This window comes from Heptranchias perlo, chromosome 11, assembly GCF_035084215.1.
Source record: "Heptranchias perlo isolate sHepPer1 chromosome 11, sHepPer1.hap1, whole genome shotgun sequence".
NCBI classification, from domain to species: domain Eukaryota; kingdom Metazoa; phylum Chordata; class Chondrichthyes; order Hexanchiformes; family Hexanchidae; genus Heptranchias; species Heptranchias perlo.
This window is the reverse complement of record NC_090335.1, coordinates 51,326,213-51,385,780: the sequence shown is the minus strand read 5'-3', so window position 1 is coordinate 51,385,780 and position 59,568 is coordinate 51,326,213. Positions and strand designations below refer to the sequence as shown.

Genomic DNA, 59,568 nt, shown 5'->3' with positions numbered 1-59,568 from the left:
GGTGGGGGGGTGGGGGGGGAGACCCTCACTCATTGCAGGAGGCCACTCTGTCACTTTGGACAAAGTTTGGCCTCCACCACCCTCCTCCTAACAATAAAATTCACCAACTTGCACACTTACTCCGGTGTCCAGAGACATGTACCTACCTTGCGGACCCCCTCAAATGTACATCTTCTGGATGGGGGCCGCCGTAGCTGCAGTCATGACCTCGGAGGAGGACGAACAGCATCACCAGCCTCGCCAGCCATGCCGTCCACCTCTGACACGTGGAGCCCCACAACACAGTGCTGTGACACATCCACCTGCACAGCAGGAGGGAGGGCAATGGCAGAGAGAGATGCGTCGCAGAAGGCACAACCCTTGCCACAGGGTCTACAGACCGAGGCTCAGCTTCCTGGACCTCTCTGAGCAGCAGTGCACACGGAGGCTCAGAGTCACTCAATATGTAGTCGTGGACATCTGCAGCCTCCTTCATGCCGAGCTGCTCCCGGCTGGCCCGAGCACCATCTTCTTACCTGTCGCTGTCAAAGTCACCACTGCCCTCAACAACTTCTCCTCCACATCCTTCCAGGGTGCCACCGGGGACATGGCCGACCTCTCTCAGTCGTCTGCACAAAAGAGCCCTGCAAACACACCTACACCCACTCTGCAGTGACACAATGGGTGGCATCAGTTGTGGGTCTTTATAGTGATGCTCAGGAAAGGGCATTATTGCACAAACCAGACAAGATTCACAAAGACGTGGCAGTAGTGGTGACAATATAATATGTTATGTGAGTTGATCAGAAATTAAATATAAGTAAAAACCATGACAAACCCTCAAACACCCTTGTGCATCCCCTTCATGCTCACGACACATTTGTCTTACGCTTCCTACTGCACATATGTGATGCATGCCCTGTGGCTGCAGCACAGGTAGTGGCAGGTTGAGTGAGACTGACCGTGAAAGAGATGCATGAGAGGGTGAGTATGAGATTGTATGAGGATTGGGTTGAGTGGTAGTGGTGGGATGAGTACTGGCGAGGTGAGTAAGTGCAGGTAAGATGAGGATGAGCTTTGAGTGGGTGTGAGGAGTGATGTGATAGAGTAGTGTTGGCAGTGCAGAAGGAGATGTGGGGTGGGGGCGGTGATGTGGCAGACGGAGTGTAGGGGAATGAGTAAGTGTACTCACTTCAACTGACCTACTTAGGTCATTGAAGCGCTTCCTGCACTGTATGCAGGTGCGCGATATGTTGGTGGGTGCAGGCCTTCTTGGTGGCAGAGGCAGGCCACTTCCTCCCGCCCGCCGGGGGGAAGATCTCTGTCCTCCTCCTTCTCCTCACCCCATCCAATGATACCTGAAGTGAGGCATCATTAATCTTGGGAGCAGCCTTCCCCCTGGGCTGCTCCATGCTGTAATTTTTCCTATTTTCTGCAGCATCAGTCAGTGGAGGACTGCCCCTTTAAATAGGGCTCCTCCAGCTGACAGCCTATGCTGCGCATGCGCAGTCCGCCCGCTGCGCAGCTTTCCAGCGCAAAACCCGGAAGCAAAGGTAAGTGGCTTCAATTAGCCTGCGATTGCATGCGGAGCACCCCGATTTCACTGGGCCGTTACCCATGCGCCCAGTTGACCCCCCGCTGCGAACCCACCGCCCTCCTAATATCGGGCCCAATCCCTCCCACACCTTGCTGAAAAGCACCAGTTTTCAGTTCGTAAGTAGTTTTGCACATGAACCACATTCCCCAACACCTCAGCTGCCTTTGTCCCAGACATGCATTGATTGCCATAAGCTTGTTAAAATGAGTTAATTCGTCACACAATCTCACCACGTATTTTTCCCAGGAAAATCTTCCAAAAGATTTTTGGGCTGCTTGTGGGAGTCCACATCTGGCAAGCACAGAGAAAGAATGATCACTGTCAACAATGCAAAAGATCTCTGTGGATGAGAAGACACTAAACTATGTTTTTTTTTTATTCGTTCATGGGATGTGGGCGTCGCTGACGAGGCCAGCATTTATTGCCCATCCCTAATTGCCCTCGAGAAGGTGGTGGTGAGCCGCCTTCTTGAACCGCTGCAGTCCGTGTGGTGACGGTTCTCCCACAGTGCTGTTTGGAAGGGAGTTCCAGGATTTTGACCCAGCGACGATGAAGGAACGGCGATATATTTCCAAGTCGGGATGGTGTGTGACTTGGAGGGGAATGTGCAGGTGGTGTTGTTCCCATGCGCCTGCTGCTCTTGTCCTTCTAGGTGGTAGAGGTCGCGGGTTTGGGAGATGCTGTCGAAGAAGCCTTGGCGAGTTGCTGCAGTGCATCCTGTGGATGGTGCACACTGCAGCCACAGTGCGCCGGTGGTGAAGGGAGTGAATGTTTAGGGTGGTGGATGGGGTGCCAATCAAGCGGGCTGCTTTATCTTGGATGGTGTCGAGCTTCTTGAGTGTTGTTGGAGCTGCACTCATCCAGGCAAGTGGAGAGTATTCCATCACACTCCTGACTTGTGCCTTGTAGATGGTGGAAAGGCTTTGGGGAGTCAGGAGGTGAGTCACTCGCCGCAGAATACCCAGCCTCTGACCTGCTCTTGTAGCCACAGTATTTATATGGCTGGTCCAGTTCAGTTTCTGGTCAATGGTGACCCCCAGGATGTTGATGGTGGGGGATTCGGCGATGGTAATGCCGTTGAATGTCAAGGGGAGGTGGTTAGACTCTCTCTTGTTGGAGATGGTCATTGCCTGGCACTTATCTGGCGCGAATGTTACTTGCCACTTATGAGCCCAAGCCTGGATGTTGTCCAGGTCTTGCTGCATGCGGGCTCGGACTGCTTCATTATCTGAGGGGTTGCGAATGGAACTGAACACTGTGCAGTCATCAGCGAACATCCCCATTTCTGACCTTATGATGGAGGGAAGGTCATTGATGAAGCAGCTGAAGATGGTTGGGCCTAGGACACTGCCCTGAGGAACTCCTGCAGCAATGCCCTGGGGCTGAGATGATTGGCCTCCAACAACCACTACCATCTTCCTTTGTGCTCGGTATGACTCCAGCCACTGGAGAGTTTTCCCCCTGATTCCCATGGACTTCAATTTTACTAGGGCTCCTTGGTGCCACACTCGGTCAAATGCTGCCTTGATGTCAAGGGCAGTCACAATGTGCAGAGAGACATGGTTTAAAACATCTAGTGAAATAATTCTGCTGCCTAGCTTGAGAGATCTCTGCTGCTAACCGGAGCCCATAACACTGAACACACTTCCCTAGCCAACATGCTACCTATTTTTAAAAAGGGCAACAAAACAAATCTAGGTAGCTACATTAATAACTAACAAAATGACATTGATCATGAAGAATAAACTTGAGGATTGTCCATGTAAAACAATCTGGTAAACAGCAGCTAATGCAGTTTTTTTCAGGGGGAATGGAATCATGCCTGACCAACCTCCCAGGTGAGATCACACTAACTTTAACAACGGTAGCATCAGGAACTTTTTTTCTCTTGCCAATTTTCTCCCTTCTTGCTGGGCACTCTCCAGTTCTCCTTCCAGGTGCCCATTCTTCACGTTTAACCTCTGACCATGAGTGTTGACTGGCTATTCAACTGCAGAAGCAGCACATCCAAACCTGATTCTGTCCTTCCCCAGTGTTCACATGCAAGCACTTCCAGCAGGTGTTGCACGCTAGTGATCAGGAGTGGGAACCTTGGCTGATTTCCCCCTTCCTAATGCCACTCCAGCTCAGATCAGTCAAATGATCACGGACCAGGGCTTGATACTGGGACCTTCAATCTGTATGGCTCATTGTATTAATTCTCTGAGCCATCGATGTTGAGGGGGTGGGGGGAAGAGAGCTTAATTGATTGTCTTTATTTTGTTTACTTAAGTGATGAGGACAGTGAAGAAACTGATTTTTTTCTCACCTTGCATCAAGGGGCAGTACATTGCGGTGATAAAATGTAGAATTTATTTTTGTTGTTTTAACATGCCTTATTCCCAGAAGAGTAATAACTAACTGACTTGCAATCACTGTGGCCTCTTTGAGTGAGTTCAAGTGGCAAATTAGTGGCAGCTAGATCCAGATTATTGTATAATCAACCATGTCTTCTGGGAACTAGACTCAGCTCATGCCTGCTGGGAATCACCAACTGAGCTAATTTCAGTTAAGAGGATTGTTTTTATAACTTTGCTGAGCAGGGAATCTATATTAAACTATTTAAAGACTATTAAAGTATCATTTTTATTAATTGCTCAAAATTACACAAAAAACTGACCCACATAATTTTTTTAGCACTATATTAGCATATCACTCATTTGCCAGGAATACTGTTTTAGCCTAACAGTTACTCTAAACAGAGTGGCATTCAATCTTGCAAAAGTTCTAGCACTTTTGAAATTACCAATCATTTGTAAGTGTGTCTTGCAATGACTTTTTTCACACCTGTAAAAAGGCTAGGCTATGATTTCCGTGCCATGAGTATTCATGTACAATCTGGGACAAGACTGTCGCTCTAATGTATTTCTGGGCATAATTTCAGTTTTCAGCTCTAAAATCCCTGTGTATGGTATATTGCCTGGATATGTACACAACTTGGAGGTATCCTGGACAGGTAGAAGACTCTCCTCTGACTTCACAGATTGTAAAATATTATATTTTGACTGATTTGCACAACAGGGTCAGAGAGTGGATGAGAGCTTAACCATTTTTCATTAATATTGAGCAGCGGCTTGCTCATACATACAGTGCAGAACTGGAACTAATAATTAAAAATTAATGTCCATATTCAAATGTCCTTGGGGATGGGGTATGGTGAAAGAACTCAGTATAAGAGGTTAACATGTGTCCTTTGCATATTTGAAGTTGTTTATTCGGATTGCTGATGGGCAAGGGGATTAAATTATAGTTTTTGCAGAAAAATAGACAGAATCATGGAATGTGATCCATAAAACTGATAAAAACCCAACAATCTAAAGTAATGAAAAATGAAATTTGACAGTCAGTTTAAACCAATGGCCACAATCATAAATGAACATATTCACAAAATGCAATCCAAAAAACACTGGCAAAAATATTGGAATCCCATGTAACGAAGTCAGAATTTGACTTATTCAGTCTTTGTAAATTAGTAGCCCTGAGTCTAATAATTGAGCATGGAAATCAATACGAAGTCATGGCTAGAAATGCAGATGCAGTTTCTCAAATGTATTCTATTGCGGTGAAAAATGTTGCTTTGTGTGTACAATGACACTATGAGTTCACAATCACATTATCATAAAACCACTCCAATATTTTATCAATTTTACTTTGACAGTTCAAATTGTGTTAAGAACTACAAGGAGGGGGGTAGGGAAGATTGTGGTACAGTAACTCTACAGTGTGAGTTGTTTCACTGAATAGGTAACAGTGGCTATTTTAAGTAGTTCCTGGCTGGTTCAGGAATGAAATCAGTAATCAGACCTCCCAGAAGTATATGTTCCTTTTAAAAGAAGTTTTAATTTAAATTAACTTTGTGATTTCTCCAAGAACTACAACCAGAAGCAGAAGTCCATCAGTAACCTTGTGTCAGATACATAGCAGAGAATCTGACTGATAAACATACTCCCAGACATAAGCTAACGGTAATTTTGTGCTGCACCTAAAAAAAAATGTTGCCTTTGTTTAGCTTAATGTATTCCTACTAGCAGAAATATTTGTCCATGTTTGCAAGCAAGTAAGATGTCGTTGATGAAGAATTTTTAAAGGAGGAAAACTGCCAAGTGAGGATTGCGATTTTAGGTGAGACTGACATTCTACGGTACATTTTGCAGGGCCTTGCATGCAGTAGGCACAGATCTGGAAAATTAGGCACCAGACGTAACACATTTGATTCACAGGCATCTAATTTTCCAACCAGTGCTTGCTGCATGCAAGGATTTGCACTCAGTTAATGTTAAGCCAGTATTTGTCCACAGAAACATCATTATGCATGTTAGTGGCTGTTATCATGAAATAGCCATGATGATTGTTTATCACTCCATGAAGCCAACATTATTTGAAGATAAAAAATTGGGTGGATGGCTCTAACAGTACAGGACAATCCACTGCATCCATGGATATCAACCCGACTGAGAAATCACCTGAAAACAGGGGAGCACCTCAGCCTGGATACCTCATCATTTGTTTGCTGTACCTTACAAGCCACCTCTACCTTCAAGAAAAGTGTGCCGTGCAGCTTTTTTCCCATCAAATGCAATGAAAGACCTGCCGTCAAATTCCCACTCCCGCCCACCTGCTAGATAATAGACTTGGCCAGGTTCAGGCGAGTCACCGGGAAAATTTATGGAAATGAGGTCCGGCCGTTAATATCATCCGGGCCTGCACATCCCTGGACTCCCTGGGTGCGCCGCCCCACTCAGGGCTCGCACGCACCGTATTCGCCCTCCCTTTAAGATCGGGGCCTTAGTATCAGCAAACTATTTGACTGTTGGGGGAATTACAGCCAAGCTTGATGCTGTCCTCACCCTATATCTGCACATAAGGGTTTGCTTAATGATGATCAGGAGCAGAAACTCTTTTGTAATATAACAGAAAATGGTAGATATATAAGGGTGGTACAGATTTTGGGTCTGCCCTAAATATTCGGCTGCGTCTATTGTCAGATAAGGCACAGTGCTAACACTACTGATTTCAGAGAACAGGTAGTGGTAACACTACCAGGTCCAGAGAATGCACAGTGCTAACACAACTGATTTCAGAGAACAGACAGCATTAACACTACGGAGTGCAGAGAATACACAGTACTAATACTATTGATTTCACAGAACAGATAGTGTTAACACTACCAATTCCAGAGAATACACAACGCTAACACTACTGATTTCAGAGAAGACAGCACTGACACTACCGATTTCAGAGACCACGCAGCGCTGACACTATTGAATTCAGAGAACGCACAGCGCTGACACTACTGAGTTCAGAGAACGCACAGCGCTGACACTACCGAGTTCAGAGAACGCACAGCGCTGACACTACTGATTTCAGAGAACACAGGGCACTGACAATATCGAGTTCAGAGAACGCACGCGCTGACATTATCGAGTTCAGAGAACACAAAGCGCTGACACTCCCGAGTTCAGAGAACGCACGGCGCTGACATTATTGAGTTCAGAGAACGTACGACGCTGACACTACTGAATTCAGAAAATGCATAGCACTGACACTACCAAGTTCAGAGTACACACAGCGCTGACATTCCTGAGTTCAGAGAACACACAGCGCTGATATTATCGAGTTCAGAGAACGCACAGCGCTGACACTACTGAATTCAGAGAATGCATAGCACTGACACTACCGAGTTCAGAGAATGCACAGCGCTGACACAGCCAAGTTCAGACAAGGCATAGCGCTGACACTACTGAGTTCAGAGAATGCACGGCACTGACACTACTGAGTTCAGAGAATGCACGGCACTGACACTACCGAGTTCAGAGAATGCGTGGCACTGACACTACCGAGTTCAGACAAGGCACAGCGCTGACACTACAATGTTCAGATAGGAAGGTGTGAGGGCATGGAGGGATTTCAACATGAGGATGAGAATTTTTAAATCAAGGTGTTGATGGACTGGGAGCCAATGTATGTCAGCGAGCGTAGGGGCAATGGGTGAACAAGACTTGCTGCAAGTTAAGGTATGTGCAGCAGAGTTTTGGATGAGCTCAAGTATGTTAAGGGTGAAAGATGAGAGGCCGGCCAGGAGAGCATTGGAATAGTCAAGTCTAGAGGTAATAAAGGCATGGAAGAGGGTTTCAGCAGCAGAGCAGCTGAGGCAGGGACGGAGACGCATGATGTTATGGAGGTGGAATTAGGCAGTCTTGGTGATTGAGCGGATATGTGGTCGGAAGCTCATCAGGGTCAAATAGGAAGCCAAGGTTGCGAACGGCCTGGTTCAGCCTCAGACAGTGGCTGGGGGAGGGATGGAGTCGATGGCTAAGTAACAGAGTTTGTGGCGCGGACCAAAGACAACGGCTTCGGTCTTCCCAATATTTAGTTGGAGGAAATTTTTGCTCATCCAGTACTGGATGTCGGACAAGCGGTGTGACAAATCAGAGGCAGTGGAGGGGTTGAGGGGGGTGGTGGTGAGGTAGAGCTGAGTGTCATCAATGTACAGGTGGAACACAGGTGGTCAGCAGCTTGGTGGGAATAGGGTCGAGGGAGCAGGAAGTGGGTCTCCTGGTCAAGATGAGATCGGAGAGGGCATGAGGGGAGATAGTGAAACTAGAGAAAGATGCAAGTTTAGGGCTAGGGCAGCAGGGAACTGTAGGGGAAGTTTGGCTTGGTGGGCTGGGGGAAGGGAGGGAAGTGGCAGAGGCAGCTGAACGGATGGTCTCAAAATTAGTGACAAAGTAGTCCTTGAGCTCCTCACATTTGTTGTTGGAGGTGAGGGTGGAGGGGGCAGGGGAGAGGGGTTTATGAAGATGGCTTGTAGTGAAGAGAAGCCGAGGGTTATCTTTGCATTCCAGGATGATCCTGGAATAGTGAGCAGTTTTGGCAGAGGCGACCAGGACCCGGTAGTGCTTTATGTGGTCCAGCCAGATCTGGCGATGAACGGCTAAACCAGATGTCCGCCATAAACATTCAAGTCTGCATCCCTTGGATTTAAGGGAGCAGAGATGAGGGCCATACCAGAGGGAATGACCAGAGTGAGAGAGAATAATGGTTTTAATGGGGTCAAAGGCATCAAAGGTGGAGGTGAGGGTGTGATTGAGCAGATCGGTAGCTGCAGAAATGTCATGGTGAATGGAGGGCCAATGGCTAGACAGTTGGGAATTTGAAAGTGACTTGGGGGAGAGTTTTTTCCGGGGGCAGTCATTGAAGGAAGTGGGGTTGGGAGGGGAAGGGGGATGAGGGTGGAGAGTGATACAAGGAAGTGATCAGAGATGGCCTTATCTGCGATTGACACGATGGGAGTAGAGAGGCCATGTGAGATGGCAAGGTCGAGGGGGTGGCTATGAATATAGGTAGGGGAGGTTATATGGAGGGAGAGATTAAGGGAGGATGGGAGGGCAGTGAAATCAAAGGAGAGCATGATGAATTGAGATGGAGGTTGACGTCACCGAGGATGAGAAGTCGCTTGGTGCAGAGGCTGAGGGAGGAAAGCAGTGAAGACATTTCAGTGAGAAACTTGATGTGGTACTTGGGTGGGCGATAGAGAACGAGGATTTTAAAGGAGAGGTGAGAGGGGTGGAACAAGGTGAGATGCTCACCAACGTGATATAATGGACGGGCAGCTGAGACCCATTGCCTGCAATTCCTGCACCACGTGGGAACTTCAGGACACTTCATGTGTCCTGGGGGGCCACATTTGCAGGAAATGCCTCCAGTTGCTTGAGCTCAAGCTGAGGGTTTCTGAGCTTGATGGGTGGCTGGAGTCACTGCAGAGCATAAGGGAGGCTGAAGGTTTCCTGGATCGTACGTTCCAGGAGGTGGCCATCCCACAGCCAAAAGAAGTTCAGGATAGCAAGTGGGTGGCCATCCGAAAGGATAAGAGGCAGGCAGTGCAGGAATCTTCTGTGTGTGTGGCACTCTCAAACCGGTATTCAGCATTGAATACCAATGAGAGTGACGACATCTCAAAAGAGTGCAGTCCTGAGCATGGCACCATTGGGCAAAGGACTGCACAGTGAAGTGTAGAAATGCAGTAGTAATAGAGGATTTTGCCTGCCAATCTTTGCCTGCCATGCGGGGGGCTGTAGCCATTTCTCTGAGAGGCTGAATTTGACAAATCCACAGCATTGACTATTTTACATAATTTGAGCTACAAGGTTGGTTTAGTGAGGCCATATTTTAATCAACGAGAACGGGTGAGGGTGACATCATTGGAAGTGAGGTCACTAGTGGAGCCGTAGCTTTTTAGCATGCGCTGAGAGTGATGTCATCAGGTGGCTCGGCGCACGTGTAGGAGGGCGTCACAGGTCGATCGAAAACTGGAAGTACCCACACTGTCGCTAATCACTCCATCAAACTAAACACTCTGGGAGAGAGCTGAGGTGACTGATGGGGCATTGTATGCGGGCCATGGATTGTTTTCAGGTTTACTGGGTAGAAAGTGGGGGCGGATCACCTTTTACATCACAATAGTGAATAGTAAGGGGGGAGACGACGCACTTGCCGCACATGCACCGGGTTTTCCGAGAAATCAACTCATTGTCGTTCATGTTCAACACGGTGATCTAGGTCTAATTGGGGGAGGAGGAGGAGAACATGATCCATCTCCCCGTCTGGACCACGTTGTCCCTCTCTTCTCCTCCCCCCCCCCCACCCCCACTTAGACCTGGATCACATTCTCTCCCCTCCCCCCTGCTCTGCTCCCTCCGTGTTCCCCCCTTCCAGAGCTGCTTCTGCTGCCCCCATCCCCCTGTTTTTCCCCGTCCCCCTAGTTCTGCTTCCCGCGCTTCCCCCTATTCCCGGGCTCGGGTCTCCCCCCCTTATGACTACCTGCATCGGCTACATTTTTGTTGCTCGCACTCCGGTCCGGTTCACTTAGTGAACGGGCAGCGAGAGCAGTTGGTAACCTGCAACACGTCAGGCTGCGCATTCACTACTCGGTGGCAATAGTCACAAAATGATTCGGTTTCTTTTTAGCTGGAGAGGAAGGCGAGGGCTTTACCTCTGGCCCGTCCACAGCTCATCGTGTCCAGGAATTGGTCAGTTGAGCTGACATTCAAACCAGCATCGGCCCTTCTGGATGAGTACTTCCCTGGCAACTAACCCCTGCTGAGCTCAAATGAATAGGGCCATTCCAACATGTCATGTGTGCATGTTTCTAGGAGGTGTTGGAATGTGTTAATGATTCCTCCTGTTGTCTCAAACTGATATGGTTTTGACGGCTGGCCCATTTCTTTCGGGAGAGCTCATAAGTATGTTTCATCCTCTTTGTGCAACTGCTTCAGTCTTTTTTCTCTGTCAAGTTAAAAAGTGATATCGGGTCTTTGGAAATTAATCCTTAGAAACTTGAATCTGTCTTCATATCAAAACTATATTATAGCTTAAACCAAAATTCCTTTCTAGGCCAAATAGTTGAAAATTATGAAACACAACAGAGGTCTATTAGAAAGCAGTATTAGAATCCAGAAGTTTCTTACAATTGTACAGTTTGTAAGAACACAGACAGCTGGACTCCTGTATTAGATTACGGCTGTGTAGTCACTGCATACAGTATAGGCTTACACTTCCATTTTCTTTTGAAGGGAGTTATTTTGCTTTTGGTCCCGTTTTGTGACAGCAACAGCTGTCAATGCAGACGGCAGCTGTCCGAGCACTCTATATCCTTAATGAGAGGTCTTTTAAAGAAGATTAATAATTGTGTTGTTGCTACTTCAGGTTTATCAAGAAGATATCCAGTTGATTACGGTAAAATCCTGTGTCCTCTGAATACTATTCCCAAATAGAAGTCTCAAAAATGGTGTGGGTTATATAGTTGTGGCACTTTGCTTTTCTGGTCTTTTCTACTTTTTGATGTGTTTTCTTTATTCTGAATTTTCTAAGTAGGAAATCCCTATCAGTGTACACATTGGTGGGCTCCACACATGAATTTTTACTGGTGATTAGCATGCCTACTTCAAGTCCTGATCTTCCTAACCCTCTGGCTACCCTTCAGTCGGTTTGAACAGAACATGTCTTGAATATGTCTCTTCTTGGTACTATTGAAAAAAAACAAAATAAATAAAAACTGTGTACGTGCCTTGGGGCATGCAAAGTTTATTTTCTGCTATTATTAGATTCTTTTTGAACACATGCATGGAACAGAAGCAAGAACACAGTAGATCCCATTACAATTGTTTTATGATTTGTTCTAGAGGATTCACTGACTTTATAATATTTTGGGTTCACTTTATTGGGGGCGTTTGAAACTTTACATACCTCAATGGGACCGCTTTAACTTCTCTAATCTGTACTCATAACTCATCTCTTTTACTTTTGGGATCATTCTTGTTTCTCCTTGCACCCTTAAATTCTTTTGTGATCAGCTGTAATATCCTGGGTTAAATAAACAAAATCTAATACAGTTGGGTTCGCATAATGTTAAGTTGCCTTTTGTTATAATCCATATGTTTTACTAGTGGCCGATCCCGGCTGTGCTTGGTATATTTTGTACTAATTTCACCTCGTATATTGTTATAGCTGTATACTATCTATCAGCTCTCAGTCGGTGTGTAGCTCCCTGTCTCTGTCGGTGTGTAGCTCTCTCTCTCTGTAGCTCTCTCTGTGTGTAGCTCTCTCTCTGTCGTTGTGTGTCTCTAGGTGAGTAGCTCTCTCTCTCTCTCTGTCGTGTGTCTCTAGGTGTGTAGTTCTCTGTCTCTGTGTAGCTCTGTCTCTGTCGTGTGTCCCTGGGTGTGTAGCTCTCTGTCTCTCTCCTGTGTCTCTAGGTATGTAGCTCTCTGCCTCTAGGTGTGTAGCTCCCTCTCTCCGTCGTTGTGTAACCATCTGAAGTTTATATTGCATGTGCAAATTTTAACAACGACAGGTTGACCTGATTGGATTGTTTGCTGATAATTGCTATATCTTCTTACAAGGACTGGAGTCCCTACGAGGGGCAGTTATTTAGGAGAGGCTGTAACAGTGCAGTATTTAACACCCATAGCAGCAGTTATTTTTGTGAAACTGGAATCTATTTTTTTTAAAGCACACAAATCGGAATTTGAGCCATCAGTATGAAATTATCACTGGTCTGGACAAAAAGTCAAAGTCACAGAATGAATTAGCAAAGGGATTTGGTGTCACTCAGGCAGCCATCAGCAAAATCTGCAAAAAACGCTGGGATTTTGTCGTGAAATGGGTCAGAAGCGGAGTTTCAGAAGTGACGTGAAACGGTTATGCACTTATAAACTCAATGACGTTGGAGCAGAACTTCTTGAATAGTTCAAGGCAACGTGCGATAAAAATCTCCCCAGAATTTCAAAACAAATTTTATTGGAAAAAAATACCAAAATTGCAGAAGAAATTGGGTTTAGCGATCCCTCTAAATTCAATTTGGGATGGATCAAGAGATGCAAATAGCTTCATGCCATAACTCATTGTTTACAATTTCACTTAGCGATCTTGGATGACTTCTACGATTTTTGAGTACATTTGACCTCTGGAAAGAACAATTCGAGCTCAGGGTAGAAGTGTGTTAATTATTGTAGATAACTGCTCTGTGCATCCTTAAATTTCTGGCCTAACGAATATGGAACTTGTCTGTCTTCCAAAGATTGCTACTTCTAATCTTCAGGCAATAGACGCTAGAGTTATCAAACTTTTCAGGGATCACCACTATTGGAAGTTTCTGCCTAGAAAATGACTAGCTACTTACGAAGCCAAGGCTGAATTCTCGATCAGTTTGGTGGATGCCACGAATTTTGTTGCTAGACGTTGGGATCCTGTGACTCAGAGCAACAGTGCGAACTGCTTTCACCATGCGGCTATGATCAGCGAAGAAGAGAATTTAGTGAAACTCGGAGAAATTGAAGCCAACCCTGAACTGTAGGGTGTTTGGGAGCAACTTGAGCAAGAAGGACTGATCCTTGCTGACTTTCCTCATTCTGACTATATCATAGTTGATGACTGTGTGATCACATAGATCTCCATCGAAGCTTTGAGCAAACCCAAGCCGGAATTAAAGAATGAAATTAGTGAGGACAGAGAGAATTTTGAAGATGATGACGTTGCTCCTAATGCTCCAACTCCAGCCGGTCTCAAGATGCTCTCTGACATTCAATATTATATGCAATGCTCATCTAGCTCAAACCAATGGTTAGTCTGGTAAAAAAAAATAAGAAGCAATTGCTCGTGATTCAATTTTGAAGGTAAAAAAGTCCAAAATAACTGATTTTGTTAAAATTAACTATTATTACAGAGACATTAAAGTAATTTTTTTAAAATAATGTTTCCTTATCCTTGAAATTGTAAATAACTTCTAAATAGTCTGGAAGTGTTTTCAAATGTTTATAAGGAAAGTTTCCCTATTATATGTTATAATTTTGTCCTTTCTGACCGTGTATATTATTTGGCAGACTCGACTGTAGTTTCAGGCTGATTGTTAATTAGATTACCATAGTATTCACTTAGAAAATAATTAGGTTAAAAGTATTTTTTTTTAAAAGTGCATGTTGTTATACATACTGTAAATTATGGCCCAGAAATTGCTGGAACGGCGCATCTCGCGGCGAGCAACGTGAACTGGACTTTTTAACCTCACCCTTCAGGTTGCATTATATTAGCAGCGCAAATTGCTGCAACTGCGAATTGATAATGGCGCAACGATGTCAATGTCGCATCTGGGACCTCATGAAAGTCATACCCAATGGTCAATCTCCTTAACCAATGAAACAAAGGGATAGAGAAAGGAACAGAGCAAATGACATAGTAGGAAATAGTGTAAATTAGAGTTAGAAAGAGAAATAAACAGAGGGAAAGAGAGTGGATTAAGAGAGAGAGAGAGAAAAATAAGAGACAAAAAGGAAAGTAAGAAAATAAAAGTAATTTAAAATTTAAAAAACTTCGAGGAACAATTTACTACCTGCAGGAGTGAGACTCCAATAGTTTCAGTGTTCCCTTTCTGGGCCTCCAAGGCTGAATGCCATGTCAGGACCATAAATCAGATCATTAACTGGATTCTTACAACATGAATTACCAGCCCCAAATGGCTGCGGCGAGATTTGATCGCATTAACGGTGTAAATCCAGCAATTTCATGATATGCAATGAACTCAATCGGGAGGTTCAAGGCGAGGTTACAATTTTTCAGTTTCTGTGAGGTTAGTGGCGGAATAGCACAAATCATCCATCAATTTGTGGAGAATCGGAACTCATGGTGTACATTCTTTGCCACATATTGCTGGATTTTTTGACGAACTAATAATAGCGCACGTCGTTAATTTACCATTATCTTTGCAGCAATTTCTGGGCCAATAGTATGAGAAAATTTCAAAGTGCAGAGTAACTTGTGGAAACATTACCAGAACTTCATATTCCACAAGTAGCCCTGAGTAAATGGCAAGAATGGCTGTAAAGCTTCCCATCTTTATAGATGAACAGCAACCTGAACTAGATAATATGCAGGTAACTGTAGAACTGAAGTTTGCTACCTAATAACTAGAGGCATTCTTACTAAAGGTATAACGTATGAACAAAGAATAAGAAGAATAAAACCAGACGGATCACTCAGCTGTGACCTAGGCATCGAATTCAGACACGACTAAGGCACACTCAACCCAGTCGCCCCTCCAAAGTCCTCCTTACTAACATCTAGGGACTGGTGCCAAAGTTGGGAGAGCTGTCCCACAGACTAGTCAAGCAATAGCCTGACATAGTCACACTCGCATAATCATACCTATCATTCAACATACCAGACTCCTCCAAACCATCCTTGGGTATGTCCTGTCCTACCGGCAGGACAGACCCACTAGAGGTGGGAGCACAGTGGTATACAGTCTGGTGGGAGTTACCCTGGGAGTCCTCAGCATTGACTCCAGACCCCATGAAGTCTCATAGCCTCAGGTCAAACATGGGCAAAGATGCCTCCTGCTGATTATCACCTGTCGCCTTCTCTCAGCTGATGAATCAGTACTACTCCATATTGAACACCACTTGTCGAGCTAGCCGAGTCTGGAAGGACATAGCAGCCAGAAGGGGCTTCCTGCAGGTGGTAAGAGAACCAACACGAGGGAATAATCTACTTGACCTCGTCCTCACCAATCTACCTGTCACAGATGCAACAGTCCATGACAGTATTGGTAGAAGTGACCACTGCACAGTCCTTGTGGAGAACAAATCCTGTCTTCACACTGAGGACACCTTCCATGATGTCATGTGACACTATCACCATGCTAAGTGGGATAGGTTAAGAACAGAGCTAGCAGCTCAAAACTGGGCATCCATGAGGTGCTGTGGGCCATTAGCATCAGCAGAATTGTATTCCATCCAATATGTAACCTCATGGCCCAGAATATCCCTCACTCCTCCATCACCATCAAGCCAAATGACCAACTCTGGTACATTGAGGAATGTAGGAGAGCATGCCAAGAGCAGCACCAAGAGTACCTGAAAATCAGGTGCTAACCTGGTAAAGCTGCAACACAGGACTACATGCCTGCTAAACAGCAGAAGCAGCATGCTATGGACAAAGCTAAGTGATCCCACAAACAATGGTTCAGGTCAAAGCTCTGCAGTCCTGCCACATCCAATCACGAATGGTGGTGGACAATTAAGCAACTAACGGGAGGCGGAGGCTCCATGAACATCCCCATCCCCAATGATGGCAGAGCCCAGCCCGTGAATGCAAAAGACAAGGCTGAAGTGTTTGCAACCATCTTCAGCTGGAGGTGCTGAGCAGATGATCCTTCTCGGCCTCCTCCTGAGGTCCTCACCATCATAGATGTCAGTCTTCAGCCAATTCGATTCATTCCACATGATATCAAGAAATGGTTGAGTGCACCGAACACAGCAAAGACTATGGGTCCCAACAACATTCTGGCTGTGCTCTAGAACTAGCCGTGCCTCTAGCCAAGCTGTTCTAGTACAGCTACAACACTGGCATCTACCCAACAAGGTGGAAAATAGCCCAGGTATGTGCTGTCCATAAAATGCAGGATAAATCCAACCCGGCCAATTACCATCCTGTCAGCCTCCTCTTAATCATCAGCAAAGTGACTGCCGATCCACTACCTTAAACATCCATTCCCTCCACCACTGGCACACCATGGCTGCAGTGTATAATATCTACAGGATGCACTGCAGTAACTCATCAAGGCTTCTTCGACAGCACCTCCCAAACCCATGACCTCCACTATCTAGAAGAACAAGGGCAGCAGTTACATGGGAACACTATCATCTCCAAGTCACAAACCATCCCGATTTGGACATATATCGCCAATCCTTCATCGTCGCTGGGTAAAAATCCTGGAACTCCCTATCTAACAGCACTCTGGGAGTACCTTAACCACATGAACTGCACATAAAGAAGGCTCACCACCACCTTCTTAAGGGCAACTAGCGACGTCCATATCATGAGAATGAATTATAAAAACCTTTATTTTGTTAGAGAGAAAGCAAGGTTGTAAGAGTGGAGACATTTGAAGAAAAAGGTGGACGAAGTAAATGTGAATTAATTTCTGTGCCTAGGCCCATTCCTGTCTGAACCGTTACCCCTGTTGGTTTAGAACTGGGCAAAATGTAGTAACATTAAAAAGACTTGAAAGACTTACATTTATATAGCACCTTTCAGGACCTCAGGATTTTCCAAAATGCTTTATAACCAATGAAGCACTTTTGAAGTGTAGTCACTGTTATAATGTAGGAAATGCAATGCACAGCAAGCTCCCACAAACAGCTATGAGATCATTTGCTTTTTAGGTGTTGGTTTTGGGATAAATGTTGGCCAAGACAACACCCCTGCTCTCCTTCAAATAGTGCATCCACCTGAGAGGGCAGACAGGGCTTTAGTTTAACATCTCATCTGAAAGACAGCACCTTCAGCAATGCAGCGCTCCCTCATTACTGTACTAAAGTGTCAGCCCAGATTATGTGCTCAAATCTCTGGAGTGGGACTTGAACCTTCTGACTCAGAGGTGAAACTGCTACCACTGAGCTGACACAAACTCATTTTTAAAAGGCTAGACATTAACAGGGACCCTCCTGTTTGAAGAGATGTGTATGAGTTAAAAAGAATGAATTACTATAGAAAAATTACTGTAAGTATTTGTTGATGCTAAGCAGTGCAGCAGAATGAATTGAGCTGCAGGATAGATAGTATCTTTGTACAAATTATCTTAATTACTTTATATTTTACACAAAATAATCTATATTAGATTAGGTGCATATTATTTTGAAGTTGCAGCAATCTCTTATCTACTGTGTCACAGTTATGTTAAGTGCCATCTGTTCTTTCCCTCCCGCTCAGTCCTCCTTGGATTTCAACTCCAAACATGGTAACCTTTTCTCTGTAACTTAGCTCTGTTGCCAAGACAAATTCTTCTCTCTCCTTGCGCACACGCATACATATATACACACACACACACACACACGCTGCTTTCTCTCTGCCTGCTTGGGCAATTGTGCGATCAGCTCAAGATCCTAAATCTCCCAAGTTGGCCTTTTGGGGAAAAATGTTGAGGGAAAACTCAACTTTCATCGAAACTATTTTGTACGATAATTCTGAATGTAAGATTTTGGAAAATGGGAGTGAAGGAGCGGTCTACCATTTGGCCAATGTCATGTTCACTCTGGGCTACATGAGTGGCAGTGGTTTTTTTGGTCTAGTTTATATTTTCAGCCTTTTGGGCGTTGGGTTTTTCATTCAGTCTCTCTGGGGCTGGGTCGATGCCTGCGGGGTGGATATTTTTATGTGGAGTCTGTTACTTTTTGTGCTGTGTTTGGTCCAACTCGCGCACGTTGGCTACCGGCTCAGGAAAGTGAATTTCGAAGAAGACTTCACTAACCTTTACAAAGCCATGTTTCGGCCCCTGGAGGTGCCTCTTAACGTCTACAAGGAGATCGTGAGATGCTGCGACGCCGAGGTGATGAGTCTTGCCCGCGACCAGAACTACGCGGTGGAGGGAAAAACCGCTATCGACCGCCTGTCGCTGCTGCTCTCGGGCAGGTAGGTGGAGGCCGCTCGTTTAAAGCTGTCTGGTATATTCTCCTTTTAAAAAGTATATCTTAGGAGGGTTTTTTTTTTGGGGGACGGACGGGGGGGTTGTGTTTTCATTTATTTTGTAGGATGTGGCCGATGCCAACATTTCTTTCACACATTTTGTGAAACCTTAAAATATTTTGTTCTAAAAGTTGAGCAGCTTTGCTAAATACTCCCGTTACATCTAAAACTCTCACAACTATACAAACGTATGAGTTTTTACCAGAAACATTGCATTCCGCTTCGTTTTCTATAACTGGTGGGGATAAAATACTGTTCCTTGACTTTAAAAAATGTTTTAGTAGCGAGTACTCACAAATAAGTTATTTCTTTTACGACTCGCCTCAAACCTATATTCTATAAGAAATGTTCCATTGGTTTTGTGTTATGTGGAAACGTAAAGGGAATCTAATCGGACTGAGCTGAGGCCAAGTACAGTTTATACTGTAAAAAAAAATTCAGGTTTGATCATAATTCAGTGTTGAGTGCAAAATGAATATATATTGGGGACCTAATAATACAGTACTAGAAAGTCAGGAGTGAATACTGAAGGATATCCTCACCAGTGAACTAAACTGTATATTTCAGTGTTTCCCATTGTGTACTGATGGGATGTATGTTTACCTAAACATTTCTAACCTGTTTTGTTGACTTCTTTCCTGCAGTATGGAGAAAATGTTCATTCTTGGCCAAATACCATACAATTATCCTCCTCTCTGTTTAATCACGAAAGGCAGTTAAAATAATGAATCTCAGGTATACTGATGGTGCAGAGTGCTGACATATTAATGTAGTGACTCAGATTGATTACGTGCAAGTTCAACCTGCAATTCCCAAATTTCCAATCTCATTTGGGTCATTGAAGTTGGTCTATAAGTAGAAGCTGGGCATTTCCCCAGAGAGCAGAAGAGAAAGTGACAGACGCACCAATCTAAACCAATATCTCAGATAGAGCTACAATTTACCCTTTGCATTCCTCACAAAATAAAATCCAATCTGTTCTTTGTTTACAACAGAGGTCTCCAACCCAATACATGTCGCAGTAGCCCAAAGGACCATGTTAAAAGCCACTGATATCAGCAAGATTCTGCAGTTGTTTGAATTCTCACAATTGCACTCAGAATCACTAAGAGCATGCATGCTTCAATCACAATCCTGCTGTGCAGCTACAGAACTGCAACTTTAAAATGACTGGTAATTTTTGGCACTGATTCACCTAGAGCCATTATATGAACATAGGAACAGGAGTAGGCCATTAACCCCTTGAGCCTGTTATGCCATTCAATTAGATCATGGCTGATCTGTATCTTAACTCTGTCTACCAGCCTTGGTAGATGGAGTTTAGATACATCATGCTTCATTCCACCATTAAACAGGCCATTCAGTGTGGAGTCCACTTCCGCCCAGTGAATTGGTTCATTGAGACCGTCTACCTGCACAGCACATCCCACCAACTTTACTAAATTTTATACAAATGGGTCTGTACTACCATCATCTATTTGCCTTCTATTAAACAGTTTGCAGGTCAATTAACCCATCACTCCCCCTCTATGATTAGTTTCTCTGTTGATTCTCTCCCCTCTCCATCTTTTTCTTTCTTACCAAAATGCCTGATTATGTTTCAGACTTCAATTCTGATAAAGGGTATGCACCCAAAATGTCATAACCTGTCTTTTCTCTTTACAAGATGCTGACTGACCTGCTGTTTATTTCCAGCATTTGCTGTCTTTATTTCAGTTTTCCAGCATCTGCAGTTTTCCATTTCATTTTTCCCTAATACCATCCATTGGGTCAGATGCTTATTCGGTATGATGCTTTTTCCGATTCTGAGTATGCCTTTGTGGGTTTGTTGAAGAGCACCAGACTTATCAGGCACTGTCACCAGCCCAGAGGCACCCCTTTGATGATGACCGATGGGAGACATCAGCTAATGGAAAAAGCTTAGGATCATTTTTGTGTAATTGTGAGCTGTTGCAAATGAACACAACCCATTGATCCCACATTATTTCCCTAATGACCTTCACAATGCACTACATCTCATAATCTACCTTCGCAGTATCTCTTGATTCCTCCAAAAAGGATTCCGATACCACTTACAGTCTCACTGCTTTCCCAAAACAGCTCTCCTCCCCTTTGCAGTTATCTTGACGAAACCATGCTTATTGAATTGGCAGCTCTGGTTTGTTAATGAATTCAGCTGCAGAGGTAAGGAATCATCGGCCAAATCATCAACTATCAAATTCACACCATTGGCAGTCTCGCAGACCCAGTTCGCTTTATGGTTAGCAGTATCGTTCTTGTGGCTACACTCCTTCGCAAAGTCACTTGTAGTACAAAGGTCATCAGTTACTCTGATTCATACATGCCAACATCAGCATTTCCCCAGCCTTGGTCAGTGCGTCAGCTTTTGCTGACCTAAATCAGTGATTCTTTTCCAGCCTCAGGAACTTCAAGAAGCAGGAGAGCAATGGAAGTGAGTAAGGATCATAATTCAAAGTGGGTCAGAAAAGCAATAGAGGTAAGGATCACAATTTAAAGCCTTTCTAGGTTGCTTTGCATTGTCGTTTCCCACTCTTCCACTTCCCAGTTAGCACTTGCTAAGGTCAGAAGAATTAGCGATGTTAAAAAGTCACATACCTTCTATTTTCTGAATTTTGATTGGATTTGGCATAGCTGTGGGAATATATTGCCCTTCTATTGGCTGTGTACACTGCCTGGTACAGGGTGACTTGATTCAGGAAAGGGCAGAAAATAACTTCAAAAGAAGTGTTACCGTCACCAAATATCAAAACTATATGTTCCATAATGGCAAACAAAACCATTTTATGTGTTTTTATAGGGTTCGTGTTACTCATGATCAACAGTTTCTGCACTATATCTTTCCCTATCAGTTCCTTGACTCTCCAGAATGGGAATCCTTGCGGCCTAATGAAGAAGGCAATTTTCAAGTAATTCAATTTTCTTCATTTGTTTTTGACTTTTATGATGCTTAAAGTGAATCACCAAGCTAACAACTTATGTTTTAGACATATAGTGGATATCTTGTATCTATCCATCTTTATCAGTATATTAAAAAGTCTTATGCTTGCATACACTTCCTGTCAAATTTTCCATTGACGGGCATGACAAGATTACCTAGGCAGTTTTCATTAGAAATGTGAACAAAGGAGCTTATGATGGAAATATTAAAAATAAAGGCGGAATATATGATTTTAAATTTGAGACCGAATTATGTTTGCATGTCTTTATCCAATTATCCCCTGCTGTCTAAACTCTTTCCACTAAAGACTACACTTAGTCTTGACTCCTTGTCTGCAGCACCATGGAGATCAACTTGCATATGGTGCACACATCCTTCAATATTTATCCCTTCTAATGTTTCATGAAATCATGTGCAGCTAAGAGGGTGAGCAACAGGCTACCACTAGTATTGTTCAAAACTAGCTACCAGGAGCTATGCAAGAGTGGCACATGGACAACTTTCTCTGTCTTTAATCTCCACATTACAAGGATTAATAACTTGAGCGGTTCAGATGACATCATAAGAGTCAACGTTCAAACAATTTTTGTTTTTTTCTGTATATGGATGATGGCATGTTTAGTGGGTTGGTGACTGCAGATACTAACTGGAAGTGACTGGTTTATTAAGTTCCATGGTACATGAGTCTGCGTGCATAAATGCATGTTGGAAATGAGTCAGATTGTTCTAAGTGCAGCATATATCTGGTTATCTTGTGAGCCTCTTCCAGGTAGCTCATACATCCTTTTGCTCTGGAAGTATTTTGGATTTAAATGGGGAGAGGGAAGCAAGTCAAATTGATCCTATTTAATTCTTGTCAATAATGTTTGTTCTCCTAAAGGTGAAAGATAACTGTGCTGGGAAATGTGTTTTTTTGCACCCAGTGTCAACATCAAGCTTTCAGAAGGCAGATATAATGTGGGTCAGATGTAACATGGAGCTCTGCTTACAATGCTCTGATAATGTGACACGGGATAAGAAAATAAAAAATAGGAGCAGGAGTAGGCTGTACGGCCACTCGAGCTTACTCCACCATCAAATAAGATCATGGCTGATCTTTGACCTCAACTCCACTTTCCTGCCTGATCCCCTTATCCCTTGATTCCCTTAGAGTCCAAAAATCTATCGATCTCAGCCTTGAATATACTCAATGACTCAGCATCCACAGCCTGCTGGGGTACAGAATTCCAAAGATTCACAACCCTCTGAGTGAAGAAATTCCTCCTCGTCTCAGTCCTAAATGGCCGATCCCTTATCCTGCGACCATGCCCCCTAATTCTAGACTCTCCAGCCAGTGGAAACAGCCACTCAGCATCTACCCTGTCAAGCCGTCTCAGAATCTTACATATTTCAATGAGATTACCTCTCATTCTTCTAAATTCCGGAGAGCATCGGCCCATTCTACTCAATCTCTCCTCATAGGACAATCCTCTCATCCCAGGAATCAATCTAGTGAACCTTTGTTGCACCACCTCTAAGGCAATATATCCTTCCTTAGATAAAGAGACCAAAACTGTACACAATACTCCAGGTGTGGTCTCACAAACACCCTGTACAATTGTAGCAAGACTTCCTTACTCTTGTACTCCAACCCCTTTGCAATAAAGGCCAACATGCCATTTGCCTTCCTAATTGCTTGCTGTATCTGCATGTTAAATTTCTGTGCTTCGTGTACAAGGACACCCAAATCTCTCTGAACACCAACATTTAATAGTTTCTCACTATTTAAAAAATATTCTGTTTTTCTGTTCTTCCTACCAAAGTGAATAACCTCACGTTTCCCCACATTATACCCCATCTGCCACTTTCTTGCCCACTAACTTAACCTGTCTCTTTCCCTTTGCAGACTCTTAGTGTTCTCCTCGCAGCTTACTTTCCCACCTAGCTTTGTATTGTCAGCAAACTTGGGTACATTACACTTGGTCCCTTCATCTAAGTCATTAATATAGATTAGAAATAGCTGAGGCCCAAGCACTGATCCTTGCAGCACCCTACTAGTTACAGCCTGCCAACCTGAAAATGACCCGTTTATTCCTACTCTCTGTTTTCTGCCCGTTAACCAATCCTCTATCCACGCTAATATACTACCTCCCAACCCCATGAGCCCTTATCTTGTGTAACAACCTTTTGTGTGGCACCTTATCGAATGCCTTTTGAAAATCCAAATATATTACATCCACTGGTTCCCCTTTATCATCCCTGCTAGTTATATCCTCCAAAAACGCTAATAGAGTAATAAAACACAATTTCCCATCGGTAAATCCATGTTGATTCTGCCTAATCATATTATGATTTTAATAATGGATTTCAGCATTTTCCTATTGACTTATGTCAGGCTAACTGGCCTGTAGTTCCATGTTTTCTCTCTCCCTCCTTTCTTGAATAGCAGGGTTATATTTGCTACCTTCCAATCCACTGGGACTGTTCTAGAATCTAAGGAATTTTGGAAGATCACAACCAATGTATCCACTATCTCTGCGGCCATCTCTTTTAGAACCCTAGGATGTAGGCCATCAGGTCCAGGGGATTTGCCGGCTTTTAGTCTGATTAACTTCTCCAGTCTCATTAAACCCTTGGTTCCCCACTATTTCTGGTATGTTTTTTGTGTCTTCTACTGTGAAGACAGATACAAAATATTTGTTTCACGTCTCTGCCATTTCCTTATTCCCCATTATAATTTCTTCTGTCTCAGCCTTTAAGGGATCCACGTTTACTTTTGCTACTCTCTTCCTTTTTACATATTTGTAGAAGCTCTTACAACCTGTTTTTATATTTCTTGCAAGTTTACTCTCATATTCTATATTCTCCCTCTTTATCAATTTTTTGGTCATCCTTTGCTGGTTTCTAAAACTCTGCCAATCCTCAGGCTTAATTGGCAACATTATAAGCCTCTTCTTTTAATCTAATACTATCCTTAACTTCTTTAGTTAACCATGGGTGGATCACTTTTCCAGTAGAATTTTTATTTCTCAATGGAATGTACCTTCGTTGAGAATTATGAAATATTTCTTTAAATGTTTGCCATTGCTTAACCACCGTTATACCTTTTAATCTAATTTCCCAATCTACCTTAACCAACACACCCCTCATACCTATGTAATTGGTTTTATTTAAGTTTAAGGCTCTAGTTTCGGACTTAAGTATGTAACTCTCGAACTCAATGTGAAATTCTATCATATTATGATCACTCTTCCCCAGAGGATCCCTTACAATGAGATTACTACTTAACCCTGTCCCATTACACAAGACAAGATCTAAAATAGCCTGTTCCCTGGTAGGTTCCATGACGTATTGTTCTAGGAAACTGTCTTGCATGCATTCCATATGGATGCAGTAGTGTAGTGGTTATATTACTGGACTAGTAATCCAGTGATCCAGAGCATGTAAATTGCGATCCCAACATAGCAGTTTGAGAATTTGAAATCAGTTTTTAAAAAATGGAAACAGAAAACTGGTATCAGTAAAAACATGAGACTTCAGTACTACACCAATGTGATTGGCTCTTAACTGCTGTCAGTTGCATCAAAACTTACCACTACCTTCTCAGGGCAACTAGGGATGGGCAATAAATGCCTGCCTTGACAGTGACGCTGACATCTTGAAAATAAAAATTCCAGCTTCACTCTGTTAGTATTACATTATGGATTAATAAATGGATGTTGAACATTCTATTTCATAGTATAGTAGGTTTAGTACAGGAGAAGGCCATTCAGCCCATCCTGCCAGTGCTGGCTCTTTGAAAGAGCTATCCAATTAGTTTCTTTCCCCATAGGCCCGTAAATTTTTCCATTTGAGTATTTATCCAATTACCTTTTGAAAGTTACTATTGAATCTGCTTCCACCACCCTTTCAGGCAGTACATTCCAGATCATTACAACTCGCTGCGTAAAATTTCTTTTCCTCGCGTCACCTCTGGTACTTTTGCCAATTACCTTAAATCTGTGTCCTCTGGTTTCAACACCTTCTGCCACTGAAAACAGTTTCTCCTTATTTACTCTGTTAAAACTCTTCATGATTTTGAACACCTCTATCACGTCTTCCCATAACCTTCTCTACTCTAAGGAGAACAAATCTAGTTTCTTCAGTCTCTCCACATAACTGAAGTCTTTCATCTCCGGTACCAGTCTAGTAAATCTCCTCTGCACCCTCTCTAAGGCCTTGACATCTTTCCTAAAGTGTGGTGTCTGGAATTAAACACAATACTCCAGCTGTGGCCTAACTAATGTTTTATAAAGGTTTAACGTAACTTCCTTGCTTTTGTACTCTATGCCTCTATTAATAAAGTCCAGGATCCCGTATGCCTTTTTAACAGCCTTCTCGACTTGTCCTGTCACATTCAAAGATTTGTGTACATACACCCCCAGGTCTCTCTGTTCCTGCACTCCCTTTAAAATTGTACCATTTAGTTTATATTGCCTCTCCTCATTCTTCCAACGAAAATGTATCACTTCACACTTCTCTGCGTTAAATTTCATCTGGCATGTGTCTGCCCATTTCACCAATCTGTCTATGTCCTCCTGAAGTCTGTTATTATCCTTCACATTGTTTACTACATTTCCGAGTTTTGTGTTGAATTGAATTGTTATCAGCTCAATTCTCATGGAAGTTATAAATAAAGAAGTAGGGAAAAAATGGCAAATGTAGTAATTATATGTTCTGCTCTTAAGTATTTGACCAGTTATCTCAAAAAGCAAATTATCATGGTACATGCTTTCTTCCAACAATAATAATTTATGTTCAAAACAAAAGAAGCAGCTTCCTTAAACAAACCTGATCTGCTATGAACCTAAACCCTTATGCATGCTGTGAGTAGAATAGCATGCCATGGGACTAACAATTACTCCATAACTGCAGTATATTGCACTGGAGACCTCATGGGATGCCCGCCTTACAAGATAATACTTCTGACATTATTCTCTAATGGACAGTACATGGAGCCCCTGTTAGTCCACTCTTGGCTGAGGCAGTAGGAAACCGGTACCAGGAGATCACAAAACTGTTCCTCAATTTCATACCTTGATGATGTGGAGATGCCGGTGATGGACTGGGGTTGACAATTGTAAACAATTTTACAACACCAAGTTATAGTCCAGCAATTTTATTTTAAATTCACAAGCTTTCGGAGACTTCCTCCTTCCTCAGGTAAATGTTTCAGGAGCTCCTTGAAGCCTACGCATTTATACATATAGAACAATACATGGTGTTTACAGACTGCCCCTGCAACTGCCCGTTGCCAAGGCAATCACCGTGTTCAGACAGAGAGGTGTCACCTGCAGAACCCCCGAATACACATTCAACAAAAAAACAAACAGGAAAAAAAAACAGAGAGAGGCAGAGACATCCGGAAGGCAGAGAAAGCCAGCAAATGACCCATTATATTAAAAACAGATAACATTTGTTCGCTGGTGGGGTAACGTGTAGCGTGACATGAACCCAAGATCCCGGTTGAGGCCGTCCTCATGGGTGCGGAACTTGGCTATCAATTTCTGCTCGACGATTTTGCGTTGTCGTGTGTCTCGAAGGCCGCCTTGGAGTACGCTTACCCGAAGGTCGGTGGATGAATGTCCATGACTGCTGAAGTGTTCCCCGACTGGGAGGGAACCCTCCTGTTTGGCGATTGTTGCGCGGTGTCCGTTCATCCGTTGTCGCAGCGTCTGCATGGTCTCGCCAATGTACCATGCTCTGGGGCATCCTTTCCTGCAACGTATGAGGTAGACAACGTTGGCCGAGTCACAGGAGTATGAACCATGCACCTGGTGGGTGGTGTCCTCTCGTGTGATGGTGGTATCTGTGTCGATGATCTGGCATGTCTTGCAGAGGTTACCGTGGCAGGGTTGTGTGGCGTCGTGGACGCTGTTCTCTTGAAAGCTAGGTAATTTGCTGCGAACGATGGTCTGTTTGAGGTTGGGTGGCTGTTTAAAGGCGAGTAGTGGAGGTGTGGGGATGGCCATAGCGAGGTGTTTGTCCTCATTGATGACATGTTGAAGGCTGCGGAGAACATGGCGTAGTTTCTCCGCTCCGGGGAAGTACTGGACGACAAAGGGTACTCTGTTGGTTGCGTCCCGTGTTAGTCTCCTGAGGAGGTCTATGCGATTTTTTGCTGTGGCCCGTCGGAACTGTCGATCGATGAGTCGAGCGTCATATCCCGTTCTTACTAGGGCGTCTTTCAGCGTCTGTAGGTGTCCATCGCGTTCCTCCTCGTCTGAGCAGACCCTGTGTATTCGCAGGGCCTGTCCATAGGGGATGGCCTCTTTGACGTGGTTAGGGTGGAAGCTGGAAAAGTGGAGCATCGTGAGGTTGTCCGTGGGCTTGCGGTAGAGTGAGGTGCTGAGGTGCCCGTCTTTGATGGAGATTCGTGTGTCCAAGAAAGAAACTGATTCTGAGGAGTAGTCCATGGTGAGCTTGATGGTGGGATGGAACTTGTTGATGTTATCGTGTAGTCTCTTTAGTGATTCCTCGCCGTGGGTCCATAGAAAGAAAATGTCGTCGATGTATCTGGTGTATAGTGTTGGTTGGAGGTCTTGTGCAGTGAAGAAGTCCTGCTCGAACTTGTGCATGAAAATGTTGGCGTATTGGGGTGCGAATTTGGTCCCCATGGCTGTTCCGTGTGTTTGGGTAAAGAACTGGTTATCGAAGGTGAAGACATTGTGATCCAGGATGAAGCGGATGAGTTGTAGGATGGCTTCCGGAGATTGGCTGTTGTTGGTGTTGAGTATTGATGCTGTCGCAGCGATGCCGTCATCGTGGGGGATACTGGTGTATAGTGCCGAGACGTCCATCGTGGTGAGAAGTGTTCCTGGTTCAACTGGTCTGTGGGTACTGAGTTTTTGTAGGAAGTCTGTAGTGTCGCGACAGAAGCTGGGGGTTCCCTGTACGATGGGTTTCAGGATGCCCTCGATGTATCCAGAGAGGTTCTCACACAGGCAACGGAACCCTGTGTGAACCAGTTGAACCAGGAACACTTCTCACCACGATGGACGTCTCGGCACTATACACCAGTATCCCCCACGATGACGGCATCGCTGCGACAGCATCAATACTCAACACCAACAACAGCCAATCTCCGGAAGCCATCCTACAACTCATCCGCTTCATCCTGGATCACAATGTCTTCACCTTCGATAACCAGTTCTTTACCCAAACACACGGAACAGCCATGGGGACCAAATTCGCACCCCAATACGCCAACATTTTCATGCACAAGTTCGAGCAGGACTTCTTCACTGCACAAGACTCCAACCAACACTATACACCAGATACATCGACGACATTTTCTTTCTATGGACCCACGGCGAGGAATCACTAAAGAGACTACACGATAACATCAACAAGTTCCATCCCACCATCAAGCTCACCATGGACTACTCCTCAGAATCAGTTTCTTTCTTGGACACACGAATCTCCATCAAAGACGGGCACCTCAGCACCTCACTCTCCCGCAAGCCCACGGACAACCTCACGATGCTCCACTTTTCCAGCTTCCACCCTAACCACGTCAAAGAGGCCATCCCCTATGGACAGGCCCTGCGAATACACAGGGTCTGCTCAGACGAGGAGGAACGCGATGGACACCTACAGACGCTGAAAGACGCCCTAGTAAGAACGGGATATGACGCTCGACTCATCGATCGACAGTTCCGACGGGCCACAGCAAAAAATCGCATAGACCTCCTCAGGAGACTAACACGGGACGCAACCAACAGAGTACCCTTTGTCGTCCAGTACTTCCCCGGAGCGGAGAAACTACGCCATGTTCTCCGCAGCCTTCAACATGTCATCAATGAGGACAAACACCTCGCTATGGCCATCCCCACACCTCCACTACTCGCCTTTAAACAGCCACCCAACCTCAAACAGACCATCGTTCGCAGCAAATTACCTAGCTTTCAAGAGAACAGCGTCCACGACGCCACACAACCCTGCCACGGTAACCTCTGCAAGACATGCCAGATCATCGACACAGATACCACCATCACACGAGAGGACACCACCCACCAGGTGCATGGTTCATACTCCTGTGACTCGGCCAACGTTGTCTACCTCATACGTTGCAGGAAAGGATGCTCCAGAGCATGGTACATTGGCGAGACCATGCAGACGCTGCGACAACGGATGAACGGACACCGCGCAACAATCGCCAAACAGGAGGGTTCCCTCCCAGTCGGGGAACACTTCAGCAGTCATGGACATTCATCCACCGACCTTCGGGTAAGCGTACTCCAAGGCGGCCTTCGAGACACACGACAACGCAAAATCGTCGAGCAGAAATTGATAGCCAAGTTCCGCACCCATGAGGACGGCCTCAACCGGGATCTTGGGTTCATGTCACGCTACACGTTACCCCACCAGCGAACAAATGTTATCTGTTTTTAATATAATGGGTCATTTGCTGGCTTTCTCTGCCTTCCGGATGTCTCTGCCTCTCTCTGTTTTTTTTTCCTGTTTGTTTTTTTGTTGAATGTGTATTCGGGGGTTCTGCAGGTGACACCTCTCTGTCTGAACACGGTGATTGCCTTGGCAACGGGCAGTTGCAGGGGCAGTCTGTAAACACCATGTATTGTTCTATATGTATAAATGCGTAGGCTTCAAGGAGCTCCTGAAACATTTACCTGAGGAAGGAGGAAGTCTCCGAAAGCTTGTGAATTTAAAATAAAATTGCTGGACTATAACTTGGTGTTGTAAAATTGTTTACAATTGTCATACCTTGATGTTAAAGCAGGCCCATTTGATGACCAATCATTCTTTTATCAATGGTTAGGCAATTAAGATTTTAATCATTTTATCATTTAAGGTGCGAATTGTGGTCTACTGGACTTCTGAAAGTCAGTTTTCATTTGATACCTGACAGCAATTGGAACAATAACTTTTAGTCTGATTGGCAAAGACTATGGGCCCCGACAACATCCCGTCTGTAGCGCTGAAGAGTTGTGCTCCAGAACTAGCCACGCCTCTAGCCAAACTGTTCAAGTACAGTTACAACACTGGCATCTACCCGACAATGTGGAAAATTGCCCAGGTATGTCCTGGCCACAAAAGCAGGACAAATCCAATCCGGCCAATTACAACCCCATCAGTCTACTCTCAACCATCAGCAAAGTGATGGAAGGTGTTGTCGACAGTGCTATCAAGCGGCACTTACTCACCCATAACTCACTGATACTCAGTTTGGGTTCCGCCAGGACCACTTGGCTCCAGACCCCGTTACAGCCTTGGTCCAAACATGGACAAAAGAGCTGAATTCCAGAGGTGAGGTGAGAGTAACTGCCCTTGACATCAAGGCAGCATTTGACCGAGTGTGGCACAAAGGAGCCCTAGTAAAATTGAAGTCAATGGGAATCAGGGGGAAAACTCTCCAGTGGCTGGAGTCATACCTAGCACAAAGGAAGATGGTAGTGGTTGTTGGAGGCCAATCATCTCAGCCCCAGGACATTGCTGCAGGAGTTCCTCAGGGCAGTGTCCTAAGCCCAATCATCTTCAGCTGCTTCATCAATGACCTTCCCTCCATCATAAAGTAAGAAATGGGGATGTTCGCTGATGATTGCACAGTGTTCAGTTCCATTTGCAACCCCTCAGATAATGAAGCAGTCCGAGCCCGCATGCCGCAAGACCTGGACAACATCCAGGCTTGGGCTCATAAGTGGCAAGTAACATTTGTGCCAGACAAGTGCCAGGCAATGACCATCTCCAACAAGAGAGAGTTTAACCACCTCCCCTTGACATTCAACGGCATTACCATCGCCGAATCCCCCACCATCAACATCCTGCGGGTCACCATTGACCAGAAACTTAACTGGACCAGCCACATAAATACTGTGGCTACAAGAGCAGGTCAGAGGCTGGGTATTCTGCAGCGAGTCACTCACCTCCTGACTCCCCAAAGCCTTTCTACCATCTACAAGGCACAAGTCAGGAGTGTGATGGAATACTCTCCACTTGCCTGGATGAGTGTAGCTCCAACAACACTCAAGAAGCTCAACACCATCCAGGACAAAGCAGCCCGCTTGATTGGCACCCCATCCACCACCCTAAACATTCACTCCCTTCACCACCAGCACACCGTGGCTGCAGTGTGTACCATCCACAGGATCACTGCAGCAACTCCCAAACCCACGACCTCCACCACCTAAAGGACAAGGGCATCAGACACATGGGGACAACACCACCTGCACGTTCCCCTCCAAGTTACACACCATCCCGACTTGGAAATATATCGCCGTTCCTTCATCGTCGCTGGATCAAAATCCTGGAACTCCCTACCTAACAGCACTGTGGGAGAACCTTCACCACACGGACTGCAGCGGTTCAAGAAGGCGGCTCACCACCACCTTCTCAAGGGCAATTAGGGATGGGCAATAAATGCTGGCCTCGCCCACATCCCATGAACGAATATAAAAAAAATGAACTGGTTAACATACAAACTACTTCAGAGGATCAGTAATTTGAGTGCTTATAAAGCAAAAAGCAATATAGTGCAGATGCTAGAATTCAGAAATGTAAAGCAGTTCTGACAAAAGGTCACCGACCTGAAATGTTAACCGTACCTTCCTCTCTCCGCAGATACTGCCTGACCTGCTGAGCGTTTCCAACATTTTCTATTCTTATTTAGTAATTTCGGTATTTTGAGACTACTGGGGCTTTAGCCCAGATAATCCGACTACAGTACGCATGCTATAGATACAACGAGCTTCACTTTAAGATACTAATTTTTAAAGTACATTTTCACCCATCTTGTCACATCAACCTTGGAAAAATTGGATTTGATCTCCCTCAAGGAAATCTATTTGCATGGCCAACTTTCTCTTTCCAATTTGGACATATAAGAGCCGATTTTATGTTCTCAGCAGGGAGTTTTGTTTGCTGGAAGTGCTTATTGGGAAATTATGGGCGTGTTTCCCCTGATTTTCCGGCCATTAATTGGCAAGACTTCCTGCTCGAAGTATGATTTTGTAAGAATGGCGCTATAGAAAATAAATAATAGTTAGCTGTGTTAAATTAAACAGCTTGTCTACAGACTGAGTATGAGCAAGTTATGTGCACTTTGATGATACTGGATATTTGTATCTTTTGAGAATTTGCTTCAGTTCCTCTGATGTTGCTGAACATCTCAATGTATCTGTTTTGCAGGTGACACTGACAGCAGAAACAGACTGTTGCTATGTGACGTGGAAGAGAAGGAAGCTGTATCAGCTCTTGGCTAAGCACCAATATATTGCACGCCTTTTCACTGTTATGCTTGGAAATGACATTGCAGACAAACTTTACTCACTTATTGACAAGCTCTACTGCAGGGGTGGGGTCCGCTATGACATCCGTCTACCCAGTCTTTACCATGTATTAGCACCTTCTGTCGAAGCTGAGAAGGAGAAAATTGCGGAGAGTCCCCATCATGTTCCTCAGGAGTCTCCTTTTAAAAAACCGTGGCCGGACAGCAGCGACTTGATTGGTGAGGATTCTACCAGCCTAGTTCTGGAGGACTTTGCAGATATGACTGGATCATTTATGGAATATACCAGTGAAAGGGAGTACATGAAATAGTGGTCCAGTAAATGTGATAAAACACTGTCACTGTCCATTCATGTGTAAGTACACTGCTGCTTCAAAGCTTACAACTACGCCTAAAAAACTAACTTGGCTATCTGATTCTGCTGGACCACAATGACAGTGTGTGGTAAGTGGAAAAGCTATTCTTGAACAGTTGGGGTGTTCTGCTGACATTGAGGTACGTTGTTAAGTTAGATGTAAAGCAGTTTTCCTTTGACACCCTGTGTTATACTTGCTCTTTTAGTGCTTAATACTAGCCCACCAAACATGGAGGCACAATGCCTGGCATAATTTAAGAAATGCTGTCATCCGAAGGACCAAAACTAAGAATGTGCTTCACTGCATGAAAGCATTGCTTTATTACAAAGGTTTCCCCCCATAAAGAGGAAGACATATTCAGTTCTTCAGCACAGTTGTTCCTCACCTTCGTAAACACATTTAATTATTTTAATCAGATATGGAATCCCCATTCTATTGCTAGACCGACAGAAAATTATTTTAAAAAGTTAAAGTAGACAAAGTTTTACATACATTTTAATTTGAATTTATCTTCTGAAAGCCAAGAGCTAATTATATTAATGTGCATTTGCTTTTACTCAAGAATGGGCTTCTCTTTGATTACCATGTCTTGCATATTGCAGCTGCAATGGTATTTTAAAATATTTGAAACAAACCCTACAGATAGTGGGGCTGATTTTGTTTCAGTTATGCCAGTTTGCACCAGTTCACAGAATGTGAGGATCAACCAACCTGCAGTCCACTGATGCATCAAGTGGGTGACTGATGAGTTGTTTGCCAGACAAAGCAATTTCATCACTTTTCCTGTGGGAAACCAGAAGAGACCCCTAAGGTTTTTCCCTAAAATTTAGGATGTCATTGTTTGCACACATGTAATCCTACTTGCTCCTACACAAAATAGTGGGACATTCATGAATCAAAACAGTCATTCAATGTGCAAGTAGTCTGTGAGCATCCACAGAGAATCTTGCAGATAAATGCTCACTTCCTCAGCAACTGTCATGATGGCTTCATTTTAAGGCTGTCCATTACTCCCCTTTTATTTGACCTGCAAAGAAAATTGAATAGTTAACTTCCAGGAGACTAAGTGTACACTTAGGTTAATTTAACAGCACCTCCGGCCCTGTGACCTCTACCAATGAGAAGGACAAGCGAGCAATGATATGGGAACACCATCACCTCCATGTTCCCCTCCAAGTCATACACCATCCTGACTTGGACATATATTGCTATTCCTTTATCATCACATAAGAACATAAGAATCAGGAGCAGGAGTAGGCCATACGGCCCCTTGAGCCTGCTCCGCCATTCAATAAGATCATGGCTGATCTTCGACCTCAACTCCACTTTCCCGCCCGATCCCCATATCCCTTGATTCCCGTAGACCCCAAAAATCTATCTATCTCAGCCTTGAATATACTGAACGACTGAGCATCCACAGCCCTTTGGGGTAGAGAATTCCAAAGATTCACAACCCTCTGAGTGAAGAAATTCCTCCTCATCTCAGTCTTAAATGGCTGACCCCTTATCCTGAGACCATGTCCCCTAATTCTAGACTCTCCAGCCAGGGAGAACAACCTGTCAGCATCAACCCTGTTAAGTCCCCTTGGTTAGGTTAGGAATTGCAGGATACTAACTCAAATACCATCATGGGAGCACAATCATTACAGGGACTGCAGCGATCCACAAAGAAGGCCCACTATCACTACCTCCAAGCAACTAGGGATTGGCAATAAATGCGACCTTGTCACCATTGCAAATAAAAAAAGGTGGGAAACACCTTTATCATGCATATGCTGTACATGGAAGGGGGTTATACATTTGATTCTTTACTGATGGAAGTGGTAGTGGTAAAGGGAGCCACTGGGAAAGGTACAGTGCTGCTTCAATGAATAATGATGCGTAGCTAGCCAATATAAGAATGGTTGGGAGCGAACAGCTCATGTCAGTAATAGTTGCTGCACTGCATAATTATGAGGAAGGAGAAAATCTCCGAAAGCTTGTGAATTTAAAATAAAATTGCTGGACTATAACTTGGTGTTGTAAAATTGTTTACAATTGTCAACCCCAGTCCATCACCGGCATCTCCACATCATAATTATGAGGTCACAGTACAGTGTCCTACTTTCCGCTCCTGGTGAATTTTTTATTTTGAATTCAGGATTCCTGCACAGTGCTGCTGGCAATAACACTATCAGTGACCCTTGTCAAGTCCCCTCACTCACCGTCCAGCTAATGCTGGAGGAAAGAGGATGTTCCGTCCCTGCTGTCAGTGCTGCTGCAAGGTTTCTATGGTCTCCCTGAACCATGGGGCACTGAGGCTGCCCCATTTTTGTGCTTTATGAGCAACACTAACAACAAAAATCCCTTTCGGACCAGCAAAAGCTCGCAGATTCTCACCTCCTAATGGAGGAGTGCCGAAGAGAAGACACATATCACGCTTAGCAATCATCCACCTGGAAATACAGCCGGGTTCAGCAATATTCAAGTCAAGAGCTTGCCAACTGCGCACCACTGACCTATGCTGCCCTGACACAGAAAGCAGTCCAAATGTTGCAACAGATTAAAGCCTTTCAGTTTAGCCCAGTAGGTAGGTTAGTCTTTGAATCAGTTCAGTTGAAGTCCCAAATAAAGGGCTGTCAATTGTGTTCTCACTAAAACAGCAAATGTCTCTCACCAACAGTTTTAAAAGTATAAAGCACTAAAGGACAAAATTTCCTTTGGCCGAGCTCCACAGAGTGGGACTTCCATCTTCCTGTTGTTTGTGCCCCTGAACATGATTGACTGTCCAGGATCAAGGGCGTTTCAATATTTTGGGTAGGTGCCGGTGACAATGAGGTGCCTGCCTTAACTGGGGGGGAAGGGAAATTTCTGCAGCATAAGTGAGGCATTGTGGGTCGCTTTAATGTTATCACGATACTGATGACCTTGTGGGCGAAGGCACTGTTTGATGTAGCAGATCTGCTGGCACAAATACAATGGGCAAAATGGTCTCCTTGAGTACTATAAAGTTCTATGGTTTGGTTCTTGATATGTTTTGTATACATGCCACTTGTTTGTGTTTGATGTAGTCAGGTTCTGGGAGCACTGTCTGCATGTCTATGTTAGCGGACTAAAATCAGCATGGGCAGATGAGGATCTCCCCCAAGTGCCGCATCCAAGTTCCCATCTGCTGATGCTCCTGCTGTACTTGACATCAGTGCACACTATGGGCAGTCATTGCTGCCTACAGTGTACAATACTGTCAATCAGAGAAGGAGCAGCACTAGGTAACAGTTCAGGAGCTGTGCTTGAGGGGGAGAGCAGTGGTCTGGATGGGGGGTGCGGGGTGGGGGGTGGTAGAAAGAGGGGGAAGGCATGAGCTGCATATTTGGGAGGGAGAAGAGAGTGCAGGTAGAAGCTGGGAGCAGTACTTAGAGAGGGGCACTAGGGAAGCTGGGTCTGTTGAAAACCCAAATATAATTTTAAAAAATTTGTTCTTGAGATGTCGGCAACACGGGCTAGGCCACACTTATTGCCCAACGCAGTGGCCCTGAGAAGGTCTTGGTGGACCTTCTTCGTGGATTGTTGCAGTGCATGTGATGATGGGGCTCCATGATCATGTTTGGTAGGAAATTCCAGGATGCTGACCCGGCAACACCGAAGGAACAGCAGCAATTGTGAAGTATAGATATGTCTAAAAATGATGCATTCTTATTAATTTTGATGTAATAAGAATTCAAAATTTCATATGGATGCATGCTTTTGGACCTTTCACTCCAGAAATGACCCCAGTTGGGGGGTGGGGGGGGGGGAAGAAGCAGCACTTGGAAGGCTCAGTGATAGCACTATTGCTTCTGAGTCAGCAAATTGTGGGTTCAAGTCCCATTTTCGACAAACCCAGATAATCAGGATATAGCAATATTATCTGGAGGAAGTTCACATTTTTTCCTACATAACAGTGACTACACTTCAGAAGTAATCCATTGGATGTAAAGTGCTGAGAACATGATAAGGCACCATATAAATGCAAGTTATGTTTTCTTTCTTAGAAGTTTCATCTGTATTTAATTGCTTCCCCTAGGATATTTATACAAATTAAGAAAAGGCTATAAACCATACAAACTGTCCCTGTTACATTGGAGGGAATGGCTCGATGGGCCAAATATCTTTTACATTCCACAATTTATCGATGGCAATTATAGAGCTTCATATCCATCTCTGAAGGATCTGAATATAAACTTCCTGAAAAGGAAACATTTAACATGTGTTTTTTATAGTTCCATCTTTAGTGTAGAATGCTCCTTAAATGCTGCATCTACCAGTAATTGCACAATATAATTTATTTTATGTGAAGTGTTTTGGAATGTTTGTGAGATGTGATGAGGCATTATATAAGTGCAAATTTTTTCTTTAAGTGAGAAATGACAGTGCTGGGAAACTAAATAGTTCCTAAATTTCACCTATGCACAGCAATGATAGAACATGGATCTGATGCAATGTAAATTGTACATATACAGCTCTAATTAATATATCTAAAGACAAATGCAGATGAACACCCCATACTGCAACAAGGTGACTTTTCCATTTTCTATACTTCACCATTTGAAGTTGTTCAAATGTGACTGCCAAATGAATGCAAAATTAGTGTTGTATTTGATAACAGTCTCTTGCTGTGGACTTATTTCCATGGTAGAATGGACTTCATTCATCTTGATTGTGCTTGAACTCTTATCCTCGTACATAAAGTTTACCTTACTGTACCATCTAGTTCCCCTAAGGCTTCTGCTGTTCCTGCTGTAATGCATGTAGCATTTGCTGCTGTTCTTTGGCTGACTACTGTTCTGTATTTGCCATTTCAGCACCTTCATTTATGGACACTTCTTTCAGCACCTTTGAGACTAGAAGAAACCCTTCCAGATAATTGCTGGACAGCAACGGAACTTACTCAAAATATAAATTTAGGCATAGTAGTGAGATTTTGTAGGACAGTTTATTCAAATAAACATTTAATAATACTTTTCAGCAAATTAATTATAGCTGAGAAGCAGGTGAAATTAATGGAGGGTGCTTTAATAAAGTACCACACCATTGTGACATTTGCAAACAGGGTGGCACTTGGCATTTAGCATTTAAAAAAACACTGTTGATGTTTGCAGTACAGGATTGCTAATCTAATATGAAGGAAGAGAAGGGAAGGGAGTTAAAGTAGAAATGGTGCCTGTCAATTGAACACAGATGCTGAAGTTTGGATGAGTTTTGGAAGTTCTCAGCCAGACCACTTGAGTCTAGCATTTGACCTTGGGAGAGAAGGAAAAAATATCACTATGTATCGTATTCTGCAAGTACAAATTCCATACTGGCTGACTACAGTGGCATGTGACATGGAGAAGTTGTGGCCTTGATTCTAGATTCCTAGTTAAAGCTGGCCAATTATGGCAGATGGATAAAATAAATTTTAAAAACTTAAAAACAAAGAACATGCAATAACATCAGTAATAGATTTCCTATTTATGATCACACTAAAGTGATGATAGACAAAAGTGGAATCAATTCTGGTCCTTCAATCATTTATTCTATTATACATGAGGGGAAATTCCAGATTTGTAGTTTAAGTTATCCAGAAATTAGGAAGGTAACTTCTACTTAGATGATGGATGCAATCAGATGTCTGTGCACATAATGTTCATAGTGAGGCCTACATTGTCAATCTGATGTGATACTGTACATTTCTTAGATAGTTAAATATGGGTATTTTTCATTGCTAAATGACAGAAGTGGGCTGTGTTTACTGTGGCTATTACCTGACATTAAAATTTGATAGTTTTGTGTGATAAGAAGGTTTACATAGGATATGCTGCATTAATTTAATGGCCCAGGTTTTCTAATAGGCACTTGCTAGCCTGATTTTTTTCTGTCCATTGAAATGAATAGGGTGTGGGGAAATTGCAGACTGGTGAGTACGCAAACTCACCAGATACTATGTATCCTAATTGCACCATAGAAGTTTCAGTTAGGTTGCTTTCAGTTGCTGTGAGTGGGCTGTCAAAAATAAGTTGGTCAAATCCTTGCTTATACTTAAATAAACTGCATCAGATCACACTGCACCACTAAGGGGAAGATATGGATTTGCATCTAGTGAGTTTATATCTCAGTTGCACTAGTAAAGAAAGGTAGGTTCCCATAGGGAGAGGGGAGAAAACACTAACTAAAGCTGTTCTCACATAACATAACACCTAAAGAACTTGTCAAACTTGACATTGTCTTATTTGCTTCATGAATTCTCATTATATGTAGAAGTTCAGTTAGAAAGTTTAAACTGTATGACACAATTACTTTTCTCAGTCCTTTGTGATTGCAGACATTGAGTAGAATTATTGTTGGTGACAGGAGGTAGGCATTATTAGTAGGATGTAATTTGTATTCTGAGACACATTATAGGGTCAGGCAGCCAAAATATATTTTAAAAATTCTCATATATAAATGTATTTACTGGAAACATCACTCACTGATCTAAGGCAGAGACCAGTGTCCTGCGTTATACCCCACTACATCCTTATCTGGAACTGTTGCTGCGTGTCTGTGCTCAGCTTTTGTCCCTGCTACGTTCCACTTTGTCTTTGTTGTTCTCCCTGTATAACATCACAATTGGAACATCAGCAAAGATGCAGAAGCAGCAGTTGTTTCCTCTGAAATGTAGATGCAGGCTCGATCTTAATTACAGGAATTTCTGAAAGCAGGAAGGAGTGTTTACAACATTAATACTGGTGTTTATCATGAACTTAGTACCTTCCACAGATTACTGTTAGCCCTGTCATTTTTGTTGTATAAACTGAAACCTGCTGACTGCCTGGCCTGTCTATACTGGCATTGGTCTAGAGACCTGTTGAACATAGAATAATCAGAATGATCACTTGATTACCAATGTACAAAGAGCTTGCTGGACAGCACCAATTGCCAATAAGTCATCTCAAAAGCAACACTTAGCAATTTTTATTAGAAATGGCTATTGGAGGGAGAATTTTTAAAGAAAATTTAAACAGTCTTAATTGACTTTTCACTTTACATGCACATTAAATGTAAGGATGATTAAAATATGTACTATACTTAAATGAAATCTTTTTATGCACTTAAAATGCTGACATTAATGATATACATATAAACAAGGTATATATTTGTAATATGGACTACAAATCCTGTAACAGTCCTTTCCTTTGTTTGGAGTATAAAAGGTTAGATATAATTTACATTGTTATTTCATTATTCCCATTCAGATGAAGGTAAGTTACTAACATTAAAAATTGGAATAATAGGTGTCAGAAATTTCAGGCAGCTCAGCTTGGTTCTCAAACAGTAACTGGATTGCATTAGCCTCTTCTTCAGAAATAATGTCAGTTTTATCAAGAAGTCTTACCAGTTGGGAAACAGCTAACAAGTTTTTTTTCTCCCCCCTCAGAAACTTCCATAAATATGTGTATCAACTCATCCTATTCTTATTTTAATTAAATAAATTTCTACTGTGTTCTTTTCTGCAGATATAAACAATTCTTGGAGTGGCCTTCGTAAGGGATACGCCCCACTGGCTCCCACTCAGACCCCAGAACTCTGAGTACCACCACTGGGAAAAGAACCCGGCATGGGGAAACAGAAAACAAGTACTATTTAAACTTCCAATGAATATCGAAAGATTGAAAAAAATGTACATTAATATGCTCCTATATAGTATCCCAATGTGGCTTCTCTAGTTTCCAAAATAAACAAACAGACCTCGTTATACCAGCAGGTTAGGATGATTCATCATCGGCAGTACAGTAGGATACAGTATCTGTAGGGTTAATAGAACTAGTCCTAATGAGCATGGTAACGTTAAATATAATTTAATAAAATTGTGATTCAATCACAAGAAAATAAATAAAAATCATTAGTGTGGTATAGTATTAAAAAAGCAATGGCAAATTGTCACTTGTTCCATTGAAAATGCTGGCAGGAGTCAGTGAGCAAGGTGGTACTCCAGGGAAATACAGAAAAACTTGTTTCACTAATAGGAAACAAGGGTAGAGATGAAAGGTCGTATTGTAACAAGGTCTGACTGTATCCTGAGGTAAGTGTGCCACTACATTATTGCCAACATCATGTCATTAAGAACATAGGAATTGCTAGACGAAATTTGCCATCTATCATCCTGGTAATCGCATGATACAAGAACTTTTAGAATATCTAATTTTAACAGGTATAATAATGATACAAAACTTAACTTAGTAAACATTTGAAATTTTCTGCAACTGTTGGAAGCCATCTACAGAAATTTTTAAACTGTACAACTTGACAGCTAATCTGAATGGAGCAATAATACTGGTTTCAAATAAAGACATCATTCATGCATCTCAGACAGCTTTAATTGTGAAACTGAAGTATGGATTAACAAAATGAGCATCCACCCATATGCAAAATAAATACGCTCTTGTATAATTTCTACTTAGCACAAGTGTCAAATCAATTTATTTGCAATAAAGCAGTGGCGTCAAGACAAATGTTAAAACCTGAATTAATTAACACTAAAATTCTACTTTTGTATACCTATCAAGCAAAACTCTTGCTTAATGAGATTGTGAATGCTGTCTGAATTTGCACAAGCTGTTACACTTATGATAAATAGAAAGGATGCCAGTGTAAGTAAAATAATAATAATGATTCTTAACCCAGGCTTCCTTGTTGCTGTATTCTTATGACTGACATCTTAAACATACAGGTGACAATACTCCTTTCCCTGTTATGCACACTGGCGAAATGCCCTTACATGATCTTCCTTGACTTCAGAAGGTGGCAGAATACTCGCTAGACTATGACTGAGGCTTTTTAACTGCCACGTTTTATTAAACAGTAAATGAAAAGCAGCAGTGACACTAGATTTTACAGTAATTAAGCTTACCTATCTTCTCCAGCAAGTAGAAAAGAGTCACAACTATTGCACTAAACTATGTACACAATATTCTTGCATGTTTTTATTCTATCATTATCCATGGAAAGCTCTCTGGTTTGACTATCTCTCTGAAAGCTTCAGGAAGACTCCCAAGTTTGAACAGACTGTAAAAATACTTGCCAAAAAATGACTGGGACCAAACAAATTTAAATAGCTGTTAAACACAAAAAGAAACTGCCAATGAAACATCTATCTACATGAAAATCTTATGTAACACTCCTGTGAAGCATCTTGGGAAGTTTTACTATGTTAAAGGAGCTATATAAATGCAAACAGTAGTTGTGTACACATACTTCATCATCTTTTTCCATTATAAATTACAATGTCCATATTTATAATGGAAATTTCTTACGTAAACTTGTCACTCTGTCTTATACCTTCCATCAGTGGAGGTGCTGTAGTGTCACCACTTATGGAAGGGTGTAATGAAAGCGTGACAAGTTTACTTAGGCAGTTTCCATTATAAATATAAACATAGGCATTTATGATGGAAATATAAAAATAAGGACAGAATTTATGACTTTAAAACGGTCACAGAATTAACTCTTATCTTCGAACCCCACTTCACCTGAAGACTATATTTCGTCTTCACTCTCTGTGGGCTTTTGGCGAGGCCAAGGCCTTCAAGTGAAAACATTAACAAAGACATTAAACCACAAGACAATTCAGTGGATGAATTTAAATCATGCTATTGTGAAATATGTTCGTTCTTAATTTAAAAAAAAATTTAAACCCTTATTTCGGCCATTAGAAATGTTCAAGTTACTGAGAAAAAAAACTGCTGGATGAAAAAAATCAGAAAGCTTTTTGAGCACTTTGTGGGAATCCAGTCGCCAGTTGTACAGAATGACGAAAGCCCATTAGCCAAATCCCACTGTAAATGTGGACATAGGAACTTATAATGGGAAAACATTCACACAAAAAGGCGGCAACATGTTGTGCAGCTAGGAAATGTATATAGATGTGAGGTTTTAAATAAGATATTGTCGGATAGATTAGAGAATCCCAGAACATTTGAACTTTTAATATAAAATTGTTAACCTAGACACTTGATTTTTATGAAGTCACTTTATTACAGAATTGGCCAAGTTACATGTACTGTTCACATACACTACTAGTTCTGATACGTACATCAAAAATCTTTTAAAAGACAAACTACAAAAAATGGTCCATTCCATAGCGAACAACATTGTTTACATCGATGAAAAAAAATTAATCTTCAGATCTTTCAGGCTGGGCGCTGCAGAGCTGTAGCCAGGCTCTACTGCAGCAGTCCATGCTATGATATCTGTAGTAGGACCTGGAGTCAAACATTACACCTCTAGTACATGTTTCAAAGACAGGCAATACTGAGTTACCATTTGATCCACCATATGCTTCCTTTTGAGAACTAGGAGCCATAATTAGCTTCATCAAAAGCTTTCCTGGCACGCTTCAATTCTTCATTCATTGTCAGTAGGTCTTTCACTCTTGCAAACTTCCGAGGATCTTTACGAATGAGGAAGACAATGTCTTCTACTTGAACTCGGCCCTGACGTCCTATTGACATGGCCTTATGAGTCTATATAAAAAAGAAATTACAGCAAGTATGTAGCATTTGTGTGTGTAAAAGAAAAAAAAAATCTAAAATAGCACATTGCTATATCACATCCATTTATTTGCATATGTACCTGCAACAGACAAAATACAGCCCTAAGATTTGGTCAACATAAGGCTCATGAAGGCAATAATAAAAATTTAATATACTTCATAGCATGCTATTCAATATGAAGTTTGGAATTTACAAAGCTCATTTATGACAAACAACTCGCCACTGAAAACCTTACAGAACACTTAATAAAAACAAAAATTGCAATTTATTTTGCTCAGCTGATGCATTAAAACTTTTCATAATGCTTAAGAGTTTATAAAACCAGGTTACTGAGAAATCCACACATTCTCATAGGGACACATCTCACTAACTGAAGTCCAGAGTGTTTGGGTGCAAGCTGGCAAGAGCCAAGACTTAGGGACCAACAAATGTACGCAGGGGTACTGCTAGAGTTTGAGCAGCTAAACCAAGCACTGTTAAACTTCCTCCTGCTTGTCCTGCAAAATCACCTCACCCATTGGGGTACTGGCTTGCAGGATTACCTGGAGCCACGTGGAAAGAATCCCAGCTTTCAGCAACAAGCCTACTCCTCCAGATCCTGTTAAATGAGCCAGGCTGGCCGTGCAATCATCAACAGTACTCTGGTGTGCTGAAAACGTGCCCTGTTTAGCTATCAGTTTACTGAGTTTGCTACAAGGAGCGAACCTGATTTCCAATTTTCATTACTAAATGTCAGCTAGGAGCCACCTCAACCCTAAAGAGACTCCACTTACCTCCGCCTCAAGGAGTATAGTCACTAGTTAGTCATTAGACAACCTAAAGCATAGGTATGAACCTTCCCTAGGTAGGCAGAAGGTACCAGGAACTCATGAGCAGCACAACTCAAATGTGTGATACATTTCCACCATTTTCCTGACCAATGCCTGAGACTGGATTACCAGAGGTTCCATTGTGATGTGCACTGAAAGTATGGTCCAGACCAGCATATTGGGGTAACCAAGATAGTAATTGAAATAATTAAGCAAATAAAAATACAAATCCAACCGTTAGGATGTCTCAATTTTTTTTCACCTGATCATTAAGGTAGACCAGCTATGAATGCTGTCTTGACCAAACCACCTCGGTGGTCAATAAACATTCAATTCAATTTGCTGTCAGGAAGGCTGGACATGATTGGCTGGGTGCTGTGTTATCACAGGCAACTCATCCTTAAATCATGAGGCCAGCCACTGGGAAGGAATGTTTTTCTTCTAAATTTTGATAGCTTAATACTAAAAATCATAACCTTCAAAATTATACCATTGAAGTGCATTTCTACATTGTAAATATTAAATTAATGTTAATATTCTAAAACAATTTGGTTTCTGTCTAAAGATATTTGTAATTATGCAAGCAAACACCAAATTGATTTGTATGTAGGACCCATTTATCATTTTCTTGCACTGTGCACATCCAAAAAAAAGTAAAGTCGCTGGCAAACTCACATTCGGTATTGTGCCATCCCAAAAAGCTATTAATTTAATAAGTAGTTTGAAGAATATGGTGTCTTGATCTCCTTGAATTCAATTGGCACTTTCTACCAGATCTAGGGGGTATTCCATTGTATGGTTTTGGTTATTGGTTTCACTGCCTGTCAGTAGTATTTCCTATGTAACATCAAACTGCTATGACATATGAATTATCCCAGTAACAGAAATACTAGAGAGGCATTGAGTAAAGTTGGGGAATAATAGACCTTTTGCAAACTTTGTAATAACCTAATAATCAGTGCTTTGGAATGCAATAGTTTTTCATTTTTGTAAACCAGTGTTAGCATCAAGCACAGATCCAGAATGAAAGTTTCTACTCTGCTCCAACAAGGTTATGTTAACCTCAATCTCAGTACTCCCATTGTACTTTGAATTTTTCCATTTCCTACATCAACCATTCTTTTCTCATGACTTGGCTAAATGAAACTGCTAGTTTAGCACTGATTGTGCTCAATTATTGACACTTTGGTGCTGTGGATCTATATTCACTGGCAACTAGACTGAGTTCTCATTGGATCCATACAAATTCCCAGGAGACTGAATATTGCATTTTATGTTTACATTACATAACCTCAACCCCAATCCAGTATTTCAGGACATAATCTAGGGAGAAACCAGTGCAGTACTGAGGGCGTGCTCCATCAGAGGTGCCATCCTTTGGATGAGACATTAAACTGATGACCTGCCTTTCTGTTCCAGTGGATCAAAGATTCTAGTGACCCGGCAAACATTTTTCCCTCAACCATTACCACCGAAAACAGATTATCTGATCATCTGATCATCCAGCTCAGTGCTATTTGTGGGATCCTCTTGTACACAAAATGGCTGCTGGGTTCGCCTATATAACCACTGTGGCTGTACTGCAGAAGGTAATTCGTTGTACGTGAAGCACTCTGGGACATTTGAGATGCAAGAAGGCTCCGAATAAATGCAAGTTCTTTCTTTCAAGCATTTTCAAACAACTGTATTAAAAGCTTTACTTGAATTAAACTGAACAATGAATGGTGTTTATGAACGTGTTAATAAATGCTGTCATAACAAAAATAAAATTGGGCTTTTCATCAACATGCCCTACCAAATTTAAACTCTGAACTCCATCCTATAGTGTCCCACTGGTTTGCAGACTACAACTGTGATAAAATATAAAGCTCAGCTCACCATTTCGGTGATGAATTCAATGACGAGATCCTCCAGGATGTCCACCGATTCAGTGTAAGGATTCTGGTCATCCCCAAAGCCATACATCATACATCTCACTGTTTTGAAAGAATATGCATTTCAAACAAAGGAATTCAACTCTGCTATAGTTTAGTAAGCTTTCACCCATTTGCTGTAACCAAACAACCTGTTACTAGAAAAGCACCTAATCCTGATCTTTGCCTGGAAATATGATCAGGAATAACTAAGACCAAAATTACATTAATCTACTTCTTCAGAGCTAATCAAAAGCAAAATAAAATACAATTCTGGTCTTAAAATGTGTGCACTTATAAGCAAAGCTGGGTAGAACTATCTCCAGGCACTATATGGATAAAAGGATAAAGCCTCAACAGGAACCATGCAAGACAAAGATTTGTTTAGATTTTATTTTCCAATCTTCCTGTACACAGTTAGATTTTATCAGGTAGTTTCCAATAACTCAAGCTGCAAGGAAAATTCACGAGAAGATTTTGCATAAATGTCACTGTAAAGCATTTCATTAGCAAAGTGAAGAGAACAGCATTGGTGTGGCACCAACAGCAACATTTTATGGGTACAAATTCTGTTTGTTCAAAGTCAGTTCGAAGCATAGCTCCCAAATCATATCAAGTGATAATTCATTGCAGTCACATTTTTCCATTTAACTCTGGTGACTTAAACCAGTGAAAACTGAGTAATGTGGAGTTGCCTTTTTCCTGTAGTCTACAGAAAGATGGACTTTTATATTTTATACATATTACCAGATTAGTAACATTGATGATTTTAAAATATTTTAGCAGCGTTATGACTTACATTCCTTAGAAAACAATCTGTTTCTTCTGCCTTGTCCACCTTCTGCACCACTTCCACTCTCCTCCACATCTTCATCAAACTGCAAGGCGAAAAATGCTACTCAGTTTAGTTCACTACTTTTCTTCCATTTAATTTTTATTATAATAAATGTTTAAGTTATACATTATTAATGCACATTACACCCAGAATGATATTGCCTTTCATCTCCTGGAGCTGCAAAAGAATTAGTATACATCAAGAGAGCTCCCAGGTACAATTAATAACAAAATCTGTATCTGCACCCATCAACCAGAAACTGACAGCTTGGTTATGCTCTTCCACAACTGCAAAATTAGTCTTCCCCTCCCCCTCCCCCAAAAACAGTTCCAGACCTATGAGTTTGGATTTATGCAGTGCAGCATTGAGAGGTACCTTCAAATTAACCATCCTGGGGTCTCCTGGGCCAAACTTTGGAATAGCAAATGTAAAAGTATGCTTAGGAAATAATTATTGAAATTCTTCAAGTGATAAATGACCAATGTGGTTCTGAAAACCCTTATCTACAGATTGTAAATTAAGTTAGCCCTAAAACAAAGAACAGGAGCAGGAGTAGGCCATACAGCCCCTCGAGCCTGCTCCGCCATTCAATAAGATCATTACTGATCTGCGACCTCAAATCCACCTTCCCGCCCGATCCCCATATCCCTTGATTCCCCTACAGTCCAAAAATCTATCGATCTGAGTCTTGAATATACTCAACGACTCAGCATCCACAGCCCTCTGGGGTAGAGAATTCCAAAGATTCACAACCCCGTCTGAAGAAATTTCTCCTCATCTCAGTCCTAGATGGCTGACCCCTTATCCTGAGACCAAGCCCCCTAATTCTAAAAAGGTTACCTTCTGTCATAAATTAAAAATGGTGAACGGTCTCACGATTCCAAAGAGGTCAAATCTAATGTGATGTCACAGCAAAACCATATGATTCTTGACTTCAACCCCCCCCTCCCCCAACAATGATCAAGATTGTGACCTTCAACCCCCCATATGAACAAGATTTCAATTCCTTTCCCATCCCCACTGGCTGCATATCCTAGTCCAACCCACACACTGGTTGCCAATCCCTTCCCGCTCCAACTGATTGCAGTAGCCCCTCACAAGCTTCCTGTATTCTGCTTCATTTTCCCCAATTACAATAACTCCACGATCTTCATTTCCTGTCCATAGTACACCCCACCCCCCCTGCCCCATTCCTACTGGTTATATTTTTCCTCTGCTGATGGCTGGCTGTTGCATACATCAATCCCCCCCAACTCCCAGCTGATCTGAATTCTACTTTCCCTCCCTACTTCCATTCCTTGTGTCAGTTCCCCCCTCCCTGTTCCATTATCCCCCACCCTCTAACCCTGCTTGACTTGAAAAATTTAAATTGGTCTTGACTACCGATGTGCAATGTAACAGGAGATAGACTAGTAATATTTATATGTATACATACATCATTTTGGATAAAACAAATGTGGGATGTATGTTTGGGCTTGGCTGGCAACTGTGGAAATACTAAACAGTCAGGGGGTCTATTGGAAACTCACAACACAACCTGTTCATCCCCTCCCCGCCTCAAAGCACAGCAACCCAACCATTGGCCGTGAATGAAGGTACAACAACTGACATAATCGTCAATAGACAGAGCATTCTTCCCTGTACCTAAGCCTAATTAACCCCCAGAAACCAAGACCAAACAAACCACTTCAACCTCCTGACCGGCATTCTCTCTGCAAGCAATATGTAATTAAAATGTACAATGACTTCAGAAAATGTATAAATATACACAAATATATGATGGTTTAATAAAATGTGTGAAATGTACACCTATATGTATAATGGCTTGACAAAATATAAGGATTATTAAAGGCAATTTCCATTGACAATTTAAAAAGCAAGAGTTTTTTTTTAAAAAAGATTTTGTGCTTAAAAGTGGTAGAAAAATCTAGAAAAATGGAGCCCAAAAAATCCAAGGTAATTTGAGGAGAGTACATAAAAAAGTTTTTATTTTGAGTATGGTGTTGTATTGGGAGTTTAAAAGTGAAGTTTATTGTATGATGAACAGAGATCAGAGAGTATGGGATGAGTGATAGAGAGATATTAGACAATAGGAGGAAGGAACAGGCAAAATGTGGGTGCAGAGAGGTTGGTGAGTGGATCAGTGATGGGGAGTGGTGAAAGGTTAGGGAATGAATAAGGATGAATGTTAGGCATTGTAGAGAGTTGTGGCAAGGGTGAAAGGAACACATGATTTTAGGTACGAGCAGAAAAAGAGAATTAGAGTGTTAATGAAAGACAGAGTGGTAATGAAGGACATGACGGAAAGGGAAAAGGTATAGAGGAAAATAAAAATTGTATGCACTGGGAGGGTGGTCTTGGAGTTTGGGACGGTTTGTTGAGTTTCAGAACATTGCTGAATTTGGGAAGAGGGGTTTAAAGTTCTGGTAAAAGCGAGGATGTGGAGATGCCGGTGATGGACTGGGGTTGACAATTGTAAACAATTTTACAACACCAAGTTATAGTCCAACAAATTTATTTTTAATTCCAGACCGTGTTTCTAAGTTTGGGCATAATGTCGAAGATATGCGAGTAGTCCCGGACTCCATGAGTATTGTGTGGGCATAGAATAGTGGTAGGAAGCAGGTGTGGCGGTGACGGGAGGACAGTGCATGAGTGTGGGAGAAATGAAAGTGGGATTTAAGAGAAGAGGTGATTTCATGATATTGGAAATACTGGGGAGAGTTTGTAGGTTCTGTATTATTGAGGGGGTGCGGGAGCACTGGAGACAAGTCTGATAGAGAGGGGGGCGCCTCTGTGAACCATTTCCCAACGCATCAGCTTCCAACCCGTCCATCACCGGCATCTCCACATCCTTTTTGTAGGTAAGATGCTCAAAACTCCACAAAAAAACAGAAAAACAAGTCACAAAAAAAAGTCACAAAAAAGCAGGCCTAGTTTTATTTCTTGATTTCTGGCTGTTCTCCTCACCGGTCAACAGCATCTGCTGAAATTAGCAGCAGTTAAATTCTGCCGTTTTAAAGGCGCTTCATTCCCAACGCTGCTGTCAGTGCAGGAGATGACGATTACCCCTCAATCACACCAGTCATTACAGCCAACACCTTGGACTCTAAATAAATAAACTAGACTTACCGTCGGCTCATCGTCCTCATCAGCCATTTTCTTCGGAGACGGATCTCGGTCCATTGATCAAATACGTCACTAACCCGCGTTCAATGCCGAGCGCAACGGTCAAACGACCAAATTAAAAGAAAATCTCCTCGGTAACCGAGAGGGTCCGCCGCGTGAGGTCACGTGTTACACTAGCTGACGTTGAAGATCCATGTGAGTGACGCAATTCCGTTTCCAATGACCGTTTTTTTTTGGCTGGCTGTCGGCGGTAATAATAAAGTATAGTTTCTGGAACCTAAAAATAAATACAATTTTGGATCCGCGTCGTATTAAAATATTGTCTGTGAGTAAGAAATGGCAATGAATATTGTTTAAACAGGTTATGGCCGTGTCTGCAGTCACTGAGCGACATACAAATTTCAGGGTTCATTTAACTCCACGCTAAATAAACACCATTTGTTATTTATTTAAAAGACGGTAAGACCATAAGAGATAGGAGTAGGCCATTCGGCCCCTCGAGCCTGCTCCGCCATTCAATGAGATCATGGCTGATCTGATTTTTATCTCAACTCCACTTTCCCACCCAATCCCTATATCCCTTGATTCCCTTAGAGTCCAAAAATCTATCGATCTCAATCTTAAATATACTCAATGACTATGCATCCACAGCCCTCTGGGGTAGAGAATTCCAAAAATTCACCACCCTCTGAGTGAAGAAATTCCTCATCTCAGTCCTAAATCGCCCACCCCTTATACTGAGACTAGGCCCCTAGATCTAGGCTCTCCAGCCAGGGGCAACAGCCTCTCTGCATCTACCCTGTCAAGCCCTGTAAGAATTTTATACGCTTCAAGGAAATCACCTCTCATTCTTCTAAACTCCAAAGAATATAGGCACGCTCTTCTCAATCTCTCTTCATTGGGCTACCCTCTCATCCCAGGAATCAATCTAGTGAACCTTTGTTGCTCCGCCTCTTAGGCAAGTATATCCTTCCTTAGGTAAGGAGACTAAAACTGTACACAGTACTCCAGGTGTGTTCTCACCAAAGTCCTGAGCAATTGTAGCAAGACTGACTTACTCTTGTACTCCAACCCCCTTGCAAAAAAAGGCCAGCATACCATTTGCCTTCCTAATTGCTGTACCTACATGTTAACTTTCTGTGTTTTGTAGATAAAGACACCTAAATCTCTCTCAACACCAACATTTAATAGTTTCTAACCATTTAAAAAATATTTTGTTTTCTATTCTTCCTACCAAAGTGAATAATCTCACATTTCCCCACATTATACTCCATCTGCCACCTTCTTGCCCACTCACTTAACCTGCCTATATCCCTTTGCAGCCTCTTTGTATCCTCCTCACAGCTTACTTTCCCACCTAGATTTGTATCATCAGCAAACTTGGATACATTACACTCGGCCCCTTCATCGAAGTCATTAATATAGATTGTAAATAGCCGATGCCCAAGCACTGATCCTTGCAGCACCCCACTAGTTACAGACTGCCAACCTGGAAATGACCTGTTTATTCTACTCTCAGCCCAATCTCAGAGTTAAAATTAACAATTGAGCTAGCATCAACTGCCGTTTGCGGAAGAGAGTTCCAAACTTCTACCATCCTTTGCATGTAGAAGTGTTTCCTAACTTCACTCCTGAAAGTTCTGGCTCTACTTTTTAGGCTATGTCCCCTAGTCCTAGACTTCCCAACCAGCGGAAAAAGTTTCTCTCTATCTACCCTATCAGTTCCCTTTAATATCTTGAAAACTTCAAACAAATCACCCCTTAATCTTCCAGGGAATATAACCCTAGTTTGTGTAATCTCGCTTTGTAATTTAACCCTTGGAGTCCTGGTATCATTCTAGTAAATCTACGCTGCACTCTCTCCAAGACCAGTATATCCTCCCTAAGGTACGGTGCCCAGAACAGAAAACAATACTCCAGGTGTGGTCTAACCAGGGATTTGTATAGCTGTAGCATAACTTCTACCCCCTTGTATTCTAGTCTTCTAGATATAAAGGCCAGCATTCCATTAGCCTTTTCGATTGTTTTCTGTACCTGATCATGACATTTTAATGATCTGTGTATATGGACCTCTAAGTCTCTTTGGACCTTCACTATTTCAAGCTTTTCACCATTTAGAAAGTACTCTGATCTATCCTCTTTAGGTCCAAAGTGGATGACCTCACACTTGCCCACATTAATATCCATTTGCCACAGTTTTGGCCATTCATTTAATCTATTAATATCTCTCTAATTTTATGCTTCCATCTACACTGTCTGCGAGTAAGAAATGGCAATGAATATTGGTTAAACGGGTTGAGGCTGTGTCTGCAGTCACTGAGCGACGTACAATCTTAAGGGTTCTTCTAACTCCACGCTAAATGAACACCATTTTTTATTTAATTGAGGTTTTATAGGAACATAGGAACAGGAATAGGCCATTTAGCCCCTCCAGCCTGTTCCACCATTCAATGAGATCATGGCTGTTCTGTGACCTAATTCATATACCCGCATTAGCCCCATATCCTTTAATACCTTTGGTTAACAAAAATCTACCACTCTCAGATTTAAAATTAACAATTGAGCTAATATCAACTGCCGTTTGCGGAAGAAAGTTCCAAACTTCTACCACCCTTTGCATGTAGAAGTGTTTCCTAACTTCACTCCTGAAAGTCCTGGCTCTAATTTTTAGACTATGTACCCTGGTCCTAGCGGAACCAGCGGAAATAGTTTCTCTCTATTTACCCTATCAGTTCCCCTTAATATCTTGAAAACTTCAATCAATTCACTTCTTAATCTTCTAAATTCCAGGGAATACAAGCCTAGATTGTATAATCTCTTCTTGTAATTTAACCTTTGGAGTCCAGATATCATTCTAGTAAATCTATGCTGCAAACCCTCCATGGCCAATATAGCCTTCCTAAGGTGCAGTGCCTAGAACTGAACACAGTACTCCAGGTGTGGTCTAACCAGGGCTTTGTATAGCTGCAGCACAACTTCTACCCTCTTGTATTCTAGTCCTGTAGATATAAAGGCCAGCATTCCATTAGCCTTTTTGATTATTTTCTGTACCTGTCCATGACATTTTAATAATCTATGTACATGGACCCCTAAGTCTTTTTGGACCTCCACTGTTTCGAGCTTTTCACCATTTAGAAAGTACTCTGATCTATCCTTTTTAGTTCCAAAGTGGATGAGCTCACACTTGCCTACATTGAAATCTATTTGCCACAGTTTTGCCCATTCACTTCATCTATTAATATCGTTCTGTAATTTTATGCTTCCATTTACACTGCTTACAATGTTGCCTATCTTTGTATCTACTGTTCCTAGGTGGAAGCAATCTTGTAGCAAATCCATCTTTTGTAAAAACAAAGACTTGCAGTTATATAGCGCCTTTCTGTGCTGTAACGTTCTGCGATTGCCAGAAACATTGCTTCTAGTTCAATTTTTGCTTCGGTATAGATGACTATGCTAGAAATACATAGAGTTAGGGCATGCAGGAATAAAAGCTGCAGTGCATCCATTGAGATTTTTGAAGGGAGAGGGCATGATTGCCATATTGCATTTTGGTGATCTAGTAGCAAAACAGAGATTTCTTAGATTCACTGGGAGAGTCCTAATACATTTGGAAAATCGGCTGTCAAACTGTAGAGATAAAAAGAAAACTAACTACTGAAAACCTGAAATGGGAATGTTGGAAAATGCAGGTCTGTCATCACCTGGGGAAAAAAGTAGTTCATAGTTTGGTTGGATTTTCCACCTGAACCATTAACCTGTCTTTTCTCTCTTTAGGCACGGACAGGTTTGTGTTTTGCCAGCATTTTCAGTTTTTTTTGTAGAAACATAGAAAGTACAGCATTGAAGGAGGCTGTTTGACCCATCATATGCTGTTGAATAGCTTTTCAATTGGAGTTGCCTACTATAATCCCATTTCCTGGTGCTTTCCCCATTACATGCCAACAGCATTTTTTGTCTCATTAGATTACAATGCAGTTGGCTCTGATTTAGGAACTCTCACTAGCTGCTTCATTATCCAATTCTACGTTAAACAAGTACTTGAACCAAAGGAGATTTCGATTTTTCAGGAAAACTCTGTTGCAGCTTGTCGGTGACTTCTAGTAGAGCATATTCTATTAACATAGTTTACCATAAGATCAGAGACTTTATCCCCACAAATTCCATGCAAAGCATTGGGAGGGACATAGGATAGAGGGGAGGTATTTTCCCATATGGGAAAAAGAAAAATCATACGCAAATCAACATTGGGATCAGCCAGTGAATATGGCATATGTCTTAAAGCAGGTCATGTAAGCACTCAGTTGAGTAGAATGGGTCTATACTCTCTGGAGTTTAGAAGAATGAGAAGTGATCTCATTGAAACATATAAGATTCTGAGGGGGCTTGATAGGGCAGATGCTGAGAGGTTGTTTCACATGGCTGGTGAGTCTAGAACTAGAGGGCATAGACGCAGGATAAGGGGACGGCCATTTAAAACTGAGATGAGGAGGAATTTCTTCACTCAGAGGGTTGTGAATCTTTGGAATTCTCTGCCCCAGAGGGCTGTGGATGCTCAGTCATTGAGTATATTCAAGGCTGAGATAGATAGATTTAGGGGAATCATGGGATATGGGGATCGGGCAGGAAAGTGGAATTAAAGTTGAAGATCAGCCACGATCTGATTGAATGGAGGAGCAGGCTTGAGGGGCCGTATGGCCTATTCCTGCTCCTATTTCTTATGTTCTTAAGTCATTTGACCTACCCTACATCTAGTGAATAACAGGAAAACCATATAAATTAAGAATGGGCAAGTCATTTCTAAGTAATTAAAATGCAAAATTGCTTGACTTGATGGCGCAACTGAGGGAAATAAATGAAGACATTGTTAATCTGAAGAACAAGAAGATGAGTGTGCAAGAGGCCAATGAATAGGTATGGAAATAATTAATGCTGGAAAATGTTAAGAGAGTATCTCTACGTGTAAAACATCTCTTGCATTATAATGTAAAAAGTTTTTGTCGCTGATGATAACTATTCTCTACTGGATTCTGTCCATGATAGCTGACAAAGCAAATGATTTAAAAATGTTGAAAGAGCAAATCCAAAAAGTGGATGAAACAATTCAACAAGAAAAGGAAGTAAGAACCCTTTTGGTAGATTGTAGAATCTTTCAATATGAATGCTAAATGCGAAATGAACATACATAACTAAAATTTCTATGCAATTTTGAGGTACAAATGAGTGGATCATGTGTTGCTGACACTTAGCCCATTTGTACCGATGTTGAGATCCTTAAAGGGATCACTGGAGGCTGCTCAAAAAACAGCACAAAGAAATTTTTGATCTTTAGTGGGACTAGGATGCACCTTCTGGCCCCACAAAAGTACACCGGCTCACTGCCAGCCCATGTGCGTCCCCCCCTGCAAAGGCTCCGACTGTCTCTTGATTATAAAAATTTTTAAAAATAATTAAAATGTCCCTCTAATGGCACAGCCAGTGAGTAACCATACACACCAGAGAGATCCCAGGTACAGTACCGTTTTTATTAAGATATCTGATCTCTGATGATATAACAGTAGGCGTGCTACAATTGGGAGAAGTTTTGTGAGGGAAGAAATTTGCCTAATCGCTTTCCAGCAATCTCTGCTGGAAATGTGTGTGTGGACTTTGTGTAAGGATAGGATAGGATTGGGATCAACTGTAGTGCTCCCAACAGTTGAATAGTCTGCTGGCACTTGCTATGTAGAATTGCATGTGTAGAATGGGCTAGGTAACTACTTCAGCAAAGGGAAAGATGAAAATTTTGGCAGGAAGAGGGGGAAAAACAAATCAGTCTTGCCTTCTGTCTGGTAGCAGCCACCACATGTGTAACCATAACATTTTGGAATTCTTTTGATTAATATTCCCACAGAAAGACTTGTAGCAGGGGAGGGCGAGTTACTTCTAAATGTGCTTTAAAGCATAGTGCATCCATGCAAGTTTAAAAAAAGATTTAAGCTACATGCAGTTAAGGTGCTAATGAGCTAGCTTTGATGTTTGTTTCTCCATAGACTGAATAATATGCAATTTGTTATCTTGTCTCAGCAATTCACAGCTGTTATTTTGGTCAGTCTTTGATCCTTTATATGTGAAGAGAGGCAGACAAGACACACAAAGTTTAAAGACAGATGTGCAGGCAGGCCTAAAAAAAGGCCAAGGCTAGAAGATTAGATGTGCTGGAAGACAGCTAGAAATCATCTTGTTTCAATCAAGTAAGACCCACTGATGTGGAATAGCGTGGCTTATTTTTATTTTGTATTATTACGCGAAGAAAAGTTGTTCTGATTAATTAACTGAATCCGATCATAACTGCTGTTCTGTTTGTTCATGTTACTGTGAAATAAATTAACTGATCAATTTGTATTGGGCCTCAGACAAATATCCAGTTCAGGCCACAAGGGGGTACTACTGTTACTACACTATTATACAAGTTGATATAGGGCAATGTGAGTCAACTCCCAAAAAAGTAAGACGTTCAGCCCATTTATGGGAGCGACTGATGCAATGAGAAGGTATCCAAGACATAACAGTGACCACTTCTTTCAGCCACCTTCAGCAATTTGTTTGCCTGCTCACTTACCTGTTTTTATAATCTAGTTGAATGAAGACTAACTAAAACTTGCTTTAACCTCAGTAGCATGTATAGCAGAAATAACTGGTAATGCTCCCTAATTTATATATTGATGCACAACTTGTTGGTTAGTAAGATGAGGGAGGGGAGAGGTGGAATCTGGCAAATAATGCTTGGCATTAAAAAGGCAGACTTATTTAAATAAATTATTATTATGGCAGGAGAAATGTTCACTGATTTATTGCTCCCAATAACTTACCTTCACTTCCTATGGGGAATGCCCTGTTCCCAATAGAATTACCAAGATTGGGCATTTTCATGTGAGTAAGCATGGGGGTCCATTGTCCTAGCGAAGGAGCAGCAATACATTAACCTATTGTGTCACACTCAGGCAGCTGGTACATTCCCATGAGGGGGCTAGGCAGGGCAACCAGAGACAGAGTTCCCTGGATGACAAAAGAGATAGAGAGTAAAGATGACAGGAAACTGAGAGTAGTGGTGAAAGGTTGTTTCTCGGACCGGAGGAAGGTATACAGTGGTGTTCCCCAGGCGTCGGTACTAGGACCGCTGTTTATTTTTTATACATATTAATGACTTGGACTTGGGTGTACAGGGCACAATTTCAAAATTTGCAGATGACACAAAACTTGGGAGTGTAGTAAACAGTGAGGAGGATTGTAATAGACTTCAAGAGGACATAGACAGGCTGGTGGAATGGGTGGACACATGGCAGATGAAATTTAATGCAGAGAAGTGCAAAGTGATACATTTTGGCAGGAAGAACGAGGGGAGGCAATATAAACTAAATGGTACAATTCTAAAGGGGGTGCAGGAACAGAGACCTGGGGGTATATGTGCACAAATCTTTGAAGGTGGCAGGACAGGTTGAGAAAGCAGTTAAAAAAGCATATGGGATCCTGGGCTTTATAAATAGAGGCATAGAGTACAAAAGCAAGGAAGTTATGTTGAACCTTTATAAAATATTGGTTCGGCCACAACTGGAGTAAAATGTCCAATTCGGTGCACCACACTTTAGGAAGGATGTGAAGGCCTTGGAGAGGGTGCAGAAAATATTTACTAGAGTTGTCCCAGGGATGAGGGACTTCAGTTATGTGGATAGATTGGAGAGGCTGAGGTTGAAGTTAAGAGGAGATTTGATAGACATGTTCAAAATCATGAAGGGTTTAGATAAAATAAATAAAAAGAAACTGATTCTATTGGCGGAAGGATCGAGAACCAGAAGACACAGATTTAAGGTGATTGGCAAAAGAAATAAAGGCGACACGAGGAAAAATTTTTTACGCAGTGAGTAGTTATAATCTGGAATGCGCTGCCTGAAAGGGTGGTGGAAGCAGATTCAATCATGGCCTTCAAAAAGGAATTGGATAAATACTTGAAGGGAAAAAAATTGCAGGGCCAGGGGAAAGAGTGGGGGAATGGGACTAACTGGATTTCTCTTACAAAGAACCGGCATGGGCGCGGTGGGCCAAATGGTCCCCTTCTGTGCTGTAACCATTCTATGATTCTAACTGAAGTTTTTCATCCCTGGTATCATTCTAGTAAATCTTTTAAAGGCCTTGACCTCCTTCCTAAAATGTGGTGCCCAGAATTGGCTACAATACTCCATCTTGGGCCTAGCCAGTGATTTATATAGGTTTAGCATAACCTCCTTGCTTTGGTACTCTATGCCTCTATTTATAAAGCCAAGGATCCCATATGCCTTTTTAACAGCCCGTTCAAGTTGTCCTGCCACCTTCAAAGACTTGTATACATACAGCCCAAGGTCTCTCTATTCCTGCACCCCCTTTAAAATTGTTCAACAACAACAACAACAACTACTACTACTACTACTACTTGCATTTATATAGCTTACAGTGTCCATTTATAGTCCATTTAGTTTATATTGCCTCTCCTCATTCTTTCTACCAAAAAGAATCACTTCACACTTCTCTGCATTAAATTTCATCTACCATGTGTCTGCCCATTTCACCAATCTCTCCATGTCCTCCTAGAGTCTGTTACTATCGTCCTCACTGTTTACTATATTTCTGAATTTCATGCCATCTGCAAACTTTGAAATAATGCCCTGTATACCCAAGCCCAGGTCATTAATATTTATCAAAAATAGCAATGGTCCCAACACTGACCCCTGGGGGACACCACTGCATACTTCCCTCCGGTCTGAAAAACAACAGTTCACCGCTACTCTGTTTTCTGTCCCTTAGTCAATTTTGTATCCATGCAGCCACTGCCCTTTTAATCCCATGGGCTTCAATTTTGCTAACAAGTCTATTATAGGATACTTTCTGGATTGTATATGTTGGAGCATTTACCTACTCCTCCAGCAAGCAATTAGGAATGTAAGTTCAATACACCACAGCACTGCATTGATCTGGGCCACTATGCTATGCTTTCACTTTCCATTACCACCTGTAACCAGTTCAAAACATTGGTGGAAGCCGGGGATCAGATCTGTAACATGGTAGACAAAGAGTGATGTCTGGGCTCTCATGGCTAAGCAAAAAAAAAAACTTTTCCGTAACCATCTCTTCCTT

The 59,568-nt window shown here is 42.3% G+C and overlaps 2 protein-coding genes across 3 annotated transcripts; one reads left to right on the top strand and one right to left on the bottom strand.

Moving 5' to 3' along the window:
- Positions 1–17,975: 17,975 nt before the first annotated feature.
- popdc2 (popeye domain containing 2) lies at positions 17,976–49,171 on the top strand. 2 transcript variants are annotated; one of them, XM_067993011.1, is made up of 4 exons: positions 17,976–18,577; positions 21,450–21,558; positions 32,754–33,208; positions 40,703–49,171. In XM_067993011.1, the coding sequence occupies exons 1-3, from the start codon at positions 18,084–18,086 to the stop codon at positions 33,162–33,164; spliced, it is 1,014 nt and encodes a 337-aa protein (XP_067849112.1). In that variant the 5' UTR covers positions 17,976–18,083; the 3' UTR covers positions 33,165–33,208; positions 40,703–49,171. The 2 variants fall into 2 exon arrangements, with proteins under 2 accessions (XP_067849112.1, XP_067849113.1); XM_067993012.1 differs by having other exon boundaries at positions 17,980–18,577; positions 32,754–33,072.
- On the bottom strand, positions 43,201–50,610 carry LOC137327323 (transcription initiation factor TFIID subunit 13). The gene is made up of 4 exons (XM_067993013.1): positions 50,428–50,610; positions 47,260–47,338; positions 46,426–46,523; positions 43,201–43,708 (listed from the first exon to the last, which is right to left on the bottom strand). The coding sequence occupies exons 1-4, from the start codon at positions 50,479–50,481 to the stop codon at positions 43,538–43,540; spliced, it is 402 nt and encodes a 133-aa protein (XP_067849114.1). The 5' UTR covers positions 50,482–50,610; the 3' UTR covers positions 43,201–43,537.
- Between the last annotated feature and the right edge of the window lie 8,958 nt (positions 50,611–59,568).

Coding starts and splice junctions, on each gene's coding strand:
- popdc2 (XM_067993011.1), top strand. CDS start 18,084: ATGTTGAGGGAAAACTCAACTTTCATCGAAACTATTTTGTACGATAAT. Junction 18,578..21,449: donor TCGCTGCTGCTCTCGGGCAG/GTAGGTGGAGGC, acceptor GTGTTTTTATAG/GGTTCGTGTTACTCATGATC. Junction 21,559..32,753: donor ATGAAGAAGGCAATTTTCAA/GTAATTCAATTT, acceptor TCTGTTTTGCAG/GTGACACTGACAGCAGAAAC.
- LOC137327323 (XM_067993013.1), bottom strand. CDS start 50,481: ATGGACCGAGATCCGTCTCCGAAGAAAATGGCTGATGAGGACGATGAG. Junction 47,339..50,427: donor ATGAGGACGATGAGCCGACG/GTAAGTCTAGTT, acceptor TTCGCCTTGCAG/TTTGATGAAGATGTGGAGGA. Junction 46,524..47,259: donor CAGATTGTTTTCTAAGGAAT/GTAAGTCATAAC, acceptor CTTTCAAAACAG/TGAGATGTATGATGTATGGC.